The following is a 72,089-nucleotide window of genomic DNA, read 5'->3' as shown; positions in this document are numbered from 1 at the left end:
CTCATTCGACTTCAACTAGCGTGACACATAAATAATTACCCTACCAATATCCTGCATCAACACGCACCCAAGGGCAATGCATGAAGTATCACAATAGACAGTATGCATCCCTGATCCCAAAGGCAACAACAAAACTGGAGTTGTAGTTAAAGCAGTCTTGAGCTTCTGAAAGCTCTCCTCACACTCGTCCGACCATATGAATGGAGCACCCTCTGAGTCAATTTACTCAATGGATATGCCATAGATGAAAATTCCTCTACAAAGCGGTGATAGTAGCCAGCCAAACCTAAGAAATTTCTGATCTCCTTAGTGGTAGAAGGTTTGGGCCAATTCTAAACTACCTCAATCTTCTTCAAATCCACCTTGATCCCATCACTAGACACCACGTGCCCCAAGAATGCCACCGAGTCCAACCAAAACTCACACTTGAAGAACTTAGCATACAACTTCTTCTCCCACAATGTCATAAGCACAATCCTCAAATGTTGCCGTGCTCCTCTCTACTACGGGAATACACCAATATATCATCAATGAACACAATGACAAAAGAATCTAAATACGGCTAGAACACAATGTTCATCAAATGTATAAAGGCTGTCGGGGCATTAGTAAAACCAAAAGATATCACCAAAAACTGATAATGCCCATAATGAGTCTTAAAAGCCGTCTTAGGGATGTTTGAAGCCCTAATATTTAACTGGTGATACCTTGGTCTGATCAAATAAATCATCAATGCACGAAAGTGGATACTTGTTCTTGATGGTAACCTTGTTCAACTGCCGATAGTCAATGCACATTCTCATAGAGTTTTCCTTTTTCTTAACAAACAACATCGGTGCACTCCAAGGTGACACACTAGGACTGATGAACACCTTATCCAAAAACATCTGTAACTACTCCTTCAATTCCTTCAATTTATTAGGAGCCATGCGATATGGTGGAATGGAAATAGGCTGAGTGCCTGGTGCCAAGTTAGTGCTGAAATCAATATCCCTATCAGGTGGTATGCCCAGTAGATCTGCAAGAAATGCATCCAAATACTCCCTCACTACTGAACTGACTCAACAGTAGGAGTATCAGCACTAACATCTCTGACAAAAGCTAGATACTCCAAACATCCATTCTCAACCATCCGTTGTGCCTTCAAAAATAAGATCACTCTACTAGGAGTGCAACCAAGAGAACCCTTCCACCCTAACCTCGGCAACCCCGATATAGCCAGCGTCACTGTCTTAGTACGACAATCAAGAATAATGGTAATGAGATAATTAATCCATACCTAAGATCACATCAAAATCCACCATATCTAACAATAGAAAGTAGACCCTCGTCTCAAACCACATATAGTGACCATACAAGACCGATAAACTTGATCCACCATAATAGAATCCCCAACCAGTGTAGATACATGAATAGAGGTAGCAAGAGAATCACGTGACATATCCAGACAAGAAGAAAAGTATGATGACACATATGAATAAGATCAAACAATACCGAAGAATCTATGTGGCATACAGAAATAATGCATGTAATAATAACATCAGAAGCAATGACCTTGGTCCCTTCTGGAAACGCATAGCATCTGGCTTAACCTCCACTGGAATGAACTCCTTCTCTAGGATGACTACGTCCTGAATGACCTACACCCGAGCTAGCTGAGCGGGTAGTATAGCAACCAACGCAAGAATTATAGTCCGACCTTCCTGCTTCCCTAAACCTCTATGAAAATGGGGGAAATATTTCCTGACATGCCCTAAGTTCCCACACTCATAGCAACCTCTTATCAAAAATGACTGTGGGGCTTGGGTTGGACCCTGTGAACAAGAATATCCACTAGAGAACCTGGTACCGATGAACACTGAATAGATGGAGCGCGGTGAAGATTGTACAGAAGCTCCTCGACTGGGTGGTGGTGAATGATAAACTGGCCTCCTAGTATGGCCTCTCCCAAATTGACATCGGCCTCCAGATAAGGTACCACCGAATCTACCTGAATGTCGGGACCTCTCATACCTACCCTGCATCAACTTTCTAGTCTCACTATGGATGCGCTCAATACAACACGCTATATCCATAACCTGATGAAATGAAGCCACGTACACTTTCTCTCTAGCCATAGCTAGGCGAATACTAGGGTGAAGACCACCAATGAATCTCCTCACTCTCTCCTCCTCGGAGGAAATCAAAACAATAGCATAACGGGACAACTCTGTAAACCTTATCTCATAATTAGTGACTAGCATCTGACTCTAGTGAAGATGCTCAAACTGCCTCCTCAACTCCTCTCTCCTGGTGCAGGGCATAAAATTTTCCAAAATGACCCTGGAGAACTGAGCCCAAGTAAGAGGAGGTAATCCTTCTGATTTTCCCAACTCATAAACCTTCCACCACCTCTTGGCTAGAACCTGCATCTAGCAGATGGTGAAGTCAACTCGTTGGACTCAACTAGTCCCATATTGCACAAAATCTCATAACAATGATCCAAGAACCCCTGGGCATCCTCTAAAGGTGTACCACTAAAGTGAGGAGGATACAACTTCATGAACTTATCTAGTCTCTTCAACTTATCACCTGACATCACCGGCCTATCCTCAGCCTGTGCAACAACAACAACCTGGACTCCCCCAACTGGTAACAATCCGGGGGTCTGATAACCATAAGCCATCTGCTCTAGGTACGAGTAGCCTGAGTTTGCACTCCGCCCCCTGCCTGGGAAGTAACTGGTATAGTAGCAAATGCTCGTCTTGGGCCTAACTCTCGAACAACCCAACCATACAACCAAAGCATCCCAAACAACTTATTTAACAAGTAAGCCCTGGGAACCTGAGCTGATCACACTGGCCCAACATAGTCATGAATCTACTCCTCAAGAGGAGCTACTGTCTCCACAGTAGCTGCTCGAATAGGGATCCTAGCTGCGGCGTGTTCTCCACCATTGCCCCTACCTCGACCTTAGCTTCTCTCAGCCCAAGCCTGAGGTAATGATGCCTAATCAATTATACTAGAAAGACATATCCTCACCATCTGTGAGAGAATAAAAAAGTAAAGATTTAAACTTAGGTATAAATAAAAATTTGCACGACAGAGAATAAAAGAAAGATAAGTTTTCCTAACAGCTCTATAGCCTCTTGAAGATAAGTATAAATATCTCAGTACTGATCCGCAAGACTCTACTAGACTTGCTCATGACTCGTGAGACCTAGCAACCTAGTACTCTGATACCAACTTGTCACGACCCAAAATCCCACCAAAGTCGTGATGGCGCCTATGACTGCTTGCTAGAAAAACCAACAACCAATATGCATAAATAAACTTAAATAACAGTATCAAATAGTCTGAAATAAGGAATAATATAAATAACTGAAGTCAAAATAGCGATATAACTGAAAACTATCCCAAAATCTATTGTCATCGAGTACATGAGCTCTATAGAGTATTAAGTACAAAATTTGAACAAAATACAATACTTTTTGAAAGATTGAACATTAAGAACATATATAAAGAGGGGACTTCAAGGCTTGCGAATGGAACAATAGTGCTACCTTAAAATCTCCAACAAATCTGTATATGGCTCACTGGCAACCACCTCGATCAGCAACATCTGGAGCTGCACATAAAGTGCAAAGTATAGTATGAGTTCAACCGTCCCCATGTACTCAATAAGTAGCACGCCTAACCTCGGGCTGAAAGTAGTGACGAGCTTGGCAAGGTCCAATACTCATTTTCAACAACAACAATAACAGCATAATAATAGCAAAAGAAAAAACAACTCAATAATATCATGTTCAACTCTATCACATTAAGAGGAAAATAAGCACGCTTTACAAATATACCAGTCAAGGCATCGACTTTAAAAACATCAGATATCAATTAGCATGAGAAAAATACAACTTTATGCCTGCATGACAAGTATGCATGCCAAAATCCAAAACATCACAGTTTAATCATCAAGTAAACACAATCTCAGGACATACACAGTGCCTGGCACAAATACCCCTCAATCATACTCTCTGCATGCTCACGGTGCCTGGCTCAAAGCCCCTGAATTTTACTTACACTCAACACTATGTAGGTGCCTATCTTAATCCCCTCGCTAAGTACATATCAAGTACATGCACTCACAAAATTATACCTGACTCTGGAGGGGCGCATCCTAGCCCAAGTGCTGATCGGATAAAAATTTAACAATCAATATCACTTAGCCCAATATGGGGCATGATGTAGCGTCCACTCACAATCAACAATCAATGTCACACAGCCCAATATGGGTCTGGACGCAAACATCACCTCGTATTCAATATCAACACGGCTCAACGGCCTAGGATCAGTCATCAATCTGCTTAAATCTCCATATGCTCACATCTCACACTTCCATAATCATAATAACGCACATAATATACCAGCGTACCACAACTCAGATCAGTCCCATGTCATATAAGGACACTAACAACATGTAAGATAACATATAAAGATGCACAGAGATAGAGATATAATACGCGGATTTCATATCATGACTGAAAATATGACTACAGTTAAGGCAAACATCTCAACATAGCAAAAATAGCTCTATCATATCTCAAACAGATAAAAAAATAGACTAGACATAATTTATAGCATGAATAATAGCCCACTTAGTCATAAATGTGGAGAAAACACGGTATTAAAGAGGCATGATAGCAAAACAACAAGGCACATAATAGCCTATAGTCTACCTGGATCATGAATAACTATGGTGCATGCATATACGCTCGTCACCTCGCACATGTGTCACCCCCAATATATAACAAATATCGTAGCCAATAGGGAAATACCGTCAAACCAAGCTTAGGCAAGATACTTACCTCAAATGCACGAGAAGTAATACTTTAAAAATCCCTTGCCTCTCAAATCAGCATCTGAACGGGTCAAATCTAGCAAAAGAAACAACTCAATAACGTCAAATAAGGACATAGGAATCAATTCCAAATAATAAAGCTTCGATCTTTTTCAATTCCCATAAAGTCAACAAAAGTCAATCCATTCCCATATGGTCAAAATTCGGGTCAAGGGGTAGATCCCCACTACCCACAATCCCACGAGTCCAAATATGTAATTACATTCCAAATTCCAGTCCAAATCGACTATCAAATCCCCAATTTTCACTCTCTTAAGTTGTTGGAAACCCCCTTCCCCCCAAATTTTCTCAAAATTCCATATTTTGGGTGTTTATAATTCATGTAGATTCTTTAAATAATACTAAAAATGATGAAAAATTACCTACCCCAAAATCTTGTGTGGAAGTCTCCTTAAAATATTGCCCCTCTCCAAATCTAGGGTTCAAAACATGAGGGAATGTGCTAAAATCCCAAAATAGAAACTTAATGTAGTCTGCCCAGTACTACCCTTTGCGAATGCGGCCCAAGTCTCGCATTCGCGAAGTACAATCCAACTACTACCTCAAAACAATCTACATTAACACGGTGGAGTCCACGCAAACACCATGCACAATCACTCAAAGCTTACATGAATGGGAGACCCTTCTCGCAAACGCGAGTCCCTACCCCCAAACACGATGGACAATTGGCACATACCATTGCAAACGTGACCTCATGTAAGCGAATGCAAGAACAAAAATAGCATGCCTCCAAAAAATCCTCCGCGATCGCGAAGCACACCAGACACCAACATAAAATCTATAACCTCCAACAAGCTCTGGGTGGGCCGAAACTCAACCGAGCCACCCGGGACCCCATCCAATCACACCAACAAGTACAAACATACTATCTAGACCTACCCAAAGCCTCCGAACACATACTATAACATCACATCAACAAATCGATGATCAAACCATAATTGAACTTCTCTTAAGTTCATAAGCTTCTAAACTTCAAACCAAGCGTATGATTCATGCCTAACAATCCGGATTACATCCATACTTTGCACACAAGTCCAAAATAACATGAAGACCCTATTACAAGTCCCAGAACAACAATCCAAATATGATATTATCAAAGTCAACTCCTGGTCAAACCTATGAACTTTTCAAACTTTTAAATTTCCAACTTTCGACAATTAGGGCCAACATATCCTAGGAACCTCCAAATCTAAGTCAGTACATACATCTAAGTCTAAAATTACCATAAGAACCTATTGGAACCATCAAATCACTAATCCGCGGTCATTTACTTAAAAGTCAAACCTTAGTTAACTCTTACAACTTAAACTTTCAACAAAGAAACTAAGTAATCCAATTCACTCCAAAACCTTTTTCAAACCAAAATAACCATCACAGCAAGTCACAAAATAATAATCAAGCATATAAGAAGTATCAAAGCAGGTAAATGGGGCTCAAATACACAAAATGATCGGCCGAGTTGTTACACTATTATGCGGGTTGTTAACAAAGGATGTGTCATTCAAGTTTGATGATGCTTGTCTAAAGGAATTTAGGGAGCTTAAAATGAAGTTAGTGAATGCACCAATTGTAGTGGCTCCGTACTAGAATGAGCCTTTCGAGCTAATATGTGATGCCAGTGATGGTGCAATTGGGGCCGTTTTGGGCCAAAGAAGGAACAAAGTGTTTTATTCCATTTACTATGCAAGAAAGACCCTTACTCCTGCTCAAATAAAATATATTGTGATTGAAAAGGAGTTTCTTGTTGCAGTTTGGGCGTTTGATAAATTTCGAGCTTACTTGGTTAGTACAAAAGTCATCGTCTACACCAGACCATTTAGCCATCAGGTATTTGTTCGAAAAGAAAGATGAATCGAGGCTAATATGTTGGGTTTTACTCTTGCAGAAATTAAACTTGGAGATTTGATACCATAAAAGAACAAGGAATCAAGTGGTCAATCACTTGTTCTTGTTGGAAACTCGAAATCATGTAACCGAGGGAGGTGTGATCAATGAGACTTTCCTGATGAGCAGTTGTTAGCTATTACTAGTGAGGAGAGATGCCATGGTATGCATTACTTGGCAAGTGGAGACATGCCACCAGACCTTGAACCTCATGCTAAAAAGAAGTTCTCGCGGGATGTGAGATCCTATATGTAGGATGAGTCGTTCTTGTTCAAAGTTTACACATATCAGTTGATGAGGAGATGTGTGCCCAAGCTTGAGATGAATGATATCTTACATGACTGCCATGTGTCATCTTATGGTCGCCACCATGCGGGTGACAAAATAGCACGAAGGTGTTGCAATCGGGCTTCTATTGGCCTAGGTTGTTCAAGAATGCCCATGAGTTCATGAGGAAATTGGATAGGTGTCAGAGAACTGGAATGATTACAAAAAGGCATGAGATGCCATTGTATGGTATTTTGGAGGTTTAAATTTTTGATGTGTGGGGAATAGACTTCATGGGTCTGTTTTCCTCGTCAAATGGGTATAGATACATTTTGGTGGGCATTGACTATATGTCGCAGTGGGTGAAGGCCATTGATCTTCCTACCAATGATGCCAAGGTTGGGGGAACTTTGTGAAAAAGTACAATTTTTAAAAGGTTCGGTACCCCGCATGTTGATAAGTGATGGAGGCACACACTTTTGTAACATGCTGCTAGATAATCTCTTAGCAAAATATAGGGTCACATACAAGGTTGCGACCACCAAATATCCTCAAACTAGTGGTCAAGTTGAGGTGTCAAATAGAGCGATAAAGCAAATTATTGCGAAGATGGTTAGTGTGAGTAGAAAGGATTGGGCTGCAAAGCTTGATGATGCTTTATGGGCATATTTGGACTACTTACAAAACTCCAATTAAGGCCTATCCATATAAGCTTGTTTATGGGAAGGCGTGTCACTTGTCAGTGGAACTCGAGCATAAAGCATATTTGGTGAAAAATACATGTTGTAATTGAACAAGCTTGATGAGTTTAGGTTTCACACCTTTGAGAATGCTAAGTTGTACAAAGAGAAGACCAAGCGTTGGCATGATAATCATATTCAAAATCGGGAGTTTGAGGTGGCTCAATTGGTCTTTTTGTTCAATTCGAGGTTGAGACTCTTTCCCCGGGAAGCTCAAATCAAGGTGGTCAGGCCTATTTGAGGTAATAAAAGTCACTTCACATGGTGCATAGAGTTGCGAGTTCTGGATGGTGAAAGACCATTCTTAGGGATTGGACAAAGAGTAAATCACTACTATGGAGGTGACTTTGATCGTCAAAAGTCGAAGGTGATAACTCGCCAATGATTAGGTGAGAGCCTACATCGTGTTACAACGTTAAATCAGGCACTTGTTAGGAGGAAATTTAATTTTTATTGTATATTATAGATTTTTTATTTTCTTGTTAGAATAGTGTTTTTGATAATTTTTGTAGTTTTTAGTGTCGTGTAATCACAGGTAGTAGAGTGGCATAGGCATGTGAAAGGAGTGTGCAAAGACACAGGTTCGAATTGGATGAGAAAAAGTTGCAAACATTGCAGCCCGAGAGAAATCCGCGCCAAGTTGGGCGCTAGACGCTCAGTAAAACACCAGGATCAGGAGAAAAGTATTCGGGGATACCTTTGACATTGGCGTATTGTACCCTCCCCCCCCCCCCCCCAAACTACCAAGCCCAGGTAAGTTATTTTTTTTTACCCAATTTCTCCTTTTCCCTGACCCGTTCCGCCTCGACCCAGCCCCATCTTCCCTTTACTATTTTATCCCACCTACCCATATCTCCCGACCCGTTTCCCCACTACCCTAAATCTAGCAAAAATATGACAACAACTTAAACACAAAACAAAAACCAAATCCAACCCTCTCCTTGTTCTCTCTTTCTCGTTTGTCCCTCTATTCTCTCTCGCTCCCTCTCTCTCGCCCATCACTTCTGCTACAAATAGGTATGTCTCTCCCTCTCTTTCACTTTTCTTTTTATTTGTTCTCTTTTCTCCTCTCCTCTTTCTCCTCTTCTTAATTTCCCTAACAGTGCCAACCTTCCTCTTCCTCACTCCCTTAGGTTAGGTTTGTGACTACTTGCGTTTTGAGCGAGAATTGTTGCAAAATTGGTGTGCAATACTTGCATTGTTAATTGAATACGAGGAGGAAAACTATAAGTCCCACCACCTCGTCAAATTAGGAGGGTAAAATTCTTGCCCCATTATTTGAAAAGTTGGAACTAATTTGATGCACACCATGTGTTCGACAAAATGCCTAAACAAAGAATTTGATCGTCGGTGGAGTCTGAGTACTTGAGCATTATTCCTTGATGCTTAGAAATAAGTGTGGGGTTCTAAGAAGTGATTTCATGATACACCAAGGGTGCGTTGAACCACCCCACACAAATTCTATGACTTGGGCAGCGCCGCACGAATATTGTGCGCGTATGTGCACGAGTCGCGTGCGAAGGTCGCGTGTAATTACCTCACTACTTGCAATTGTATTGTATTGTGTCTTTGTTACCTTTTTTAGGGTATTTTTAAGGTCGAGTATATAATTGTATAGGTACTAGGGGTCACACATATTATTATTGAATTGTCTTTGAGGCTCGGGGTATAATTAAGTTCATCGTACTATATGTTATTATGTTGTCTGCTACATGCATATCGTGTTGATTGCTAAGTGGAAGTCTTGAGTACCCGAAGCATTTCTTGAATCGTGTGGGTTCGTCTAGATCCTACCTTTTTGTTTTTATCTGATCTTAAAAGATATATCTAACGAGGCATACTCTGTTTGCTGGTTTAGGTACACAATGGCTCGTGAAGGTAAAAGCAAGGAAAAGGCAACTGCAAAGCCTTCCACTGCTGCCCCGTCCACACAAAAATTTAAGAAACGTGATGCTACTTCAAGCAAAGCAGGGAAGGGAAAGCAAGTGGCTGAGACTTCTGAAAGGCAACCTCGGGTGCCTCGTCCAATTCTCCAATTGGACAGTGATGATGCTAAAAAATGGTACCATTCGTTTGTGCTACACGAGCAGTATATTTCTGAGGTGGGCATTAATGTCACAGGATTGGAGAAGAATTTTCCCGTTGTTCTAGCCTAAATGAAGGAGTTGAAGTTGGAGCATTTTCTAGGAAAATTTGCAAGCTGAAGCTTTATGGATTTTTAGGGTTCCCGAATCATAATCCGGGAATTTTTCAAAAGTTTGTTCACAGTCTCGACTATAAATCCATCCGTCATATGTTTTGTGGGGTGGGCTCGATAGTAAAGTGGACTCGTTCACTTTGCAATAACACCCACTTGGAGCTGTATAAGACTGACTTCAACATGATGGCTAAGGTTTGGTAGAACTTTGTTCATGCTCTTATCTTGCCTAGTGAGCATAATTTAGAGTGCACGGGAGCGAGAGTTTGTTTGATTTTCTTCTTGATGATGGGGAGATCTGTCAATATTTGTCAGTTGATGCTCGATGAGATGAGCCGCACTAGATTCCAGAGAGATTCGGGGAGGTTCTTCTATGGGAACCTATTGACAAAGTATATTCTTAGGAGGGAGGTGCCTCTTTATGATGGGGCCGATGAGGTTGTGCCTGTGTCGATAAAGTTGCTAGATATTTCGGCATTGCAGCTGCAACATTGGCCCAAGCTGAGCACTATTGTTAGGCAAGAATGAGATGACAATTTGCATCACCTTATGTATTGTATAATGAGCCTGCTTTTGCAAAAGGTGGGAGTTAGATAGGAAGAGAAACAGAAGCTGCACCAAGACTGTCCATTGTTGGGGTCAACGAAGTAGCTCTTGGGATTGCCACCTGGTAGCCCGCTATACTCTTCTAAGGAACGGAACACGGATTCACCGTCTCCTGAAAGGGACGAGGATGGTGAGGAGGTCGATAGCCCATTGGCTATTGAGGGCGTTGCTAAGGACGTCACTGCAGGTAGATCTAGGTCTCAGGGATTGAGGCAGGCTCGGAGATTATTGATGAGGAGTCCTATGAAGAGGGCTTAGTGTACGAACCGAATGGGTCAGATTAGCCAGGGAGTTCCTTCTTTCCACCCTACTGTTTGATTTTTTTATGTGCATTGGGTATACTGCACCTTTTAAGTGTGGGGTGGGGGACTCACGTTGAATCATAGTAATATACTAGTATTAATATTAGCTTCCTATTTTCGATTGGTAGCTAGTTTTGGATGTTAGCTTGCTTTTGATAATTAGTAGCATACTAATATGGACTTGTCTCAGAGTGTTAGTAGGTTTTAAAAAAAGAAGAAAAAAGACAAAAACATTCAAAAATGATTGGAATTTTCCTGACGATGGATCTCTTAGACAACTTTCTCGACGGATTCAGGTCCAATGAAAAAATATTTTATTTTTATTTTTATAGTTAGTCGTAGGTATATACCTCTTGATTTTTCTTTGGGCATCGGTTCTTAGTTAAGGGATGTATCCTGAGCCGAGTATTTTTGTTTTTTAGAATAAAACTTAAGGAAGAAAATTTGAGTACTCCTATGTGCCTTTTGACCTGTTTGATTCTAGCATAGTTAGGCCTTAGTATGCAAATTACTTTCCTAACATGATAAAAATTGATTCCATGAAAGATTGAATAGTCTGTCTGTGACGCCTTCTCTCAGTTTCTTGACTCATTTGTTCATTTTGTGCTTAATGCATAATATGACTTGGGTATTGTCACGACCCAAAATCCAACCACAGGCGTCGTGATGGCACATAGTCTCTAAGACTAGGTAAGCCAATTTCAATTACATTTTGAAGCCATTATTTATTTTGAAACTAACATCGAAAATAATTATAATATAAAGCCTTCCAAGACTGGTAGTACTGCGTCACGAACTCTAACCGAATACATGGGATGATCATGAGGACAAAATATACAATACTGTTTGATTTCAAATTAACAGTACAATGAAATGAAAAGACTCCAAGGGACTGCGACGACCAAGCAGCTCTACCTTGAATCCTTACGATTCCGCTTTAACTCTGTTCAAGTCTGATATCTCCAACACCTGGCCCTGCACAAAAATGTACAGAAGTGTAGTATGAGTATACCACGGTCGGTACCCAGTAAGTATCAAGACTAATCTCAGTAGAGTAGAGACGAGGTATAATCAAGACACTCACTAGTTTAATAGCATATGCAATATAATATACAAAAATAATAGAAAGCAGATAACAATAAGGGCAACATAAAATAACTAGTAATATGCACAGCAGACAACAAGAATACCATTAATATCGCTCAACAATAAATAAATACAATTACACACAATAAATCAAATTCTTCAAATAAATGTCTTTCACATATAATTCTTTCAAATAACTCTCTTTCAAATATAATTTTCTCAAATAATTACCTTTCAAATATAATTCTTTCATATAATACCTTCTACATAAAATCCTTTCAAATAAATATTTTGAATATAATTCTTTCAATTAAAAAAAAGTCACCATGTGACCCTCATTTCATAATCATAAAAAATACGGGTCTCAGTCTTTTTTTATATCTTTTATAAACACGGGTCTCAGCCCATTTTTCATATTTTCACGGCACCTCGTGCCCATAATTAAATCATCATATTTTTTCGGCACCTCGTGCCCTCATTTCATATCACAACTGCACGAACAATTCACATGCCAATATTCTCAATGTATATAAGATCCACATGATCAATTTATTTTCACTAAAGTGAGTTTAAAATTTTTAAAACAAGTAATAAATCAACAAAGAATTGAATTTATTTTTTTGAAATCATTTGGGCAAAGAAAATAACATTGCACTTAAATTAAAACATCAGATAAACTACTGGTTTGGCTGTAAAACTATTTAATTTAAGAAATAATAATAATTCCTTTTATTTAAATCAACTCAATCATCGAAAATCAGTAAGAAAAACCAAAAATATACTTCTTCAGAGTCTCGTGCTAAAAAGCCAAAGCCATCACAATACAACTAGGAGCACAAAACACATAATAATAAAGTCAACTAGTACATCACGGAAGAAGACAAGAATTTACTTATTAAATGAAACAAAATCACCCAAGGAAAGAACATAAATAAAGAAATATCAACAGGGCACTCCCGAGGTGCCGCCTCGTAGTCCCAAATCATAAATAAATTCACAATATCTCATTTCCTTATATCACTGCAGGAGTCTTCACATTTAATTTTAAATAAATTATTTTTTCCCGAAATAACATCCCGCATTTTAACCATCCTTATCACACCGCATGACTTCTAGTAGTTCCCCTACTAGCCACGCATTTCAAGCCACCCTTATCTCACCGCATGTATTTCAATACCCTGACCTTATATCACCGCGTGACTTCTAGTAGTTCCCCTACTAGCCACGCGTTTCAAGCCACCCTTATCTCACCGCATGCGTATCAATATCATAATATTTCACAAATCGCACATCAAGTGCCCAAATATCACAGCATAATACAAATTGCACATCAAGTGCTCAAATCTTATAATATATCACAAATTGCACATCAAGTGCTAAAATCTTACAACATATCACAAATTGCACATCAAGTGCCCAAATCTTACAACATATCACAAATTGTACATCAAGTGGCCAAAAATTGCAACTTGCCACAGAAATCAACAATACATAATTTTCGACAATAAGGAGCCCATGGCCCGACCATAATGTATATAACACCCAAAAAACAATCAACAGAAATAGAAATTGCTCAACATAAAACGAAATCTTCATAAATCCAAATTTAGATAATTATATAACACTTCTTTTTAAACTTGCTTAATTAATTATTTGCATAGGGAAAATTCATATAAAAATTTATTTTCAAGAAATGTTAAACCAACAATACTCGCAAAATTTCATAAATATTTCAAGTAACAATCACATCAAATTTTCATATAAAAACAAATTTAACAACAAGGATTTTAGGCATGGAAAACGGATGATTTAATAATTATCCACAATTCCCCAATTTACTACACAATAATGCCTAAGACTTTAATCCAATAAAAATTGCACATATAAGCCCGAGTACGTACTCGTCACCTCGCGTACACGGCTTTTCATATTTCATAAATGGCACATAAGACTCAATGCCTAAGGGGTAATTCCCCCACTCGAGGTTAAGCAAGACACTTATATTTTTGAAGTTAGGTCGAAATTCCAAAATAGCCTTCTTGCTTGAATTGACCTCCGAACAGTTCAAATCTATCCAAATTAATTGTATAACTCCATTAAACTTCATCGGAAACAATTCCGGATAATAATACATCGACTTAAAAATTTATTCCAAAAAGTCAACAAAAGTCAACGCGGGGCTCGAACCTCGAAACCCGACATAATTTTCATGAAATCTGAACACCCATTCCGATACGAGTTCAACCATACCAATTTTATCAAATTCCAATAACAACTCGACCTCCAAATCTTAAATTTTTATTTTTGGAAGATTTTACAAAAATCTTGATTTCCTCCATTTAAATCCGAGTTAAAGGATGAATATAACCATAGATTCATGAAATATAATCACTTTAGGATATAGAACACTTACCCCAACCAAGCTTGTAAAGAACCCTTCCAGAATCGCCCAAATCCGAGCTCCAAAAATTTCAAAACGAAATGTAAAAAATGACCAAGTTCAATCCTTATGTTTCTGCCCAGTTTTGCACCTGCGGACATTTTAGTCGCACTTGCGAGCAAATTATTTCTTCTGCAAATTTCTACTGATCACTACCCTCTCGCACCTGCGGAAAAGTTCCGCTTCTGCGGCCTCGCTTTTACGAGCCAAGATGCGCACTTGTGTTGTCTCCGCTTCTGCGAGCATAGTAGTCGCACCTGCACTTGCATTTTTGCGCCATTGTTGCCGCATATGCGGCGTTCTCTTCAGATCCCCTTCTCTCGCTTCTGTGAGCAGTTCCTCGCTTCTGCGACCAGGACATCGCAGCGATTGCATCAGCTGTCTAGATTTTCCAGCTTCTCCAAATATCTAAAATTCGATCCGTTAAACATCCGAAATCCACCCGAGGCCCTCGGCACTTTAACAAAATATACCAACATGTCCCAAAATATAATACGAACTTAGTCGAGACTTCAAACCACGTCAAACAATGCCGAAATTCCGAATCGTGCATCAAATCGAATTATATGCTTTCAAATCTTTCAAGTTCTATATTTTGCGCCGAAACATATCAAATCAATCCGTAATTACTTCAAATTTTGCACACAAGTCATAATTTACGTAAGAGAACTATTCCCATTTTTGGAATCGAAATCCGACCTTGTTACCAATAATTCACCCTTCGGTCGGACTTTTCTAAAATCTTATATTTTCCAACTTTTGCCAAAATGTGTAGAATTGTCCTACGGACTTCCAAATCTAAATTCGAACATACGCCTAAGTTCGAAATCATCATACAAAGCTATTTCTATCATCGAAATTCCATTCCGAGGTCGTTTGCTCAAAAGTCAACTCTCCGGTCAACTCTTTCTATTTAAGCTTCTAAATAAGAATTGTTCTTTTAATTAAATTCTGAATCCTCCGAAAATCAAACTCGACCATATCCACGGGTCATAATAAATATTACGAAGCTTCTCGAGACCTTAAGCTACTGAATTGTGCGTAATTCTTAAAACGACAAGTCGGGTCGTTACAGGTGTGTGCTTACTTGATTTAACTTGAGAGTTGGAAAGGAACCGTCCCAAATGGATCATGTGCGTTGTGTAACGTGAGGTCTAGATTTTATTTTGTGCTATCCTATGTTAGTATAGAACTTGCCCCGTGTATTAGTCGAAGCGGAATGATTAAGCTTTGTGGGTCTAGAAGATGACATAAGCAATTCATTGATTTTCCATTGAGCGTTTATGCCACATTAAATGAAATTATCCTTAGTTAGCATGTTTGAGCCTATAAACCTCTTCTTTGGAACCTATATTATGAGCCGAATACCATTTTATTCTTAACTAGATTTTCTTGAACTTTTACCTCCAAAAGCACTTAAGTCGCTAGAAGAGTAAGTCAAGAGCCAGGGATAACTTTCAAATAGAACCATAGAAAAGCCAAAAGGTGCACGTATGTTTTCAAAAATCATTAGCTGGGCTAAGCAAATATGGAGAGTGAAAAAAATGAAAAGAGAGCAATCACAAAAAATACAAAAAGAATGAAAAATAGAAAATACACATCCTATTCATATTGTTTCCGACTAGCGAATGTATAGATGTGCTTAAAGAAAACGGGCCAAATTGTAAATGGTTTCGGGTTGTAACGACCCGACCAGTCATTTTTCTTTCTAGAATCCCATTCACCTATTTAAGAATTTTAGTATGTGCTTTTATTATTTTATGACTTGCGAGGCCGGTTGGTTTGGTTTTAGAAGGGTTCGGGTTGAATTCAAAACACTTAATTCCATAATAGTGGCCTAAGGGTGGCCAAGTTTAACTTAAGCCAACACTTTGAGTAAACGGCCTCGAAATCAGGATTTGAAGGTTCCATTCGTATGGTGATTTTGGATTTGGGCGTATATTCAGATTGAGTTTCGTGTGGACCCGGAGCATTTCGACGCTTATTGTCGAAGTTGGCATTTTGAAGGTTATAGATTTTTCTAAGTTTGACTTGGAGTGGACTTTGGTGTTATCGGATCCCGTTTGGCATTTCAAGCCTGGGTGTAGGTTTTTTTGTCATATCAGACTTGTGTGTAAAATTTTGTGTCATTCGATATGTCTAAGTATGATTTGTCACGTTCGGAATTAGGTGAAAGAAGTTTGAAGTTTGAAAGTTAATTATTTTAGTTTGGGGTGCGATTCTTGGTTGTGATATTATTTTATGTATTCTGAGACCTCGAATAAGTCCGGATTATGTTTATGGACTTGTTGGTATAATTGGACGGGATCCCGGTTGGCTCGGGTGAGTTTTGGACCACCCGAATTGATGTTGAAGTTGGCCGATTTTGCTGGTGCTGGTGTGCTTCGTGATCGCATTGAGTGTTCCGCGAGCGCGAAGAAAGATTTTGGAAGGGGTAGTGATTTGCTCTTTATGAACGCGAATAAGGCCCCACGAATGTGATGGAGGACCTGGCTCCTCTTCGTGAAGTTCCATAGCGAACATGAAAAAGGAAGATGAAGAGGAAGGATGGGCTGACAGGCATTGGCCTTCGTGAACGTGGCAGTGAGGACCGCGATCGCGGAGGGTTGAGAGAAATTTACATCCTGAACGCGATGTCATCATCCTAAATGGGATGAAGTATTTATGGGCAGGGGAATTTTGGCCGTTGCGATCGCGAGGCTTCTTCTGTGATCACGATGAAGGACGCCTGGGCAGAATGTGATATTTAATACGGGACTTAGGCTCATTTTACCTTGTTTTCTCTTGGATTGGGCAATTTGGGAGATTTTTGAAGGACCATTTTCATCAAGTGTATTTAGGTAAGTGATTTCTACCTATTTTGAGTTAAATACGTCGATTAGATGTGGATTTTAACATGGGAATAAGTATAATTTTGGGATTTTGTTGCAAAACCTAGAATTTGGTAAAAATGAGATTTAACCGCGAAATTGATTATGGAATTGGGTATAAATTATATATTTCAGTTCGTAGTGCCATGTGTAATATTTATCTTCAAAAATTTCCAGAATCCGGGTAAGGGACTCGGGTTGACTTTTGTTGACTTTCCGAGTGGGGTTGGAAATTGACTCTAATAGCTAAATTATGAGTTCTTGAGCATATATTGATTGGTTTATATGATCTTTTGACTACTTTTGAGTTGCTCAGCATGGATTTGAGGTGTTAGTGAGGTGTGGGAGCCCGATGTTTATTGGTCAGTTCGAGATCTTAGGAGAGTTGGAGAGGTTACTTATATATCACACCCCGACCTCGGGGAGCATGACCGGCGCTCAATAGAGTTACCTCGATCGAGCAAGCATGCACAATGGCGTCTACCCAACTCACCCAAAAATAAAGAGACGAATGGATTTCACTAATTAGTCACTAAGAAGTCATGTGAACGATACCATTTCATTTCCATTAGTTACGTCCTTAACAAATGTTCAAAACAGTACATTGTACAATCATAGTTAAAGTGGGACAGATGATACAATCACAATATTTTTAGTTTAAAATTTCCCAAAATAGACACAACCCACACTATGTCTATGGAGCCTCTAACAGGAACAAAAGAGTGTTATGACAGTGCCGTCAACAAGGCCCCGGCTATACCTCAAAACGCTATGTACAAAGGATAGAAGATACCTCACTAAATCATCTGAGGATAGGGTGTGCTGCTATCACTGATCAATACCACCTGCTATGGAACCACCTGCATCCACTAACGATGCAGCGCCTCCGGCAAAAAGGACGTTAGTATATATAGAATAGTACTAGTATGTAAAACTAAACACCCTCTCAATAGAACGAGCAACAGAAAAAGAAGAATAAAACATGATATCAATAAGAGACTCAAACGGTATCAAAGTGTCACATTAGGGGAAACGTAAATTTCAAGTAGGTTTCGATAATTTAAGTTAGGAGATCTTTAGCACTGATATACCATCGTATTTTAGCACGGAGTCCGATATCAGCCCGACCGGCTAAGTGGTCTCACCCCGAGACATACACGCACAATACCACCATATGCGCAGCATGGCGTCCGATCTCAGCCCGATCGGCTAAGTCGTCTCACCATAATTTTGTGTGGGTCGACATTACATCACATCTAGCTAGCAATAATCTCATCCCATTTAAGGGGAAAATATCTCAAAACACCAATCCCATACCATATAATTTAAGCTCACTATTCCATTTTCAATCATTATTATGGATAATCAACAACAAGGCCTTTCAAATTAAGACTTTAAACACATACTTGAGCAAATTAGGGTCTTAGGCACATATGATCTCTTATACAATTTGATGTGATCACTTTCATTTGGACTTGACTTGAACTCACAACATTTTAATACATACTCATACTTCAAATACTCTCCCGAAGAATAGCACAATATAATAAGAACATTCCGGAACACATTTGAACATATTTATATATATACATCATCTGACGTCAAACTTATTCAGAAAAGTCAATTCATAATGGACAACTCGGGACTTACAAGATCATTATGGGAATTCAATTTTAAGAGAGAAGTTTAGCCAACATACCTTGCCTCGAGCCCTTTTAATTTACCAAAATGTTCCGGAGATCCTAGCCACTTCAATCTATTTAGAGATATTGCAAAATTGAACACAAATTAGGAAGGAGTTCATAATTCTAGCTCACTTGAGCATTTTATCAAACACTAGGTGTGTATTAAGGTTCTAAGGTCCTCCTATGGTGGATTCTATCATCCCACTACCCAAAGCTTACCCAAAAGAGCTCAACAATCTTTCCACTACCCGAGATGGTGCATGCATGTAAAATAAACAACTCCCACACCCCAGGATTTACTTGGCTTATTACCTATTTTTAGTTAAAATCATGAAATTGAGGGCTATGAAGTAAAAACTTACCTCTAGGATGAAGACCTAGTGAATTCTTCTTACAATTTCTTCAACTTTGAGCAAGAATTGATGGATGATGGGCTTAGGAACTCCCCCTCTCACTCTTTGGCACTCCCTCACTCTAGAATATATGTTTTTGCTTCAGAAGTGGTCCATTACTCTAATATATCGAAATAGGGTCGGGTAAAAATTTAGATACAAAAGGAGCCCTGTCACAGATCTGTTAATGCTTCTGCGGTCCTCAAAATGGGTCGTGAAATGGTCCGTCGGAACTGGGAAACTCTGCCCCACTCTGCGGCCATTATGCAGTCTGCAGATCTGTTCTGCGGTCGCATAATGCGCAGCAGAATCTCCCTCCGAAAACTTTTCATGTTGATTCCACGGTCGATATGCGGCCCGCAAAATGGTTTTGCGATCGTATAGTGACCGCACAATATCACCCAAACTTTGCCCAATTTTCTGCTTTATTCTGCGACCCGCAGAGTGATTCAGCACCACGAAATCCTGTGTTTTAGGTAAATTATTTATGGGGCCTCACAGAATTATCCCCGTAGGTATATTATTTGTTGTATGATACGTATTATGGGTGCTACGTACGTACGAGGTAATGAGTGTTCGTACGTAATCTAGATTAATGTTTATGTCCGGATAGATTTAGACATACACCATGCCTTAACTGTACTACTTGAAGTAAACTCGTTTATTTGATTACTTGAATTTATAACTGAGATTGATACTAGAATTTATGTATTGATTGAGCCTCTTTACTTTGAAGTTTTGCGGGATATTTGATGGTTGGTAACAATTATGTTTTCTCTTGCACTCCTATATTGATGTTGTGTTTATGTGCTTGACAAATTCTCTATTTTTATGGAATCGGGTCATTCGCCTTGGCAGTGTTATGAAATATCATTATTGGATCGGGCCGTTCGCCTCAGCAGTGTTATGAAATATCATTATAGGATCGGGTCGTTTGCCTCGGTAGTGTTATGAAATATCATTATAGGATCGGGTTGTTCGCCTCGGCAGTATTATGAGATGTAATGTGGATCAGGCCGTACGAACTCGGCGGTATTATATAATACTATTCTTATGAGACCGAGTCGTTCCGTTGGCAGACTCGTGCGTAATATTCGATAGGGAGTCAGCGTACATATGAGTTTTCCTGACTTTATATTTGACATGGTATTTGATATTGGTTGTCCTTGTTTCCTTCGAGGCAGTTTATGGTACTTGATGATCTCGTAATTATTCTTACTTGAGAATCATACTATTTATATTTATCTGCCTCGTTGCTACTTATTGTGTTTTGTACATGTCTAATTTACGTACTTTGTTACTAGACCACTAGTAAGTGTCGATTTAGACCTCTCGTCACTACTTCTTCGAGGTTAGACTAGATACTTACTGGGTATATTTTGATTTACGTACTCATACTACACTTCTACACTAATTGTGCAGGTACTGAGACATGTACATCAGGTGGTCACTCGGGCACCTAGCTGCATTAGCTGGAGACTTAGTGGTGAGCTGTTTTCCATGCTTCGACCCGCAGCACCCGTAGTCTCCAATTAGAGGACGAGGGCATCCTAGAGTTTCCCCAATAGTACCGCCAAGGGATCCGGTAGATGATCCTATTAATGAGGAGCAGGATGAGGTAGCTGTAATCGAGCAAGCCTCATCAGATTTTATGACCGCACAAGGTTTTCAGGAGTTCATGGGCCGTATGTTGAGGTTTATGGACTCTGAGACTCAGGCCAGACTATTTCCAACAGACCCGGCCACATCCCAAGCGGGAGGGGAGCACATATCCCTACCACTCATGTGCCAGGGCACGCTACTGCTATTTATGAGACCCAAGGTGCACTACCAGCAGGTAGGGTTCAGCCAGTTGTAGTGGCTAAAGTAGAGACTAGACTGGCCACAACCATTGAGGAGCAGAAGCGGCTAGATGAATTTACTAGGATTCATCCTCCCCTCTTTAGCGGTGAGAAGTCAGAGGACTCATATGATTTTATTGACTGCTGTAGGAAGAGATTCCATAATTTGGGACTAGTAGTCCAACGGGTTGGACTTCACCATATTTCATCTAGAAATGAAGGCTCGTAGATGGTGGCAGTTTTGTCTCCTGAGTAGGCCGACAGGTTCACCTCCCTTGACTTGGGATCAGTTCACATACCTCTTCTTGGAGAAGTATATTCCAGCTTCATAGAGGGAGGATTTATGGGGTTAGATTGAGTGGCTCCAGCAGGGTCAGATGTTGGTGACCGAATATGAGGCGAGATTCACTGAGTTGTCTTGTCATACATATATCATACTCCCCACAGATATAGAGAGAGTGCGGAGGTTTATTGCGGGCTTGCACCATGGGATCCAGGTTTCTATGGCTCGAGAGGTAGAGATGTGGACTCCTTACTTCCAGGTTATAGAGATAGCTTAGAGGATCGAGTGTATACGCAACCAGAGAAGAGAGTTCACGTCGAGGGATAAATGGCCTCGACATTATGGGGGGTTCAGTGGCGCCCCATCTGGGGGAAGAGGCCAGTTCATGAGGGTCCACCCTAGCAAGCCCATGTATTCAACACCACAGCCTATTCAGGGTGCTCCAATGTGGCTTTACTTCAGCACCATTCTAGAGAGCACCTACTATCCACCATCTATTTAGGGTTCCTCTAGTGGGTATCCAGGTTATCAGGTTCAGATCCAGAGTCAACAGTTTTCCACACCGAGATATTGTTTCGGGTTCGGAGAATTTGGTCATGTGAAGAGGTTTTGTCCTAGACTTCAAGGCAAGGCAGTGCAGCAGGACCATCAACCTAGGATTATTGCACCAGCTGCCTTACCACCTATCTGGCCGGCCAGAGGCGGAGAGCAAGTGGGTAGGGGTCGCCCTAGAGGTGGAGGCCAGTCAGGTTGTGCTCTGTCTAGATACTATGCCCCGTGTAATGACTTTCTGTGGGTATGTGAACTGAGCAGATCTTCTATTGCTCACTATGATTGACTTCAAGGTTATCCTAGGCATGGACTACTGATCTTCGTACCATGCCATTCTCGATTGCTATGCCAAGACTGTTACCATGGCGATGCCAGAGTTACCTAGGATAGATTGGAGAGGTTCATCTATTAGTCCATCCAATCGGGTTCTTTCTTTCTTGAAGGCTCAATATATGGTCGAGAAGGGTTGTTTAGCCTATTTGGCCTTTGTTTGAGATACTGCTGTGGAGACTCCCACGATAGATACAATGGGTATTAGAGTTTTTCGATGTATTTCATGCTGACTTCCGAGGCATGTTGCCGGATCATGGTATCGATTTCAAAATTGATTTGGCACCAGACACCCAGCCTATCTCTATTCCGCCTTATCGTATGGCCCTCGTGGAGTTGAGAGAGCTGAAGGAGCAGCTTCAGGATTTTCTCGAGAAAGGATTCATTAGGCTGAGTGTATCCCCTAGGGGTGCACCGGTATTATTTGTAAAGAAGAAGGGTGGGAGCATGCGGATGTGCATTGATTACCGTTAGTCGAATAAGGTCACCATCAAGAATAAGTATCAGTTGCCGCACATTAATGATTTATTCGATCAGATTCAGAGTGCTAGGGTGTTCTCGAAGATCCACTTAAGATCTGGGTATCATCAGCTGAGGATTCATGCTTCTGATGTTCCAAAGACGGCTTTCCAGAATAGATATGGGCACTACGAGTTTCTAGTGATTTTCTTTCAGCTTGACTAATGCGAGTTCTGGTTAGATTTTGTGGCTTTCTTGGGGCATGTTGTGTCATGTGAGGGTATTAAGGTGGATCCCAGGAAGATCGAGGCAGTTCAGAGTTGGCCTCGTCCTACCACGGCAACCAAGATCAAGAATTTGTTGGGGCTAGTAGGGTATTATTGTCGGTTCGTGGAGGGTTTCTCATCTATTGCATCGCCCTTGACTAGATTGACCCAGAAAGGTGCTCCATTCAGATGGTCCAATGATTGTGAGGCGAGCTTTCAGAAGCTCAAGTCGGCCTTTACTACAACATCAGTGTTGGTTTTGCCTTATGGTTCGGGGATTGACACTGTGTATTGCTACGCTTCACGCGTTGGGTTGGGTTGTGTATTAATACAGGAGGGGAAAGTTATTGCATATTCTTCGTGATAGTTGAAGTCCACGAGAAGAATTACCATGTGCACGATCTGGAATTGGTTGCAATAGTTCATGCTCTCAAGATCTGGAGGCATTATATTTATGGAGTGTCGTGTGAGGTTTACACCGATCACCGCAGTTTGCAACATATGTTTAAGCATAGGGATCTTAATCTGAGGCAACATAGGTGGCTTGAGTTACTGAAGGACTATGATATTACCGTCATTTATCATCTGGGCAAGGCAAATGTTGTCGTGGATACCTTGAGAAGAAAGGCCAAGAGTATGCGTAGTCTGGCATTCATTCTAGCAGAGGCGAGGCCATTGACTTTGGACATTCAGTTCTTAGCTAACTGACTTGTGAGATTGGATATTTCAGAGCCTAGTCGAGTTCTTGCATGTGTTGTGCCTCAATCTTCTTTATTTGAGCAGATTAAGGCTCGTCGGTATGATGATCCACACTTGATGGTTCTTAGAGAGACGATACAATGCGGTTATGTCAAGGAGGTTACTATCGGGGATGATGGTGTTCTGCGACTCTGGGATCGCTTATGTGTTCCTGAGGTTGATGGCCTAAGGGAGTTAATTTTAGAAGAGGCACGTAGTTCGCTTTATTCCATTCATACAGGAGCTACAAAGATATATCGTTACCTGAGGCAGCATTACTGGTAGCGATGGATGAAGAAGGACATAGTTGAGTGTGTGGTGAGATGCTTGAATTGCCAACAGGTTAAGTACAAGAACCAGAAGACAGGTGGCTTACTCCAGAAGATGGTTATACTTGAATGAAAATGAGAGCGCATCACTATAGATTCTATGGTTGGTTTTCCATGGACTTTGAGGAAATTTGATGTTGTTTAGGTCATTGTCGACAGACTGAGCAAGTCTGCGCAATTTATTCCAGTAAGAACTACATAAACTTCGGAGAGGTTGGCCCAGATTTATATCTAGGAGATCTTCCAGTTGCATGGTGTGCCTATTTTCATTATTTCTGATCGGGGCACTCAAATCACTTTGCATTTCTTGAGAGTAGTACATAGTGAGTTGGGTACCCGGATAAAGCTCAGTATGACCTTTCATCTGCAGACCGACGGGTAGTCATAGCGGATAGTTCATATTCTGGAGGATATGATCAGAGCATGTATGATTGACTTCGGAGAGCAGTGGGATTGATTCTTACCATTGGCCTAGTTAGCATGTAACAATGGCTATCAGTAAAACATCAAGATGACTCTATTTGAGGCCTTGCATGGTCTACGATATCGTTCCCCCCTCAATTGGTTTGATCCTGGAGAGGCTAGGTTATATGGTTACTGATTTGGTAAAGGATGCCTTGGATAAGGTAAATGTGATTCAGGAGCCACTTCGCATAATATAGTCCAGGCATAAGAGTTACGCGGATTAGAAGGCGCGTGATTTGTCATATTTGGTGGGCGAGAAGGTACTTTTTAATGTCTTGCCAATGAAGGGGATCATTAGATTCGGGAGGAGAGGAAAGTTGAGTCCAAGGTTCATCGGTCCATTCGAGGTTTTGGAGCGAGTTGGTGAGGTTTCATACAGGCTTGCTTTGCCTCCTAGCCTATCAGAAGTTCATTTGATACTTCATGTGTCTATGCTTTGGAGGTACCATGCTGACAGGTCCCATGTGTTGGATTATAGCATGATTCAGATGGAAGAGAGCTTGAGTTACGAGAAGGAGCCAATTGTTATGTTGACAGGCAGGTCCGCAAGTTAAGATCCAAGGAGATTGCAAAAGTGAAGGTTCAGTGGAGGGGTCAGCCAGCTGAGGAAGCGACTTGGGAGACCCAGGAGGACTTGTGGAGCAGATATCCATACTTATTTGGCACTTCAGGTATGATTCTAAACATGTTCGAGGACGAACATTTGCTTAAGAAGTGGAGAATGTAATGACTCGACCAGTCGTTTTGCTTTATATAATCCTGTTCCCCTATTTAAGACTTTTCTTATGTGTTTTTCCTACTTTATAAATTTCGGGGGGTGGGGGTGGTGGGGGGGTGGGAGGGGAGTTGTTTTGGTTTCGGAAGGGTTCGGGTTGAATTCAGACCACTTAGTTCCATAATAGTAGCCTAAGGTGGCCAAGTTTGACTTAAGTCAAAACATTGAATAACGACCTTAGAATCAATATTTGAGGTTTCAATAGGTTCGTATGGTGATTTTGAACTTAGGCGTATGTTCGGATCGAGTTTCGGGTGGACCAAGAGCATTTCAGCGCTTATTGTCGGAAGTTGGCATTTTGAAGGTTTTAGAGTTTTCTAAGTTTGACTCGGGGTGGACTTTGGTGTTTTCGGATCAAGTTTGGCATTCCGAGCTTGGGAGTAGGTTTGTTTGTCATATCGAACTTGTGTGTGTAATTTTGTGTCATTTCGAGTTGTCTAAGTATGATTCGTCACGTTCGGAGTTAGTTGGAAAAAATTTGAAGTTTGAAAGTTATTTAGTTTGGTTTTGTGTGAATTCTTGGTTGCAATGTTATTTTATGTGTTTCAGGACCTCGAGTAGCGAATTATATTTATGGACTTGTTGGTATAATTGGACGGGATCACAGGTGGCTCGGGTGAGTTTCGGACCAGCAGAAGCAATGTTGAAGTTGGCAGATTTTGCCGGTGCTGGTGTGCTTCGGGATAGCGATGGGTGTCCCGTAATCATGAAGAATGATTTTGAAGGGGGCGGTGGTTTGCTCTTCGTGAATGTGAAGAAAGACCCACGAACGCGATAGAGAACTTGGCCCCTTTTCGCGAACGCGGAGGTTCCATCGTGAATGCGTAGAACGAAAAGGAAGGATGGGCTGGCAGGCATTGGACTTCGCGAATGTGACAGTGGGGACCGCGAACACGTAGGGTTGAGGGAAGTGTACATCGCAAATGCGATGTGGTCATCGTAAACGTGATGAAGGATTTCTGGGCAGGGACAGCTTGACCTTCACGATCGCCATGAAGGACGCCTGGGCAAAATGTGATTTTTAATACGTGACTTAGGCTCATTTCACCTTATTTTGTCATGACTTTGGAGATTTGGGAGCTCTTTGAAGGACCATTTTCATCAAGTATATTCAGGTAAATGATTTCTACCTATTGTGAGTTAAATACATGAACGTTTCCACTTGTTGTGTTTCATACTTGTCTACTTTATGTACTATGTTATTGGACCAGTAGTAAGTATCGATGTAGACCCCTCATTACTATTTCTTCGTGGTTAGACTAGATACTTACTGGGTACGTATTGATTTACGTAGTCATAATACTCTTCTGCACTAATTATGCAGGTATTGAGACAGGTACATCAGGTGGTCACTCGGACGCTGTCGCATTAGCTGGAGACTTAGTGGTGAGCTGCTTTACATGCTTCGACCCGCAGCACTCAGAGTCTCCTTTCCCCTATGTTTATTTTATTCTGTTTATTTTATTCCAGATAGTAGTTAAAGTGGTTTTTGTATATTCTACTAGATGCTCATGCACTTGTGACACCAGTGTTTGGGAATTTTTAATATATGTTCATGGTTGTACCTAATATTTATATCATTACGCTTTATATTTTGTTCATACTTTGTGACTTATTATGAATGAAAGTATTTTACCATGGTTTCTAAACTTAATTTCGCTTTATTAATAAAATTCTTGATTTTAAAAGTGTTATGAATAGATGATTGTGTTGGTGGTTCACCGTTGGCTTATCTAACGGCAGCGTGTGGCACCATCATGGCCTATGGTGGGAACTGGGTCATGACACGGGCATTGCTCTAGTTGGTCATGAGAGTGTGTACTTGAAAGTTAAGTGTAGTGTAGTAAAGTGCTTAGGAGGATTAGCCAATATTCCAAAATACATCCTTCCCGTCCCTTAGCCTAACATTACAATGCGTAAAGAACTAATTTATCCTAGACACAGTGAGTTTAGATTAGTAGAGACATACACTATGGGTAAACCTATGGTACGACATCGGGATACACATGAATTGTTTTACGAGAGTGAGCGATTTATTTTTGTTCATGATATCCTTGAATTACATTTGAAACTCTTGATTTGAATATGTGGACTATATACTCTCTTATTTTTTGATGAGGGTACATGATTCCATGACGGATAGGTGACTTTATTAAACTTCTCTTGTTGGGGTGAGTGTGCAAGTTAAGAATTCTTATTGGAAACGAGTCAGTTTTTGATGTGAGGTGGTTATGGGCAGGTTGTTTGGTTGTTTGAACTTGCTTATAATTTGGCATGTATAAGATGGGAACTATAGAAAGTGTGTATGCAACGACTTAATTGTTGGTATCAACCATGGTCATAGGTGTAGTGTGCTTAATTGCTAAATGTCCTCCATATGTGATGCTTTGTGTTGCACTTGTTAGTTGAAAAGGTTTTAGGATGCTCGAGGACGAACAAGAGCTTAAGTGCAGTGATGTTTGGTGAAAAATTCATGTTTTTATATATGAAGTGTCTTACATTTTCACCATATTCTTGTTCATTCTAATGTGTTATGGGACGACTCGAGCCTAATTTTAGTGTTTATATATGCAGGAGTCGATTGGAAGTAATTTGAGAAACATGTACATGAGTTTGGAGCTAAACCGGAAGAAAACAGATGAAGTGCATTTTTTGGGCCTCTAGGCGAGGGCTTCGCGCCAAGAAAAACGCCCAAGGTAGCGACCGATTTTTTTTGGTCGTCCAGTTGGGCACCTAGCACCAACTGTGACGCCCAAATGCGAGAACTCTCCTATTTCGACTTGGAGAAGGCTAATTCAGATCTACACATCCCTAACAAGTATAAAATGATTCCTAAACCTATTTTTGGGGGGTTGGACATTATTGGGAGGCTAGACCAACATGTGGAGCAATTTTTGGAGGCAAAAATCATAAAGTTCTTTATTCCTTCATCTTTTCTTTGTAATGTTTTCATGCAAAATACTTGTGTGATTGTAACTACAATTATGAGTGGCTAAGCACTCTAGTTTCTAGAGTTGTGGTTTTCATGAATATTGACGTTTATTAACTACATCTTTTTTTTATTCGAATTATCATCTTTGGTTGTTTCTCTAATTGTAGTTTTATTTTGTAAATTGTGTGCCATCAATTTACCCTATTATCTTTGCTATGCTTGAAAAAGTCATATTTAGATTAGAGTAGAATTACAGAGAGCTTGTTTATGAACCCGTGGCTTGAAAAAAGATTTCGCGATTAGGATAGAAATATACGTAATAGTCTTGCTCGGTTGAATGTCATATTATATTCGTTCACGATAGATTCAATACCATAGGAATAGAGGGTTGATATGTGGATAGGGATAGTATTATGGAAACATGCTATTTATATAAATGATCCGGCCAACTACCAACCATAGATAATTAATTACTAACTCAATAGGATTGATAAATCGACTACAACTCTAAAATCTTCATCTCCTCTGATTAAAATCCAACCACAATCGACTGCTTCTTGTTAATTCAGTTGATTACTTGTTTAATTTTCGCAATAGTAACCTTAGTAGAAAACCCATCACTTTTGATTGCCGTGAAAGTTAATTGATTTTACTTAACTTAGTTAGAAATTATTCTAAATTTTTGTGGGTTCGACGTCCAACTTTTGAGTCACTTTATTACTTGATGGCCACGTATAATTGTGTATACTTGGGGAATCAGCATAAATTAAATCATAGAGCTCTTTGGCTTCTACATTGCAGTTTTATGTCCTCTTTGGAGTAATGTTATAGTTGCTCTCTTTTTTTTAATCTTTGCTGCTTGAATATTATTCTTATATCCCTCTTCTCGGCTTTTCATCCATTGCTTCCTTTTCCTATTCATCTGCGTCTCTTATATGCTTTTGCATCAGCATCACAAGTCTAAATATGATATTGCGCAAAAGAAACCTGCAGCTATAGCCGATAGTCTACTGATTATTTATTTCTTAGGCTTAAATGCAAAGTCACCTTTAATAATGAACATCCGCAAGGAAAGATACAATTTAGTTAGTTGAAAAAACGAAGAAAAAATCAATTTTGTAACACATTAAACAAATGGGGATTATGGATTCAAAAAGACACAGCTCAAGATGCAATTTATAACACATTAAATAATTGGGAGTTATAGAATTTGAAAAATCATAAACCCCTCAATAAAGAGATGTTAGTTATGGATATGAATTTTTAAAATATCTTAAATGGTTAAAATGAAAGAAAAAAGTCAAAAAAGAGAGGATAAATAGGATTCCTATACTATGGGGTTGCCACGTTATTATGCCAAGTCCCTTCTTTAAATAGATATATAGATTTACCAAATTTCAAAATTCTTTCTCTTTCGCTTCTTCTTCCCCAACAAAAAACCATCCCATCATGAACCAAATCACCACCATAATCATCAGTTCACCCACCACCACAAGCTCTAGTTCCCTTCAAAAGCCCTACAAGGAAGTGAAAAAGATCATTGGAACACTGTTTTCCCGAAAAACGGATGAGTTGAATTTGTATATGTGGTATAACTTGACACAAATCGTAAAGAGTAAATAGAAATATCAAATATTGACTATAAAGAAACGATACAAACCGGATTGAAAGGAAGATGATTTATGAACGAGCAAAATGGAATCATGTATGAAGCTAAAAGGATAATCTCCTAATATGAGAATGTATCAACATTATTAGAGTTACAGTGTATTGATGACCTGCCTTCTACAGAAATAATCACCATCCCTCTTATAGTGAAGGGATCCTACTTTAGATATAATAAACAATACATAGTGGGGAACCCATGATAAATCAGTTTTTCCCTAATTTCTGCCGAGATTCCCTTTCTTAGTGCGGCTGTAACGGCTCTTGTCTATTGGCTCGATCTTGATTGGACTTGGTATCGGTCATTTTTCAATCTTAGAGCTCGATGTGGGCTCGAGTTTGATATTAACTCGGGGTTCGGTATTGGCTTGGGCTTTGGCTCTTAAGCTCGATTCCGTCGCTTCTCAGTATAGTTCAATTTGGACTTGAGCTCGATAATGGCGTCGAGCTCGGTATTTAATCTGACTCTGAAACTGAAAGCTTGTTCGTGCCTTCTTCAAATATCACCTCGATATTATGAAGACGCTCTTTGGTCCATCTTCACCAATCGTACGAAGGTTGAAAACGGTTTTGACCGTATACATATAGTCCCTTTGTTTCTCGGAAAGGATGTGGCGAGAAACGATATGATTTCCCAACGGCTCGATTAGATATACGCTGACATTTGCATCAAGCCCGATCATAACGTACGTGATAGCTGTCCCATCGATTTAGTTTATCAAGGCATCAAATGCGTGTCAGATGGTGGTCGACCGCTGCTGATATTGAACCGTCATTGCTCAATCTATAAATAACCCCTCTTTTCACTATTTTTCACTTTCAGATCTCCAAATCTTCTAATTTCCTTTTCGAATCTTCTGAGTTTTTCATCTGCAAATCTGTGATTTTCACTGTAAATCCCTTCTCAAAACACCACATACTCCCGTTCTTCATTCACAGAATTTAAGATGGCAAAAACGTCTAAAATTATTCTGCAAAAAGAGGTCGCTTCTTTATCTCGACCCGCCAGTGGGAAGGATATGGAGGAGCCCCGCCCTAGGGAATTCGTTTCGATAGGGTGTTCAACTGTAGGTGATTTTAGAATTGAAAATCCTTCTCCATTACCGGGTCGATGTGAGCCGATGTTGAGGTACCAGTGTTCAATTACCGAGAAATTTCTCGAGAAAGTCATACAAGAATGTAGCTGGGATAATAAACTCGTAGTAATCCCATCGCCTGATGAATCAATTACTACCTATGTCGAAGGGTTCTTAAGTTTTTACACTTATCCTTTCATGTTGGGCCCTCTAGACCCCGTCATCGTTGCCTTCTGCAAGAGGTACGACGTGACCCTCGGCCAGATCCATCCTTCCTTTCGGAGGATAGTGATTCTTCTTCATTTTTCTCGAGCAAGATCGAGGGGCGTATCTTCACCCTCGATCATCTTATGCGCCTTTATAGTCCCCGACTTTATCGAGGAGGGTTAATCAACCTTGCTCACTGAGCAACCAAAGCATCATTCTCGAGCATAGATGAGACTCGGGATCGGGGTTGGATGGGCCGTTTTGTTCGAATCAAAACCTCAGACCTAATCCCTGTCGATGACTTGCCATTTCCTGAGAAATGGAATACGAACCGTGAGTAAACGTTTCTCTTTTCCCGTTCTGATTTTGTGATTGCCTTTCATTTTGTTGATCCATTTTTCTTTTCCTGTCACAGCCGTAGCTCGGATGCTGGAACCGATATCGTATCTTAAACAATGGGACGAAATTATGGTGCTGCAGAGACCGCACTGCGAGCGTGCTTGGGTCGAATTATCAAAGGGTCAATGGGAGGCCCGTAGTCATGGTAAGTCTCTTCTCGATTTGTTTTTATGTTCTTCTTTATTTACTTACTCCCTTTTTTTTCTTTGTAGGACTCGGGAAGGATGTAGTCATGAGGCCCCCATCTGGTGATGAAGAGGTTCCTGCCCCGAAGAAGGTTAAAGAAAGGAAGAGAAAATATGTACCGAGCTCCCCGAGCTTGGAAAAGAAGAAACCGGCTAAGAGATCTCGCAAGCCGAAGGGGGGCTCCGGTGTCGTGCCTTCGGAAGTGGTCCACCAATTAAGCGACGAGCCCGAAGAAGGAGAGGAGAATTTAGCATGTGTATGGGCTAATGTTGTGATTCAACAGTCTTCCGATTTGGCAGAAGCAAATCAGGGAATCCTAGCCATAATCCCAGAATAAGAAGAAGCCGAGATTATCCCTTTTCGAGCTAAGATGGTTGAAGGGGATGCCGAGGGTAGGACTTCTCGGGCAGTAGAAGATATTTCGAGGGATGAGTTCGGGATAGTTGATATTAGTGGATCCCCTGAAATTTCGAATGCCATGATTCGAGAGGCCAGCATGTTGGAGGATGGTCCTATGAGGTCATTCAAAAGTCGGCTAATATCCACGGTTTTCTGGAGGGGCTCGAGTCAGGTGCCTCGGAGGAGGTTACCGGTTTGGGTGGAATGCTGGTACCCAAAAAAGTATCATGCTTGGGTTCTGCCGAGCCTTCATCGGTTCATAAACTGGTGGACCGATTCCTAGCCCCGAGTGTCGATCCCAACCGTAGGCGGAAGATAGTGCTCTCCGTACCTGAGGATACCCGAATATTTTCTCCCCCCGTGGGGATTTCCAGTTACCTTCGGTCCTTGGTGACCAAAGAGGATCAATCAGTGATGAATGCAGTGGGGCCCGCCTGTCTCTTTAACGAGGCCCAACACGCTTTGAAACGGGTAACTCTGATGGCATCTTTGTTGTTTCTTTTATACTTAGAATTGTAGGTAATTCTAACATTTTTCCTTCTGTTTGTAGGCTTCGGTATTGCATCACGAGACCTTTCTTAGAATTCGAGAGGAGCATGATGTTGAGGTTCGGAGCCTCATTGAGAAGAGTGACTCTTACAAGCTCCTTAGTGAAAAACTTGGAGCAGATTTGACAGCAGCTCAGGAAGAGCACGAGGAGATGGTTGAGCAAGTATTCCAAATTTTCCATGATAGTGAAGATGAAAAGGAGATAACCAATAACGATTCGATTCTACAGGTTTGACACAGGTAGATTGGTTACTGGCCGAGGCAGAAGAATTTAAAAAGAGTATGGATACCCTTGCCTCGAAAAAGGAAGCCGTTCAAGCTCAGTTGGAGTTGTCTGATGCCCAACTTTGATCTGCGAAAGAGAATACCTCGGGGATGATCGAGAAGATGAAAGAGCTTCAGCATCGATTGGATTTGGCCATTTCTGATAAAGCAGGCTTGGCTAATGAACTTGAAGTGGCCAGATCTGAGGTGATCGAGGCCAATAAAAGAGCCGATGTTAAAGTGGCTCAATTCAGGATCAATGTTGAGGTTAACCAAGCCAAAGCCAAGAGCATGGTCGAACATGTAAAATGGCAAGCTCGGAGAGAAGCTCTCGAGGAGGTCAGTGCTCAGGGCTTCGATGTTGGGGCTGAGATTGAAGTTGCCAGGGCGGAGGAGAACAAGGATCGAAGGTTGGCCTTTTCTAAGGAAGACTCTGATAGCTCGAGTGAGTATGAAGGTGATGAAGATGCCGAGAGCACGACCTCCGATGAGGATCGAGCCATTTAGGACCTTAGGTAGTTTGTTGTGTTCTTTTGAGGATGCTTTCGGTCTTTGTATAAAGAACTTCTTTTTAGCTAAGTTGCCTTTGTACAAGATTTGTAAATATAAAACTTTCTTCCTTTGAAGCAAAATAGCCTTTAGAGCTAAATAAATAGTTTGAATTTTAATTACTGTTGCCTTCGGGCTTTGTGGGTAGTTCCCTTTGCTTTGTCGGGCTCGAATAGCCTTCAGCCTTAAATAGTCGAGTGTTTGTTTGAACTCGAAATAATAAGTAACCCACTCGAAGTAATGTAGCCCGTAGGCCGTAGGCTTTATGGTCGAGTGAGTGCTTGCCCGAACTCGAAATAATAGTTAGCCCGTAGGCTTAGTAGTCGAGTGAGTGCTTGCTCAAACTCGAAGTAATAGTTAGCCCGTAGGCTTAGTAGTCGAGTGAGTGCTTGCTCAAACTCGGAGTAATAGTTAGCTCGTAGGCTCAGTAGTCGAGTGAGTGATTACTCGAACTCGAAGTAATGTTAGCCCGTAGGCTTAGTAGTCGAGTGAGTACTTGCTCAAACTCGAAGTAATGGTTAGCCCGTAGGCTTAGTAGTCATGTGACTGCTTGCTCGAACTCGAAGTAATAGTTAGCTCGTAGGCTTAGTAGTCAAGTGAGTGCTTGCTCTAACTCAAAGTGATGTAGCCTGTAGACTTAATAGTCGAGTGCGTGATTGCTCGAACTCGAAGTAATATAGCCCGTAAGCTTAGTAGTCGAGTGAGTAATTACTCGAACTCGAAGTAATGTAGCCCGTAGGCTTAGTAGTCGAGTGCGTGATTGCTCGAACTCGAAGTAATAGTTAGCATGTAGGCTTAGTAGTCGAGTGAGTGATTGCTCGAACTCGAAGTAATAGCTAGCCCGTAGGCTTTGTAGTCGAGTGAGTGCTTGCTTGAACTTGAAGTAATAGTTAGCCCGTAGGCTTAGTAATCGAGTGAGTGCTTGCTCTAACTCGAAGTAATAGTTAGCCCGTAGGCTTAGTAGTCGAGTGAGTGATTGCTCGAACTCAAAGTAATGTAGCCCGTAGGCTTAGTAGTCGAGTGAGTGATTGCTTGAACTCGAAGTAATAGTTAGCCCGTATGCTTAGTAGTCGAGTGAGTGCTTTCTCGAACTCGAAGTAATAGTTAGCCCGTAGGCTTAGTAGTCGAGTGAGTGATTGCTCGAACTCCAAGTAAAGTAGCCCGTAGGCTTAGTAGTCGAGTGAGTGATTGCTCAAACTCGAAGTAAGAGTAGCCTGTAGGCTTAGTCGAGTGAGTGAGTGCTTGCTCGAACTCAAAGTAAGAGTAGCCCGTAGGCTTAGTAGTCGAGTGAGTGCTTGCTCGAACTCGAAGTGATGTAACCCGTAGGCTTAATGGTCGAGTGAGTGATTGCTCGAACTAGAAGTAATGTAGCTCGTAGGCTTAGTAGTCGAGTGAGTGATTTCTCAAACTCGAAGTAATGTAGCCCTTGGGCTTCGTAGATAGTCCCCGAGTGAGAATGGTTGTTCAAACTCAAGTCGAGGTAGCCCTTAGGCTTTATAGTCGAGTGAGTGTTGCTCGAACTCAAAATATTTTGTAGCCCTTGGGCTTCGTAGATAGTCCCCGAGTGAGAATGGTTGCTCGAACTCGAGTCGGGGTAGCCCTTAGGCTTTATAGTCGAGTGAGTGTTGCTCGAACTTGTTGACTTTTCGGTTGGCAGTCCCCGATTTATGGGGTAATGGTCGGCCCTTAAGTCTGTTTGCATAATAGATCTTGAAATGGCGTTGAGCTCGGTATTTAATCTGACTCCGAAACTCGAATCTTGTTCGTGCCTTCTTCAAATCTCACCTCGATATTATGAAGACGATTTTCGGTCCATCTTCACCAATCGTACGAAGGTTGAAAACGATTTTGACCGTATATAAACACGACTAATAAACTTTCAAATATAGAATAATCTCTCCGACAACTATCAAATCTCATCCACTACCTTCCTCTTTCACCTTTCATCCTCTTGTAGCTTACAAAACAAGAGCCACACGTGGATCACCATCTTCAGATCACCAAAAATTTAAAATTTCATGTTGGAAAGAAATAACCCATTAATGGGTAGAGGGTGCGACTACATGTACGTGCATGGCTTGGCTAGTTTTTTCGAATCTAATTTTGGCCTTGCTCCGAACACCCATTAGAACTGCGACGGAAATGGTAGAGGTAATAAATTGTGAAATAGTGAATGAAAAACAGAGCTATGAGTAAGAGAGTGCGAGGAGTATTGGAGAAATCATGAATATATATCGGGTGATGAAGTATTGTAGGGTGCAGCTACTATAGGTCTGGTTGAATAGCCAATGTCATGGCCTATTATCTTTTTCTTTTCTAAGGTTTGGTTTACCGTACAACACTAGATGAAAAAAGATTATCAGTCTTTGGTGATGGTTTTGCTTGTTTTTTTTTTATATTTTAATCTTTTTCTTTTCAGTTTTCTTCTTTTTATTTTCCAATTCAGCCTTTTCTTATTGAAAATTTATCACTTTAGCGACATTACCTAAACAAATGCCACATAGGCGTTGTTAATGATTAGATGCGTTAATTAATTCTCATGTCGTGAGGTAGTAGTGTTAAAATTTAAATTAAAAAAAAGAGATAGGAACTTACTTTAAAATCCGATGCAAGTACATGTATCATTTCATATATTCTTCCTGTAGCTTTGTTTACCCGTAAAACAATATAGTTGAATTTATACGTTATTTATAGACAAGTGAATTGATTTAATCCTAAAATGATAAATAAATTAGGTAAAAATGTAAGACTTAGCGTTAAAATTGAGATAAGATAATAAAGATCTTGAGCCCGGGAACAGAGCTTCCGGAGGCAATAAGAACAATATAAATAGATAAGGAAGTAAAATGTTATTGAGCTTTTGAACAAAGTGTAGTAGTGTATGCTTCTCAGAAAATTTGTCCTTACAATGATGGTAGAGCTCACTTTTTATAATTGTACCTAGGGAATAAGGTTCTAGGATCAAGCCCCTCTTAAATGACAATTATGAGGGTAATTGAAGAGTGTGTAACAGTAGGCGGTAAATGCCTTATACTCTATAACGGACCGTGCACTTAATACTATAGAATATTTTTCATTAAATGCTACTAGGTGGTACACATTTACTTCGCCTTTATGAATAATCATTATTTTCGATAACAAGCGAGATCGTTGCCCTCAGGCTCAACTGTCTTCTGTTTTCGATTCCACGTGTCACTTTCTTGTGCGAACATTAAATATGAACATATTTTACCCCTACAACCTTTTCTTCTTTTTTTTTTTGAAAACTAAGGCTTTTAATTTTTTGAAAACAGTAGCATCTAAAATGTACTGTTCATTTGATGTGCAATTTCAAGGATAATTTTAGTTGAAATCAGAGTCGACTCGTAATGGATCATTTTGGTCAATTCTCCTTCATTTCCCGACATATGTGAGGGAGGTTTAAGGACCAAAGCGGCTTAAAATATAACATGAAGGTCTACAGTGGTTAAGTTCTGAAAGTGGGGGCTAGAGCTGTCATTTACTCGAAGATAAAACTATTCTGAAGAGAAAGCGAAAATTAGAAATCGGGAGAGAGAGAGAGAGAGAGAGATGAACGGCAGAGACGAAGAAAAGGGCTTGGTATGGAAGCTACCGATAGTTAAGTCGAAGCAATTGGGGAAGATTGGACCTGCTTTTGGACTTGGCATAGGCTGTGGTTTTGGTCTCGGAATCGGCCTTATCGGAGGTTCAATTAATTCTTCCCTTTTCCTGACTTCTCATTTTTGAGTAATTAACTCAGAGCTAATATTTCTTTCTTTCGTTAGGCACTGGCTTTGGTCCGGGGCTTCCTGGGTTGCAACTGGGTTTTGGGTTCGGTGCTGGGTGTGGAATTGGTCTTGGTTTTGGCTATGCTGTTGGAAGAGGTATTGCTTATGACGACAACCGTAAATACTCTAATGTTGGAAAGCTCTTCAATGGCCCTGCCAATTTCCCTAATCAGTAAGTTTTACCTGCTCTATTCTTATTATTCATGACCGTTGAGAAGTTCTATTTTTTTTATATTTAGTTCCTTCTGAAGTTTCAGGGCCATTTGATAATTAACAGGGTTAAAAGAAGCATAAAGAACAGTCCTCCCTTTTCCATTGTAGTATCAGTAAAATAATATGTAGCTGTCATATCAAGTGCAACAGCCAACGCGGTAGAACTAGAGTTCGATAAAATAAATACTAGTACTTATCTTCTAAGCTTAGATAAAGGTTTTGGATTACTTCTTACTCTCCCACTGTACCTCAATGAGATATTTTAACCAAAATTCTTGTTTTCTTGTGGCCTATAAGGCCTTTCAGTGTAGTGTTGGACTTATCTTCCTGAATTCTAATCTTGCATATTCCTCTGTAATTCTAGACTTGACCTAATGTTGACCTTGTCTTCAAGTGGAGTGTTTCAGAGTTATTGGTTGGCTATACGAGTTGATCACTGGGGAATATTTCCTTTTAATTCTGCATAGAAAACAGAACATGTTCATCATGATGCGCCTGCAATATTTTCAATGAAGCATAAGTTGCGCAATTCCAAACAAAAGAAGGCTGAAAAGAGGGACACAAACTGGTCTTCTCCTACACTTAGTGTCTTTTTTATTGCTAGTATTCAACAGCCAAATTTCTCTCGTATTTAACGAACTGTTGGAACTATCCTTGATGGGTGTCTCTCTTCGCTCTTGCTAATTGGGTCCTCTTTGGAATTGGGTTTGGAACAGGGGGATCAAATTGCATAACATGATATGTGCTTTGTTTCTAACCATTAAGGTGTAATTCCTAATGCCATATTCGCAATATTGTCAGGGATGAGGTAGGGGAACTCATCGATGAGCTTGTTGTGAACACCAAAAAGCTAATCAAAGCAACTACACAAGAGTTGGACAAGTGGAGAAGGTCCTAATTTGTGCCGTTCCCTTTTGTACACAGATCACTCCTTGTAATGTACATGCTAATTCTTAAGTAGCTTAGCTGCTTGGAGCGAAGGTGTCCCTGGTCTAGAAATATAATATGTAAATCGATAAATTTAACTAGTTTCTAGCCGAAGGTTTAGATGCTTTGTCTAAGTGGATATAAATAAGCATTATATATCTGATATTTCATATTTGATGTTATTGGTGTCAAGATTTCCTTTCCTTTAATGTTCTCATTGTATACGGGTAAAACCGAGCCCGATGAGTACCCCGATTTCCCGGTGAGGCAAACGGAGCAGGGACGTGACTGTAAGGAATCAGAGTCAGAGCCAGGAGCCTGTAGTATCAGGGCCCGAGCAGTTGGGTTAGACTGGTGCTCAAATGATTCCTTGCTTGTGATAGCTCTAAAAGTTATTCAAAGTTCTTGTTTTAGTTCATAAGTTTTTCATAAGAGATAGCTCGGAACCGAAGCCAGGTTCCTTGTTAAGCCTTTAACCGAACTTGGACTCACTATCATCATCGGTTTGCCTATTCACTTTATCTTTTACCATAACATATAATTGATTTTTCAGGCAGCTTAGTGGTTAGACTGGTGTTTCTCCCATTTGAAGGAAGTTCATATGCTACATTTGCAAGGTGAACAAACACAGAAGCAAAAGAAACTGGGAAGAGGGGGAATTTATATATTCCGGAATATCTTTACAAAGGCCCAACAAAAACGTCCTGGAACTGAACAAAAAATATGTACAGAATATAAAAACTAAAAAATCCTAAGATTTACGCCTGATCTTCGCTGGAACCCAATTCGTCACCAAAACCATTGGCGCCTTCGGATTCTTCGGGGCCCTCCTCACCTTCGGGTTCAACTAGCTTCTTCGCCTCGGCCTCAAGTCTTTTTGCCTCCTCGATCTCGGCAGATAGGTCGAAGCCTCAGGCATGGATCTCTTCGAGGGTCTCCCTTCGAGATAGCGCTTCACGTACTCAGCAGTGGTCTTCAGGCGAGCCTCGGCTGCTTCGACATCGGCCTTGTATTGAGCCACCATCTCGTCAGCATCGGCCGAGGTTATCTCCAACTTGGACCTCATTACTTCGAGCTCTTTACCAAGGGCATCCCGTTCAGCGATGGCCGAGCCCAGCTGTGTTCGGAGATCCTCATTATGCTGAGCCTGTTTATCAGCTTTCTCCTTCGCCACCCGAAGTTGAACTTCTACCGAAGACAGCTTGGCCTGGGCGGTTTCCTTCTCCGAGGCCAGCAGATCCATCTTGCTTTTTCACCCGTCGACTATTACTTGGATTTCATCCATCTCCTTTCGGAGTTGGTCAATTTGGTCGATCTTCTGCTGGACTTGCGAGGTATCGTCGTTACCGCGTCCTCGTTTCTAACTTCAAAGATCTTTACCTTTTCAACCAAGTGGGCATGCTCCCGCCTTAGGACCGATGCTTCTTTCTGAGTCCCATCCAGCTTGGCCTGAAGGTTCTTAATGACCCCTTCTTGCTGCTCGCGGAGAACCTTGTACATGTCCTTTTTCTGGGCAAGCTCCTTGACCTCAAGCTCGAGCTGGTTGACCTCAACCCGGTACCGAAGGAAGCTCTTGTGATGAAGTACCGAGGACTGCAAAAAGGTGAAAAACATGAGAAACATCAAAACCTAAGTAAAAGTTTGAAGGAACATAATGATGTCTTACCCGGTTCAGCGCCTGCTGCGCCTCATTGAAAAGGCACGACACGTTCACCTCATTATTTTCGCCCGGTCCTCCTCGGTCACCAAGCATCGGAGGTAGCTAGCTATCCCCACAGGAGCAGACAAAACCCGGGCCTCCTCCGAGACGGTCAGAATAACCGATCTCTTGCAACCGGAGCAGGGAATTGGTTAATCAATTTCGGGGTCGAACTCGGCCCGCCAGCTTCCGAGGATGTGTCTTTCTTCGGAACTTCCAGGTCGCCCAGCCTGGAGAAATCTTCCAAAGCGGACGAGTCCACACCATCGAAAAAGGAGTGAAGGGGATCGTCCGCGCCATGGACTCCTTCATTGGACTTCTCCTTTCTTGCTTGAGCCTCGTTGAGCATGGACTCGATGTAGGAGGGCGTCCCCGAAATCTCTATTATACCTGGCGCTTCCTTCGAAGCGGAGCCAGCGTTCTGCGGTGTCCCACCCCAGGTCTCCACATCGATCTCTTGAGTTTGAGGGGGGTCGACCTCACGAGTCTGCCCCTCGGATGCCTTCTGCTCTCCAGGAAAGGTCGTCACGTGGGTGACGAAAATGAGCTCATCCTCCGGCTGGTCCCTGAGCCGGAAGAGAGAGTCAGAGCCCGAAACCCGGGAGCTAGAGCTCTTCCTAGGCTTGCGGGCCACCCTCCTTTGGTTTCTTCACCTCAGAGCCCGAGGAGCCCGACAAATTTCTCTTCATTTTCTTCTTTTCCTCCCCGGCAGCCCCGGGCTGCCCCACAACGGAGGGATCAACTGGCAAGGACACGTCCTCGTCCCCTTCCAAAGGCCTAAGTTTGGCGGTCTTAGACAAACCTACAATAACAAAGGGGAAGAAAAGTCAGTATGATGGAAGATAGAAACATGGTATTAACTATTCAGAAAGAGGCCTTACTATGAGAACGGGCCTCCCATCGGCCCTTCGAATGCCCGCGCCATGCGCGCTCGGAGTATGTCATCTGAGTAAAAATGCCTTTGATCCATTCCTTTAGCCGGGGTACCGCATTCGGAACCCGGGAGACAGCTGCACAACCACAAGTATAAATGCGAAGAAAGAAATTGAAAGAAAAAGAATTTTGACGCTTAAAGAGAGATTGCACTTACGAGATGCATTCCACTTCTCAAGAAATGACATGTACTCGAGGGGAATCAAATCTTTGGTCTTCACCCAAACAAAACGTCCCTGCCAGCCCCGGTCTCGGTTTTCGTCAATACTCGAAAATGGAGCTTTGCTGGCCCGACGAGTAAGCTTGATCAGCCCCCCTCGAAAAATTCGGGGACTGTATAAACAAGTAGATGATCGATCGTGAACCGACGAGACTCGGTCTTGTTCACGAAGTAGCGAAGGAGGATCACAATCCTCCATAAAGATGGATGGATTTCCCCGAGGCACACCTCGTACCTCCTGCAAAAGTCCAGAACAATCGGGTCTACACCGGGCCCCGTGTGAAGGGGTAAGTATAAACACTTAAGTACCCCTCCACGTGGGTAGTAATGGCGTCTTCGGGCCCGGGGACTACTACATCCTTGCCATCCCAATTGCAGTCCTTTTGAACTATGGGAAGAACATCTTCGATCATGGAGCATATTTACCTTGATGCTCCTTCACCCCGGTCCTGTTTGCGTGAGGGTTTCTCGACCTTAAAGTCGTTTGCAATTGAGCAGCCCCCGGGAATGAGCGCTTTCAAGGGAGGCTCGGGGGCCGGTTCGTCAGCAGCCACCTCGGGAGAAGCTGTTTCGAGGGCAACTACTTCAGGAGCAACCGCCTCAATACCGGCGGCCGGTTGGGAGGATGAAGAGGCAACTTGTTGATGAACAGATTTGGATGTTTTGGCCATTGTTATCCGACGAGGTTTAAAAATTTTAAGAAAGAATACGAAGTTTTTGAAAGAACGAGTTTTAAAGATAAGGAACAGAGTATGAAGATTTGAAGGAAATCTAGGTAAAACTCTGGAAATCACTATGAGAATTGAAGAACAAGGATGAAGATATGAAGATTTGAAAGACATTTGATGATAGTTGGAAAGCTCGAAGGTAATAACTTGGTCAAAAAGTAGAAAAAGAACAAAGGATGGAAGCTTTTATAGGGAAACAGGCGACGCTTCGCATTCGGGGGCAACCAACCGATGAGTGACACGTGTCCGAAGTTAGAACGACGCGACTGATGGGATGTTTCGGCTTCTTAGTCGATGGGAAACGACAGATGTTCTCCGGTTCCTGCCTTTCAAACCGCGTATAGCGAAGGCAATCACTCGTATTGAATTAGTCCACATATCCTTAAAACCGCGTATAAATTCAATTGTTATCGATTTTAAGGGTAAACACTCATAATTTAATAAAGCCTTTTGAGAGGCACGTAAACGAGTCGTGAGAAGAAGAAAAATCAGCTTCACTAATAAAAATTGCTGCAGTAATACCAGTAGTTATCTGTAAATAAGCAATTATATTGGCTCTAACTTAGTCTAACAAAATGGTAATATGTACCCATAAGTTTCTACCCCTAATACATACACAAGGAACAAGCTAAGGATTAGTAGAGAGGGGCGAAAGTGTACAAAAAATGTGAATTGAGATTGTTTAATGGCCAAAAGTCAATATACTCGTCTGTTCTTTTAAGAGACAAGGTATGCTGCCAATGGTAGTGATGAGTGAGACCATAACAAACAGGTCGAGTTCGGCCATGACTTTTCACGTTTTAAGTGCTCCAAATTAAACATATATAGTCATTAACATCAATATTAATGAAAACCAAATTCAACATTTGAAAGTTACCTTGGGCACAAGGTGGAAACCTAGTATTGTAATGGTCACATTAATAAAAGCACAAATCTTAAACTAAGTAGCCTTTCAAGTGTATGAAAAATATCAAATCATGTCCCTTAAATTTTGAAGTACTATTATGTGCTGTGGAGTATAATGCACACTGATTGCTCTGACAAGTGAACAAATTGACAACTGAGGCAGAGTAAAGGAGACTGACTTCAGTTTAGATTTACTTCATGAAGAAAGTAAAATAGCAGTCCTCATGAAGCGCTTGAATCTGCTAGAATTGTTGTATGCTGCCATTGGCCGGCACTGTTCCTATTTTACCCTGATTCTCCTGCTGTTTTGTCACGTTACGGTAGGCGTCTATCACTCCATACTTTTTCATGCATATATAATTAGTCGTTATGAAAGGCTTAGGCTTAGGCCGGCACCTTTTATTCTGTTTCATTTCCTTGTTTCCTTCACCTTTTTGTCCTCAAACTGCTGACCTCTACTATGCACTCTTCCTTGTATAAAGCTTCTCTGTACCTCCAATGGAATCCGGAGAGGTCAAACAAGAAGTTGGAAGTAAACGAAAGCTGCCATGAAACGAAATATATCCATGTTTCTTCAGCTTCTGCTCATTATTCTGATGATGATCAGCTTCTTATTTACTTCTCTTCTTGTACCTTCGGTCTCTGCAACAACTCTCAATACCATTTCCACCTGTTTAATCAATTACAAAGTCAGTAACTTCTCTGTTTACCCAACAAGGAATCATGCTGGTAATAGTTACTATAACTTGCTTGATTTCTCCATTCAGAATCTCCGATTCGCAGCGTGCTCTAAACCAAAACCAACTGTCATTATCGTACCAGAGAGCAAGGAGCAGCTGGTGAGCAGCGTTCTGTGTTGCAGACAAGGCTCGTATGAAATCAGAGTAAGGTGCGGTGGACACAGTTATGAAGGGACTTCATCAGTTTCCTTTGATGGTTCCCCATTTGTGGTCATTGATTTGATGAAATTAGACGGCGTTTCAGTGGATGTGGATTCAGAAACCGCGTGGGTACAGGGCGGCGCTACACTTGGCCAGACTTATTATGCCATTTCCCGAGCCAGCAACGTTCATGGATTTTCAGCTGGTTCTTGCCCAACAGTTGGGGTTGGCGGGCACATTTCCGGGGGTGGTTACGGATTTTTATCCAGAAAATATGGACTTGCTGCTGATAACGTGGTGGATGCTCTTCTTGTTGATGCGGAAGGACGGCTATTAGACCGCAAAGCCATGGGAGAAGAAATCTTTTGGGCCATCAGAGGTGGAGGTGGAGGAATTTGGGGAATCATTTACGCCTGGAAAATCCGATTGCTCAAAGTGCCCAAGACCGTGACCAGTTTCATAATCCCTAGGCCTGGCTCCAAACGATATGTGTCCCAACTAGTTCACAAATGGCAACTTGTTGCACCAAAGTTAGAGGATGAATTTTATCTATCGATCTCCATGAGCTCTCCTAGTAAAGGAAACATTCCTATTGAAATAAATGCCCAATTCAGCGGATTTTACCTAGGTACAAAAACCGAAGCCATTTCCATCTTGAATGAGGCCTTTTCGGAGTTGGGAGTTCTGGAAGGTGACTGCAAAGAAATGAGTTGGATTGAATCAACACTTTTCTTCTCCGAATTAGATGACGTTGCGAATTCCTCCGATGTCTCTCGTTTGAAAGAGCGTTACTTTGAAAACAAATCATACTTCAAAGCCAAATCAGACTATGTGAAGACCCCAATTTCAGTGGGTGGGATTATGACGGCTCTTAATGTTCTTGAGAAAGAACCCAACGGACATGTCATCTTGGACCCTTATGGTGGAGCCATGCAAAGAATTAGTGAGGAAGCTATTGCTTTCCCTCATAGAAAGGGTAACCTTTTCGGAATTCAATATCTAGTAGTGTGGAAAGAAAAGGACAATAATAATATTGTCAAGAGCAATATTGGGTACATAGAGTGGATAAGAGAGTTTTACAATACAATGGCACCCCATGTTTCAAGTTCACCTAGGGCAGCTTATGTCAACTACATGGATCTGGACCTTGGAGTGATGGACGACTACTTATTGCCATGTACTAGTACTACTGCGTCTGCTAATCATGCCGTGGAGAGAGCAAGGGTCTGGGGTGAAAAGTATTTCTTGAATAACTATGATAGATTGGTCAAAGCTAAGACAAAAATTGACCCACTAAACGTTTTTCGACATCAACAGGGCATCCCTCCTTTGTTCGCCTCAATGCAAGAGTATACCTATAGTAGTAAATGAGATATAACAAATATATGTTCTAGCTCGTACTATTTAGGACACATTATTGGGTTGTCAGTTTACCTTTTTTTAATATAAAAAAAAAAAAAAAACATTGTTAGTTGTCCTATATAACTTTAATTTGCCTCCTGGGATGTATCATAAAGGTTCATGTATTATTTTATTTTTATTTTTAAAAAAAGGGAATAGCTCTTCCAATATTTAATCATGGAAAAAGGTAACCAGCGACCATAAGTTTTTATTAAGCTGAGAATGAAAAGCAACGGAGACTCACAAAGGTTGTGGTGGATAGATATATAGTATCCTCAAATACTTAATTATTTAATCATTTTTGTTGTCTCTCTTTTCCTTTATATTGTTATGAAAATATTGCATTGTGGATGTTCATTTATTACTCCGCTATAGATAATCTTTCTAAAAAAGATTATCCGTTTAATACTCTATTGAAGTTTATCTACAAGCAGAGGTTGCAAGCAATTCAATGAAATGATTTGCAGCAACTTCTTATTAAACAGGCAAGTTGCGAGCAGCTCATGCAGACAGTTTACAAGCAGCTCAAGAAAAGCCCCGTAGCTGCTTCATGAAAAGCCTTGCAGCTGCTTCCGGAAAAGCCTTGCAGCTGCTTCCTTTCTTCTATAAATAAAGGAGTTTTCAATTCATTATGTATATCAGTTTGAAATTGAATAATATATCAATGTCTCTTTATACTTGTCTTTACTTTACAATCTTTATTTTATAACACGTTATCAGCATGAGACTCTGCCATCTCGAGCAAATACTTTGAAAGTATCAGAGGTACGAACTTTCTTTTTCTAAATAATGTCAAATCTTTCTAAACTTGAATTTGTAGCCCTGGATATATCGGGCAAAAGCTACATGTCTTGGATGTTTGATGCTGAAATTCATCTTGATGCGATGGGTCTGGTAGACACCATCAAGGACAAAAATCAGGTATCAAACCAAGACCGTGTCAAAGTAATGATATTCCTATGCCATCACCTTGATGAGGGCGTGAGAATGGAATATCTTACTGTTAAAGATCCAGTCATACTATGGAATAATTTGAAAGATAGATATAACCACCTGAAGATGGTCGTTCTTCCATAGGCACGATATGATTGGACTCATTTAAGGCTACAAGATTTTAAATCTATTAGTGAGTATAATTCTGCTATGTTCAGAATTATTTTTCAATTGAAATTATGTGGTGATAATATGATCATGATATGTTGGAGAAAACTTTCACCACTTTTTATGCCTCGAATATGCTCATGCAGCAGCAATATCGAGAGATGAGATTCAAAAAGTATCTGAACTTATCTCACATCTTCTTGTAGCCGAGCAACATAATGGGCTATTAATAAAAAATCATGAAAGCCGACCTACTGGTTCTTGTCCATTCACTGAAGTCCATTCATTGAAAATGAATGAGACGAACTTCCACCAAGCTAAGCGTGGAAGAGTTCGTGGCCCCAGTCGTAGTCATGACCGTGGTCGGGGAAGAAACTCTAATCATGGTAATAATAATGCACCAAAGAACCCTCCTCACCACCAGCAGTGGAAAAGGAAGGAACAAAAGCATGAAGCGGTGCAAGCAACAAATGTAGAAAATGCATGCTATAGATGTGGAGGAAAATGACACTGGTCACGTACCTGTCGTATGCCAAAGCACCCGGTTGAGCTTTATCAAGCCTCCCTGAATAAGACAGAGAAAAATGCTGACGCAAATTTTATTTCTGAAGATAATTTTGACTTCATGCATTTGGATGTAGCTGATTACTTTGCACTCCCAGAAGGAGAAACAAGTCATGTGATTAGTGATGAATCTGTAAAAGTATAAATATTTTAATTTTTGTTGTTTGTAGTAGATAGTATAGTTATGTAATTGTTGTACATAAATAAAAAGTTATGCTTTGATAATGATGTTTACTATAATATATTTTGTTTATGTCATTTTGAAGAATATGGATAATCCTCAAATTATGTTTGGATCAAAGACCAATCATAAAGATATTTGTGTAATTGATAGTGGAACAACTCATGCTATATTCAAAGATCAGAAATACTTTTCTTATTTGTATAGGGAAAAAGCAAATGTTTCTACAATTTCTGGTAATATAAGTTTGATAGAAGGCTCCGGAAGAGCCACTATATTTCTGTCAAATGGAACAAAACTTATTATAGATAATGTATTATTCTCCTCCAAGCCCCAAAGAAACTTGTTGAGTTTTATAGATATCCGCCGAAATGGGTATCATGTTGAGACGATAGATGAAATGAATATGAAATATCTTTTTTATTACAAAGAATATTTCTAGCAAGAAGTGCATTGTAGAAAAGTTACCAACTTTATCTTCTGGCTTATACTATTCAAAGATTAGTACAGGTGAAGCACACTCTATCATAAACCAGAAGTTTACTGATTTAAATACTTTTGTGCTTTGGCATGGTCGTTTGGGCCATCTTGGATCAATAATGATGAGACAAATTACTGAATATTCGAGTGGGTATCCATTAAAGAACCTGAAGATTCTTACAAATGATGAATTTTCTTGTGATACTTGTTATCAAGACAATGATCACTAGACCATCACCAATGAAGGTTGGCATTGAACCCCCTGTCTTTTTAGAGCGTATATATGGGGATATATGTGGACCTATTCACCCACCAAATGGATTGTTTAGATATTTTATGGTCCTAATAGATGCATCTTCAAGATGGTCTCATGTGTGCCTACTATCATCTCGCAACTTGGCGTTTGCAAAGCTATTAGCCCAAATAATTCGATTAAGGTCACAAATCCCAGATTATCCTATAAAGGTTATTCGTCTTAATAATGCTGGAGAATTCTTATCTCAAGCTTTTGATGATTATTGTCTATCAGTTGGGATAAAAGTTGAACATCATGTAGCTTATGTTCATACTCAAAATGCCCTTGCAGAGTCATTTATTAAACGCATGCAATTGATAGCAAGACCACTGCTTATGAAAATAAAATTGTCCACTACTGTTTGGGGCCATGCTATCTTGCATGCAACATCACTTATTCGTCTCAGACCGACGCATTATAATAAATATTCTCCGTCACAATTAATTTTTGGTCATGAACCAAATATTGCGCATCTACGAATTTTTGGATGTGTTGTATATGTGCTAGTAGCACTACCACAGCGCAGTAAAATGGCCCCCCCCAGAGAAGGTTAGAAATATATGTTGGGTTTGAATCACCCTCTATTATTCGATATCTTTAACCATTGACGGGAGATTTATTTACTGCTCGATTTGCAGATTGTCGGTTTGATGAAACTAATTTCCCACAATTAGGGGGAGAGAAAAAGAAAATCAAAAAAGAAATTGTATGGAAAGTTTCATCATTATCTCATTTTGATCCACGTACCCCTATATGTATTCAGGAGGTCCAGAATATCATCCATTTACAAAATATAGCAAATAAAATGCCAGAGGCGTTTACTGATTTGAAAAGGATAACTAAGTCATATATCCCTGCAGAGAATGTGCCAATCCGAATTGATGTCCTAGCAGAACCATCTACTAGCATGAGAGCTACTGAACCTAAAGCACGCCTGAAGCGTGGTAGGCCTTTGGGTTCTAAGGATCGAAATCCTAGAAAAAGAAAATCGCCAAATGATCAAAATGACACTATGAAGGGATCTCCTGAAGAGACCCAAGATCTGATTAGTTCTGAGTTTCCAGAAGAAATGAATGAATCCAAGACTCAAGTGAGTGAGGAACTTTTAATAAGTTCTACTGGTGATGAGATTAATTTAAATCGATCTGAAATAGTGGTGGATAATATTTTTGCATATAATGTTGCACTTAACATTATGCAAGATAGTGAGAATTTTAAACCCCGATCTGTCGAAAAATGTCGACAAAGATCTAATTGGCCAAAATGGCAAGAGTCAATCCAATCAGAATTGAAGTCACTTGTTAAAAGAGAGGTCTTTGGACCAGTAGTCCAAACACTTGCTGGTATAAAACCAGTTGGTCATAAATGGGTTTTTGTGCGAAAAAGGAATGACAAAAATGAAGTTGAAAGATACAAGACTCGCCTTGTCGCACAAGGATTCTCATAATGACCCGGAGTCGATTATGAAGAAACATATTCACCCGTTATGGATGCCATAACATTTCGATATCTCATCAGTTTAGCCTTACGTGAAAGGCTTGAAATACATCTGATGGATGTGGTTACAACTTATCTGTACACTTGATAATAAAATTTACATGAAAATCCCTGAAGGATTTAAAATGCCTGAAGCATATTCAAAATCTCGGAAAATGTATTTAATCAGATTACAAAGATCTTTGTACGGTTTAAAGCAATCCGGGCGCATGTGGTATAATCGTCTCAATAAATATTTGTTGAACGAGGGTTAAATAAATGATGTTATTTGTCCATGTATTTTTATAAAGAAAATAACTTCAAAATTTGTTATACTTGCTGTTTATGTTGATGACATAAATCTTGTTGGAACTCCAGAAGAGCTCCAAAAGGCAATTGAATATCTTAAAAAAGAATTTGAGATGAAAGATCTTGGAAAGACAAAACTTTGTCTTGGTCTGCAAATTGAATATTTAGCAGACAGATCTTTATCCATCAATCTCCCTATACAGAAAGGGTCTTAAAACACTTTTACATGGACAAAGCGCACCCATTGAGTACACCAATGGTTGTTCGATTACTTGAAGTGAATAAGGATTTGTTCCGACCTCCAGAAGAGGATGCGGAACTCCTTGGTCCCGAAATACCTTATTTTAGTGCAATTGGTACACTTATGTATCTTGCTAATGCTACGAGGCCCGACATATCATTTTCTGTTAATTTACTAGCAAGATATAGCTCTTCTCCTACACGGAGACATTGGAACAGGATTAAGCATATATTGTGATATTTAAAGGGAACTCTTGATATGGGTTTATTTTATGCTAACAAAGATAGTGTAGATCTTGTTGGTTATGCAGATGCGGGTTATTTATCTGATCCCCATAAAGCTTGATCTCAAATCGGGTACGTGTTTACATGTGAAGGTACTGTCATATCATGACGCTCCACAAAGCAATCTATTGTTGCTACTTCTTCAAATCATGCTGGGATAATAGTTATTCATGAAGCAAGTAGGGAATGCGTATGGTTGAGATCAATAATTTATTTTATTCGAGAAAAATATGGTTTGGAATGTGAGAAAAGACCCACAATTTTATACGAAAATAATGCTGCATGCATAACCCAATTAAAGGGAGGATTTATAAAAGGAGATAGAACGAAGCACATTTCACCAAAATTATTCTACACACATGATCTTCAGAAAAATGGTGATATTGATGTGCAACAAATCCATTCAAGTCACAATCCGACATATTTGTTCCCTAAATCTTTGCCAACTTCAACTTTTGAGAAGATGGTATACAAGATTGGAATGCGAAAACTCAAATATTTGAAACCAAATTTTCATCAGAGAGAGTGAAATACGCGCTGTACTCTTTTTCTCTTACTAAAGTTTTTCCCATGGGGGTTTTTCTTGTAAGGTTTTTAATGAGGCAGCTAGAAATGCATATTACTAAAATATGTGTACTCTTTTTCCTTCACTGGAAATTTTTCCACTGGGTTTTTCCTAGTAAGGTTTTAACGAGGCACATTATCTTTTAATGATCATCCAAGGGGGAGTGTTATGAAAATATTATATTGTGGATGTCCATTTTTATTACTCCGCTATAGATAATCTTCCTGAAGAAGATTATCCGTTTAGTACTCTATTGAAGTTTATCTACAAGCAGCTGATGCAGGCAGGTTGCAAGCAACTCAATGAAATAATTTGCAACAGTTTCTTATTAAACAGGCAGGTTGCGAGCAGCTCATGCAGACAGCTTACAAGTAGCTCAAGAAAAGCCTTACAGCTGCTTCCTGAAAAGCCTTGCAGCTGCTTCCGAAAAAGCCTCGCAGCTACTTTCTTTCTTCTATAAATAGAGGAGTTTTCAGTTCATTATGTACATCTATTTGAAGTTGAATAATATATCAGTGTCTCTCTATACTTGTTTTTACTTTACCGTCTTTATTTTATAACATATATTAGTTTTTTCAATTATGAGACATTTTGTGATTTTAGTTCTCTAATGTTTCTTATAAAAAATAGTTACTATATTTCAAGTTCCAATCCAAATATGTAAAAGTCGCCAATTCATTACACGTTAGATAAATATATTAGCAAATAAATATTATGCAATATTTATCCAATCTAAGAGATGGAATAGCTCAAAACATATAGAATGCTAGAGCAATTAGATAAAATTGAATAAGTTTTTTTATTTTAGAAATTATTTGATGAGGAAGGCTTGTTGAAGATAATTTCATATTTTGCTATTTTTGTTTTCTATTCATTAGTATAAAGATATATACAGAAAAGAAATTTAAACTCATATATATCTTTTTTAAAATTTAAAAAGTTTATTTAATTTTTGATAATTATTTTTTATTTAAAATATTAATCCGTGTATTATACTTGTGCAACCAAACATGCCAAGAGAATTATATTGTAAATACGTTATGACAAACAAATATGCTAATGAAATAACTATGTTATGTAATTATTAGACAATATAATTACATAGCCCGGTAATTATACGGTGACTTCCAAACAAGACTCTTAAAGGTTTCAGACTCATTTGCAATTGATGCTCAAGATGTCCAAACCCAGAATCTTTCGAGACATACGTCCAATGATTTCCCATGGACCACATTAAGACTACTTAATTAGACTTGAATTAGGCCAGGAAAAAAAAGACTTGAGTTAAGTAACAAATATGTTAGAATATATGAAATTTTTTTCCATATAAATTTTTTTCTAATTTCGTTTATACCTTCATACTATTATTAGGTCACTAAAAAATATCTATATATAACCTCCATAAAAAGTGGAATTTGTAAATTTTGAGGATAAGATAAGTTACCTATTACAAGATATAAATGTAACCTAATAGTATAATTTCTTTTTACACATATTTCTTTATGGATCTTAATTTACAATTAGGGGTCCGCCAAAACTTATTTTGGAGCCAATATATAGTTTTAACAATAGTCATAAATTAGATTGAATATTTTAGAATCCAAATAGAATAGTCATAATATTTTGGAGCCAATATATAGTTTTAACAATAGTCATAATGTTTTAACAACGTGCACGTACTAGATTTATATCTAGTATCTAGTCTAGATAAAAAAAACCAAAAGTAAAAGAAGAAAAAAAAACAATATCCTAGTGTTTTTCTTATACGCAATTAATTAGTATTCTATTCATATTCCAATTCTGTTGTGATGTTTTAACGAACTAAGTAAACGATTTATTCGTTATTAGTTACTAGGGACGCGGGAAAACTAGTAAAAAGAAGGATATATAATCGCAAAAGGTTTGCTCAGAGGATAAGTAGCGAGTTAGTTACGTACGAATCCAGATCTCTAATCAAAGTCTAATTAATCCGTCATGTTGCTTTCTATTTAAACAGGAGCTAGAGATTTCCCCTTGCTCCAGCATATAGTTTACATAAGTAGATATATCCTCTCTCGATCGCCTCTAATTTTCCGTTTTCTTTCTTTCTTTATATATATATATATCACCTCTCTCGATCGCCTCTTTTCCCTTTTCTTTTTTTCTTTGATCTTGCATTCTGTAGACTTACACGTAAAGTGATCGATGGAAAAGTCAGCAGAGATTGTTTGTTTCGGGGAGATGTTGATTGACTTCGTTCCTGATTCTGCCGGAATCTCGTTAGCAGAGTCTACCGGCTTTCTCAAAGCCCCCGGTGGTGCGCCTGCCAATGTTGCTTGCGCCATTACCAAACTTGACGGCACCTCCGCCTTCATTGGCAAGGTAGGTAGTACTTTGACCTGTCTGTTCATTATTTGAAGAGTCAAAAATAAATGCATAAATTTATTTAATAAAACTTAAAGATTCTATGTCCTTTGATCTAAGTCAAGCCGCTTGGTTTGCTAGTATCTTAACATCTCTTTTGGTAATATAATGGTCTCTTATCTACCTAGCTTGTTTTTGGAGAAAAGTTTAGTTTTGTTTAATTTTTCTATGCATTGGATCTCCTTAGTGAGAATAATGTAAGAGTAAGGGAGTAATTAACGACTTGTTTTAGTAGTAGTACTTCTTTTCATGGATCTCCTCAATATAATTAACGGGGCGGCAGGTGGGAGACGACGAGTTTGGGCGTATGCTGGTAGATATATTGAAGAGTAACGGGGTGAAGAGCGAAGGAGTGTGCTTCGATACGCAGGCAAGGACAGCGCTAGCATTCGTGACACTGAAGAGCAACGGGGAGAGGGAATTCATGTTCTATAGGAACCCGAGTGCGGACATGCTGCTCAAGGAGTCAGAGCTGAACTTGGGTCTGATAAAGCAGGCTAAGATCTTTCATTATGGTTCCATAAGTTTGATTACGGAGCCTTGCAGGTCCGCTCACATGGCTGCCATGAAAGCTGCGAAAGAAGCAGGCGTCCTCCTTTCATATGACCCAAATGTTCGCCTTCCTCTCTGGCCTTCCCCTGAAGCTGCCAGAGATAATATCAAAACCATTTGGAATGAAGCTGATTTCATCAAGGTACGTACAGAACAAATATCAAGTCCTTCCTTCTGCATTACTACTAGCTACTACTACTCCTTAATTTCTACTCCATTTCACTTTGAGAAGAAATAAATAAGTTTGCCCACACCACACTGTGTCTACGATTTACTTTGATAAAGGCTCCGATGCTAATCTTCTACTCATGTCGAAAGTGCCCCATTTTTAATCAATGGGATCTGGAAGTGGAAGCGGAAATTTAACTTTCACTTATTATGTGAGAGACTCCCACTAATTATATGCCTTGGAGTGCTTATCAAAAAAAAAAATATGCCTTGGGGTCAAAGTGCCTCTTGCTGTATGTCTCAAAATCCTTTTTTTTTTTTTTAATTTTATTTTATTATTTTAATATGTTCGAAACACTTATCCGACTAGTCGAGATCCATTAAAAGGAAAGTGGGCTTCTCCATTCTCAAATGTGAATTTAATTGATGATAAAAGGTTAGTGATGATGAGGTAAATTTCCTCACACAAAAAGACCCAGAAAAGGAAGAGACAGTGTTGTCCCTATGGCATGATCGCTTGAAGCTTCTGGTAGTTACTGATGGCGAAAAGGGTTGCAGATACTACACCAAGGTATCTTTTTTAACATTTTTCTCTGTCTTCATTCCTTTTCACAGTCTTATCAAGTTTTGTTTACACTTCACTATTCATGCACAGAGTTTCAAGGGAAAAGTGAGTGGCTTCTCTGTCAAGACAGTGGATACCACAGGAGCCGGAGATGCTTTTGTAGGTTCCCTTCTGGTTTCCATCGCCAAAGATCCTTCTATTTTCCAGGTACAAATATTATATTCGACTAAGATGTTTACATCATCTAAATTATATTGGATGCCTATTTTGTCATCACTTTGATACTTTACAATTTGTATAGCCTTTAATATCCCAAAGTTCTGTTTTAAAAGTATATTGCACTGTGTCGAGGAGCAGAGTTTTCACATCTGGATGTATTTCTAGTTGCTTGCCATATAGTTTTTCCTAACAACATTTCATTAACTTGAAAGGAAACAAACTATTTGTATAGCTAGGTGGACCAATTAGTTGATATTATGTTTAGATGTTATTAATACACTTGCATTAGATCCGGTATTTGACAGGAGTTTATTAAGATTAGTCAAATAATATATATCATAGTGTAGGAATAAGGGTGAGATTTAGAGAAATCGTAGTTTGTCCTAGAGGAACAATTATTAAATATTGGAATAATGGAGCAAAATGGATACCGAGATTATATAGCTAATTTTAACTAATTTGAAAGAGACATATATAATCGTTATTGTTGTTGTTGTTGTTATAGTATAGCTCTCAAAGGGCTGAATAAGATAACAATAACATTTATCCATCATCCAATTATCCCTTCTTTTTTATTAGCCTAATTCAGAACTTCTAAACTGTATAAATTTGCATGGCATTTGCAATAAGTTATTTCCCATTTTGGTTTAGGCTAAGATTTTTGCAGTTTTATTTTGCATAATATACACTTCTTTCTTCATTTCTTTAAATTGTTCTGCTTTTTTGGATGATTATTGATGGAACTGCTAATCTTCACTGTGCTTGTGTAGGATGAAGAAAAATTGAAGAAAGCTTTGAGATTTGCAAATGCATGTGGTGCAATCAGTACAACTCAAAAGGGAGCCATTCCGGCATTGCCATCTACATCTGATGCCCAACGACTCATTGCTGGCTCCAAGACTTACTAATGATCGATCCTTAATTACCACCTATCCTAGTTATCATCGTGTTTTTTTTTTTACTTCTTTACTGCCAGTATCATTTTGACTACAATTCTCCAAATTAGTACTCCTTAATAAGTTTTGCTGGATAATATATTTAGATTAAAACATTTATTCCCCTGCACAATGTTCTAATTGCTTTTATCCTAGCGTGCATAAAAATTTTACTGCCTTAACTTACTGTTTGTATTACTCCGATCCGTAGTTTATGAACAATTCCCTTCCGTCTTATTCTGCACAAGTCAAAAGTTGTATGTTGAGAGATTTCCTATTGTCTTTTCTATTTTCTTCCAAATTGATGAGTTCTAGTAATCTGCGCTAATACTTTTAATTTAATCCAATTATTCTGCATGTTATATAGATCAATATATCCAAACCCTAGTTATAAGGTCAAAACTCGTCAATTTAACGTTTTGAGTGGAGCATTGTAGTACAATTGAGACCAATGCATTGTGATAATATAAAATACTGAATTACTGATCGTGTCTCCCCTTAGCAAGGTTAGTTGTGATAGGACTTATCGCTATTACTTTGAAAGTAATTTGTAGGGAATCAAAACTTGTGCAAGAGTTTGTATAAAAGAAGACGACTCCTCTTCACTAAACATACGAATTCAATCCTACTCATAAACATTTACATAAATAAATGGATATTTACTTTAACAATCCTGTAACTACCTTCTTTTAGAAAATAAAAGAGAGATTTAACTATAATTTCTTTACCATATATCTAACTATAGTTTTTCCCTTTGTACCATTCACAGTCTCATATTTTTCACTTCTATCTATGCTGCTTCTTTCTTTTAGTCCACTAAACTATACTCCATATAATGTTTGTTTGATCTCTAAGAAAAGAAGAAAGATATTAGACCCGTAAGAAACATAAAACAAAGAAAACTCGTGTGAAAATAATATTTTCCTTTTTCAAAATTTTACCATTCAACAATTTAGGAATTTAATAAAACTCATGTTTACGTGTAGAAACTCATCATATAAGAGATCTACATAACATTATTTATGAAAATTAGTTTTACAAAAACACAAAAGATAAAAATTCATAAATAATTAAAAATAAGTAGACTTAAAAATAGAAACCGAGTGTATTGTCACTTGCTCCTTAATTCATTACTTAGACTTTATTGTTTGTGATTAGTCCCGAAATCTTCTAGCTTTACTTACCTCTGACGTTCATCATTGTAAACTTAAGTGCCACAACATCAACAACATTAAATGCAATACATAAGAAATGAGTGAATACTCGTATTTGAATTTAATGAGATGGCCTCAAAGTCTTAGCATGTTTTCTGAAATACATATACCCAATATAAGACAAATATTCCGGCTAATAAGGAATCTAATTACTTAACAAAAAAATAGAAAAAAAGGAAATCAAAGAATGTCCCGGCATCAAATTTAGACATAGTGAAATATGAAATGAGCACCTTATGTGCTCTTCCAAGAAAGAGAAGAAAATTATTTTACTTTGTCAAAGCTTAAAAGAAACCTTTATAAGATGAAACAATTTAATTGCAGTCCTCCAATTAAACCGTTATTTAACGATATAGATTTTATTCTCAATGCTCGAACTCGAGATTTTTAATTAAGGAAGATAATTCTTTCCATCCTACCACACCCATGATACAATTAAGTACACAAGTTACTACCTACTTCTCAGGTTCTTAGAAAATTCAATAATTTTATTTAAACTTTGCCTATGAAAAATGGCAACATCAAAATCTTTTATTTGAAATCCGACTCAAATCTCTTCAGTAAGTAAATTGGCAGACTTTTTTTTTTTTTACGTAAAATAACAAAACCTGCTCTATCACATCCCCAACATTAGCAAAAAAAAAAAAAATTAGTGTGATCAATTATATATATATGGAACCCTAGTCAACTAAACAACAAAACGCTATTATAAATTTTATAATTAGAAAGATATAGTTTTTATGCGATCTCCTAAACTGTTTTTGTTTATCAGTTTTTTGTTATGAATAACTTGATATGATTTAACTCGACAAATTTAAATAGAATACTATTTTAGTGTTATTTAATATATCATGATTAAAACTAAAACATTGAAAGACAACATGAGAAAATATTGTCGGACATTATTCTTATATTAGAAAAAATTAATGTATTTGAAGAGGTAATTAATAAAAAATTATTTCTCTCAAACCAATAATATGAAGGTATCCAAATGTATTTAAAAGGTGTTAGACTACTGTTATTATTCTCTAATAAATGCTCAACAATAACTATAGGGCTTTGAATCACTATGCTAAAGTTCATTATAATGGTCAGAGTGTAAATGGGATCCAATGGTAATCTAAGTAACTAGAGCAAGCTTCAGACTATAAAAATTAAATTACAGACAATAGCGTAAACAAATTGAGCAGATAAATACATAATTATTTTGAGGCACATTGCAGAAACAATAACTGAAAGAATGAACGAACCTTAAATGAGCAACAATATATTTATCTTTAAATTTCATGTAAAGGATCTCTTCGGCGGAAATAATAATGACAAACAGACCGAAAAATTTAATGGCAATGTTTTCACGCTAATAGAAACATGAACAGAGAAACTCAAGTATGCACAGTGGTCTGATCCCCTATTTGATCAGATTGCTCTGAGAAAGATAAAAAGCAAACTCTCATAGTTCGGAACTTAGCTCCAACAACTTCTTCGTAAGAAAAAGTAGGTAACACTTGGGCTGTTTGCAGACATTATCAACTTCTAAACATGTGTATGAAATATTGGCTTTCTTTTGTATGCATTAGATTTTTATATATTATTAAATAAGATAATTAGATTTTTAAGAAGACAAATTGCTAGATTAAAGAGAAATGAAAATTTAAAGTTTGATGAAGAGTGGACTTTGTGGAAGGATGTCAAAGGAGTGTGTTTATTTAACATAAAATTAATGAACAAAGGAAAAAGACAAAGCAAAGAAGGAGAGTGTACCGTTTGGTGAATGTTGGCTTGGGACTTGTCATAACGTTTGGTGACGGTTGGTTACGGACTCGTTGTGGCTTTTAGTTATTTTTAATTATAGAAAATAGGTTTTTAAGATAAGAGGGTTATAAAAGTAATTTGACTTTTTAAGTTGGGGCTTCATGCTTTTAATATAGTATATATACCTACTCTTGGGGCCACCATTGAAATTATACCTGTATTGCACAAAATATTATAAAATATACCCGTTCGGATATGAAGTAGTTCAATCTTTCCAATACAACTTTAAAAATCAAATCTGAAGCTTTTTTATCTTTCAAATGCAACTTCAAAAATTCGAATCTTAAGTAGTTGAATCTCTTCAATGCAACATCAGATTTCAAATCTAAAATTTTTCTATCTTTCAAATGAAGCTTCAGAAATTCGAATCTTTAGTTCAACCTCTTCAATGCAACTTCAGTACTTCAAATCTGAAGTTAAGCTTGTCAATGCGTAAACTTCAGACGTAAAAATCTGAAGTTAAGCTTGTTAAAGCCTAAACTTCAGACGTAAAATTCTAAAGTTATCTTTATAATATTGTGATGACCCGATAGGTCTTTCTGAGTATTAGCCTTAATTTCAGCGTTTCAAGACCTCCCGTAGCTTCATTTAATGTTTATTAATTTTGCGTGCATGGTCCGAATAGCTTTTGGGAAAGTTTTTATGTGAAATTTTGATAAAAATATGATTTTGACTTAAAATGAGACTAGAGTTGACCACAGTCAATATTTTGGGTAAACGATCTCAAATCGGTATTTTGACGATTCTTGTACATTCGTACAATATATTTGGACTTGTACGCATATGTTGGTTAGGGTCCGGGGTGTCCCGAGCGCATTTCGGCACGTTATGTGAAAAATTATGAAATTGAGTTTAAGTTGAAAAATTCTTGAGTTTTGAGGATCCATTCTTATTATTTGATATTATTTTGATAATTTGAGATAGTGCGCAAGTTTGTATGATGTTATTATACTCGTGTGCATGTTCGATTTGGAGCTCGAGGGGGTCGGGTGAGTTTCTGGTGCGTATCGGATGAGTTTGGAAGATTTTAGAACTGCTGGTGCCCAACAGTTGTTGGTGCACGTCTTCAGATCTCGCATTTGTGAGGTCTGGTTCGCATTTGCGAGCTTCGCTTTTGAGGTCATGTGATCGCCTTTGCGAAAAGCACTGAGACTGGGGAATTTTGCATTTGCAAAAAAAGGACCGCATTTACTAAGGCTGGCAAATCACAAATGCGGCTGGAGTTTCGCATTTGCAACTCTGGAAATTTTGAGGCAGCTTGAGTTTGCATTTGCGGAAGGAGGGATCTTCGCAAATGCAAAGGTTTTATCGCATTTGTGATGTCTGTGCATCTGCTGCATTGTTCGCATTTGCGACCAGTGTTCTGCATTTACGGACATCGCATTTGCGAACAAGTCTGTAGCTGGGTAAAAGAGGGGAAAAACGGGACTTAGATCATTTTACACCATTTCTCAACCCCAAACACTTTAGAGGCTGTTTTCGAAGAACGTTTTCTTCCCAAATTCATTGGTAAGCAACTCTAATTTATTTTCTATCAATTCTCCATTACTTTTCATGAGTTTTTAACATCAAATCTATGGATTTCATGGTAGAAATTAGAGATTTTGGGTAAAATTTAGGAATTTTATAAAATTGAGGTCAGATTTCGAAATAAATCACATAAACGGGCTCGGGGTGATTGGGTAATCGAGTTTTGGTCTGAATCTCAGATTTTGATCAAGCGGGTTCGGGGTTAACTTTTGTTGACTTTTTCAAAAATTATCGAAATTGAACCTTTTTCATTCGTGGGTAGTTTCTAAAGCTTATTTTGATGTGTTTGATCAATAATTGGCTAGATTCGGTTGGTTTGAAGGCTTGTTCGAAAGGAAAGGTCGTGGTTGATTGATTGATTTTGTTGCAGAGTGAGGTAAGTATCGTGTTTAACTTTGATTTGAGAGAATTATGACTAATTGGTCTATTTTCTATGTGAATTATGTGTGGGGACGACGTATATGCAAGGTGACGAGTATATATGTGTCGTTATGGGTTAAATCATGCGGGTGAAAATTAATTTATTGTACCATATTGCTTCTTTTACCATGCCTTCTATGCGTTAGTTGGATTGTTATTCTTTGATTGTTCACTTTCATGTTTATTGATTAATTTGAAGTTGTTGGAAAATCGAAAGTTGAGTTTGCTTATCATAACACTACATTTTGAGTTGAAATTTGCTTCCCACCTTGTATTGATGCTTTGGATTATTGTTGTTGCTTGGTGAGGAAGAGTGAAAAGCACGAAGAGTGTTGCTATGCCTTATTTTGCATATTGTTATCATTGATTGAGTGATTGTGAAGATTAAAGCACGAAGGGTGATGCCGTATACCTAATTGTCTTAATTTCATTTATCATGTCATGTGAGGAAGAGAGTAAAAACACGAAGGGTGATGCCGTACCATTTCATTTATCATATCATATGGTGAGGATAAGAGTAAAAGCACGAAGGGTGATGCCGTGCCATTGCATTTATCATATTACATGGTGAGGATGAGAGTAAAAGTACGAAGGGTGATGCCGTGCCATTTGATGAATTCATTGCTTTACTTGATTTTCGGATTTGTGAATTTACTCTGCTGCATCGTTGTTTATTTCGAAAAAAGACTACTTGGTGATTTTGTACTTACTGTTCTGATCTTACTCCCTTTTTACATGTTCCATATCCGTTATTATTTTAAATGCTTTGCTTGTTATTTCTGTTGCTTTATGTATATTTCTGCACAAGATTTTAGTAGGTGTCTTGTCATAACCTCGTCACTACCTCGTCGAGGTTAGGCTCAGCACTTACGAAATACATTGGATCGGTTGTACTCATACTACACTTATGCACTTCTTGTGCAGATTCCGGTGTTGATCTCGTATCTAGCGGAGTTTCTGCTCGAATCATATCTATATTTGGAGACTTCAGGTAGACCTGCACGGCGATCGCAGTCCTTGAAGTCTCCTTCCTTATTTAGCTTTACTGTTTATATTGTTTCAAACAATTGTATTTTTGTTCGGACATTAGTTGTAGCACTTTTAGTATGCTCATGTACTTGTGACACCAAACTCTGGGATTTGGCTAGTCAGTGTATGGAGTTATTATATCTATTTTGAAATTTAACAGATTTAATTCTTATTATATTGCTTTCAAATTGGTCTATAAATGATTAGTTGTATACTAATGTTGGCTTGCCTAGCAAGTGGACGTTAGGCGCCATCACGGCAACGCGGTTGAGATTTCGTATAGTGACAAATACTCAAGACAATAGCCAGCCTAAACCCATAATTTTTAAACCCCATAAATCATATGTCTGCTTTATACAAAGACCAAACAAGTTGCATGTTGGGTGATATAACAATGAATTTGAAAGGAAAATAGACATACTTGGGAACGATCTAGAAAACATAATGGGCAACAAAGTTCTTTTGGATGGTGTTTTTAATACCAAAGTACTCAAAGATTTGTAATTAAGGAGGTTCTTCTTCTATGTCTATCTCCGCCATATGAATTAGGAAATAAAAAGGAGAAGGAAAAGCAGTAGCAGCAACATCGATGTGAAATTTGTTGGGAAAATAAATATATCTCGCCCAGGAATAATATCCACGACAAATAATAATAACACAAAAATATAACAATAACACTAAATCTTTTAATGGGGTAAAATACAATATCCTAGCGGAGCAATATTACCACTATAATATTACAACTTAGTAGTGTCAAGAGACTACTACAATTTCGAAAGAAATAACACTCTTTATTTTAAAACACCTCACTACAATAATACTGTCACTCACTATTTATCTCACAGACAACAATCTGTGGATTACTCTCACTGTTTTGCTTTATGCTTAGCTTCTCTTTGTTTTTGGTGTATTAAACAGAGAGGGAAGCATCTCTATTTATAGGCAAAGTTGCCAACCTCTTAGCCAATCAAATTTGCTCATTCAACAATTTGTTAAGTCGCCCAACTTGGCAAATTTGTCCAGCCGCCCACTTTCTTTCTGCAACTTTTTCAATCCTTTTCTTTATTTTCTTTATGGGTCCCACAAATCTCCCCCTTAATTTTGAATTTTCTTGGTCATTCCAAGTCTTGATCTCAACCTCTGAAAATCTTCGAACTTGAGAGGCTTTGTGAAGATATCTGCAGCCTGGTCATGAGACTTCACATATTTGAGCTCGACTTCCTTCTTGGTAATGCATTCTCTGATAAAGTGATACCTTGTATCTATATGCTTGCTTCGATCATGATACACCAGATTCTTGGCAAGTGCCTGTGCGGATTTGTTGTCAATACAAATCTCTGTAGCTTCAATTTGTGGATAATTGAGCTCCTTCAATACTCTTCTCAGCCAAATAGCATGACACGTACAGGATGTTGCTGCTACATATTCAGCTTCACAAGTCGAGAGAGTAACAATTGATTGTTTCTTTAAACTCCAAGAAATAACAGAATCACCCAAGAAAAATACAAAATTAGTTGTGCTTTTTCTATCATCAATATCTCCCGCATAATTACTATCACAAAATCCCATAAGGTTGAAATCACTAGAACAAGAATAAAATAGCCCAAAGTCAATCGTACCTTTTAGGTAACAAAGAATTCTTCTAGTGACTTTCAAATGAGTGGAGGTAGGAGCTTCCATGAAGCGGCTTACTACTCCAACTGCAAAGAGTATATCTAGCCTGGTACAAGTCAAGTACCTCAAACTTTCCACAAGACTTTTGAAAAATATGGGATCAACATTGTCTCCTTCATCAAACTTGGACAATTTTGTCCCACTCTCCATCGATGTGTTCACGGGGTTGCAATCGAGCATGTTGAACTTCTTCAAGATCTCCTTCATATAGCATTCTTGAGAGATGAAAATTTCATCCTCCATCTGCTTCACTTCTAGGCCTAGGTAGTATGACATGAGCCATACGTTTGTCATCTCGAACTCACATGACATATATTTCTTAAAAACTTCAAACAAACTTGGGTTATTACCCGTGAAAATAAGATCATCAACATAAAAACAAACAAGCAAGATATCTCCATTAGTATGAACTTTAAGGTAAAGAGCATATTCATGCAACTATTCCATGCTCGTGGTGCTTGCTTTAATCCATATAAAGTTTTCTTCAACTACAACACTTTATCTTTATGGTTTTTGACCATAAAGCCCAATGGTTGTTCAACATAGACTTCTTCTTCAAGATAGCCATTCAAAAAGGCTGACTTGACGTCTAGTTGATGGATCTTCCACTTCATTTGCGCCGCCAAAGAGATCACCAAACGAATGGTCTCCATGCGGTCAACATGTGCATAAAATTCTTTACAGTCAATGCCTTGTCTTTGCTTGTAGCCTTTAGCCACAAGTCGTGCCTTGTATCTTTCTACATCTCCATCAGCATTCTTCTTTGTCTTGTATACCCATTTTACTCCAATTGCACGATGACCCTTGGGAAGAGTTATTAACTCTCAAGTGTTGTTCTTCCCTATCGACTCGATCTCCTCCTCCATAGCTTGCCTCCACATTTTGTCTGTAACAGTTTCATCAAAGTTCATTGGTTCACTATCAGTAATGTGACAATAAAAAAATTCAAAATTAGTAACTTCTTCCGTGCCATCATAGAGCCCTTGAATGCTCTTTGTCCTTTGTGGTTGCTCATTTGATGTCACGACCCCAAAACTTAACTTGTCGTAATGACGCCTATCGGTGGTACTAGACAAGCCGACCTTCCCAAAAATACTTCCAAACTAAATATAAAAGTAAAGTAAAGCATTCCATATAAGAATTGTTTCATAAAATCAAAGTTGAACTCAAATTTGGAACAAAGTGCGGAAAACGAGCCCCAAACATCGGGGTGTCACCAAGTCATGAGAATTTAAGTATTTAAAACTATTACAGCCAATGTCTAAATATCAGTACAAAATAAAAAGAAATATAGAAGGAGTAACAAGGTCATGCGGATGCTGGCAGCTACCTTGCAGTCTCCGAAACTCAAACAGGCCTGGACTCAACAATCTCCGTGCTCAGACACACTTGGATCTGCACATGTAGTGTAGGGTGTAGTATGAGTACAACCAACTTATCAAGTAACAGAAATAAAAAAGGAATCGAGAAGTAGTGACGAGCTATACAAAATAATTCAGTTATATAATTTTCATAGTTAAGAGTAAACATGAGTGAAAGATCAGTTGCATAATTACCAATTCCAGCCAGACAATTTTCAGCTAAATGCAGCAACAAAGTGAAATAGATGAAACCTCACAGACATTGTCACTCAAACCCTCAATAACTCGATACTCAACTCTTAGTCCTCAATGCACACGCTCAATATGTACCTGCGCTCACTAGGGGTGTTCAGACTCAAGAGGGGCTCCTACAGCCCAAACGCTATAATCTGCACGGACAACTCACATGTTGCACGGACAACTCACGTGATGCACAGACAACTCACGTTCTATAGTATAGTCTCACAAATAGGCCATCGGCCTTACTCAGTCATGAACCTCTCTAGTCTCATAGCTCTCAATAAAGAAAGGGAAAACAACCCAAATCAAAGTGTTACAGTATCATACGGGAAAATAACAAAGACCGAGGTAAACATGTACAAGAATCACTCTGACTGAATATAACTACCATGACCAGGAATATAGCCTAAGTATGATTTCTAACTTGAAAGTCAGTCAAGTTCTAGTAGACAGGAATGCATATAAACACAAATAAAGGCTATTAGACTTCACAGTCTCCCGAGACGGACCAAGTCTCAATCCCTCATGGCGTACACCCACACGCCCGTCACCTAGCATGGGTTCCACCTTCAAACAATCACATTATACCAAACTACGGGTTTCATACCCTCAAGACCAGTTTTTAAACTGTTACTTATCTCAACAGTGTAAAACTCCTACTCCGAAATGCTCTTTTCTCTCGAACCGACCTCCAAATGACCCGAATCTAGCCACGAGCAATAAAATACGATCAATATGAGCTAAAGGAATGAATCCCATAAGGAAAATACCAATTTATAGGTCAAATCTCGAAATTCACTCAAACCCGGCCCCCGGGCCCACGTCTCGAAATATGACAAAAGTCACAAAACCCGAAAGCCCATTTACTCACGAGTCTACCCATACTAAATTTATCAAAATACGACATCATTTGGTCCCTCAAATCCTCAAATTACACTCTCCAAAATCCCAAGCCCTAACCCCCTATTTTCACTCCTAAATCCCATTATTAGATGAGAAAACAACGGAAAAATACCATAGCTAGGAGTATTAGAGCTCAAGCAACTTACCTCTGTGAAACCCCTTGAATCCCCTTCAAAACTCACTCCAAAAGCTTCAAGGTCCGACTTGAAAATGGTGGAAATGAACAAAAAATTCGCGAAGTCTTCTACCTATAGGTTCTGCCCAGGTTTTTCGCACCTGCGGCTCAAAATGCGCACCTGCGAAGCCGCTTTTGCGCACAAATCTATGCATCTGCAGAAAATCACTTAAGTGCCCATCTCTGCACCTGCGCTCCTTGTCCGCTTCTGCAACCTCGCAGGTGCGGAAAAGACCTCGCACATGCGGCCACTGCCAGTCCGCCTCACTTCCGCATCTGTGACTCAGTCTCGCATCTGTGGGCTCGCAGATGAGACCAATCTTATGCACCTGCGGTTCCAGCCCAGGTCCTTTTTGTACGCATCTGCGGCTCACCAAGCGCACCAGCGACCTCGCACCTGCGGCTCCCCCTCCGCAGGTGCGGAAAAACACCAGCAACAGCAGTTCAGCTGCCTTTCAAAATTCCAAACTCCCGTTAGCCATTCAGAATCACCCGAGCCCCTTGGGATCTCAACCAAACATACCAACAAGTCATATTTCATCATACGAACTTAGTCGACTCTTCGAATCACTCAAAATAACATCAGAACACCAAATTACCCTCGGATTCAAGCCTAAGAACTTCTAAACTTTCAAATTCCGCAAACAATGCGAAACCTACCAAACCACGTCCGAATGACCTCAAATTATACACACACGTCACAAATAACACCACGAACCTGCTCCAATTTCCAGAAATCCATTCCGACCCCGATATCAAATTTTCCATTGCCGATCGAAATCGCCAAGTGTCGAACTTTCTCCAATTCAAGCCTAATTCCACTACGGAACTCCAAATCACATTCCGAATGCCCTCCTAAGTCCAAAATCTCCTAACAAAGCTAATGGAACCATCATAATTCAAACCTGAGACCGTTTACACATAAGTCAACATCCAGTTGACTTTTCCAACTTAAGGTTCTAAATAAGAGACTAAGTGTCTCAATTCACTCCGAAACCACTCCGGACCTAAACCAACTAACCCGAAATATCATAATATAGCTGAAAAGCACAAAAGGAAACAGAAATGGGGAAAACGGGGCTATAACTCTCGAAACGACCGGCCAGGTCGTTACATCCTCCCTCTCTTAAACAAATGTTCGTCCTCGAACGGGTCTAGAAACATACTTGGGGTCTCAAATAGGTGTGGATATCTGCTTCGCATCTCCCGCTCAGTCTCCTAGGTGGCCTCCTCCATAGGCTGACCTCTCCACTGCACATTCATCGAAGCTATGTCCTTTGACCTCAGCTTCCGAACCTGCCGATCCAAAATGGCCACCGTCTCTGCAGGATAAGTCATATCACCCTCCAACTGAACCGTGCTGAAGTCCAAAATATGGGACGGATCGCTAACATACTTCCGAAGCATGAAAACATGAAACACTGGATGCACGCTCGACAAGATGGGTGGCAAGGCAAGCTTATAAGCCACATCCCCTATCCTCTGAAGCACCTCAAAAGGCCCAATGAACCGGGGCCTCAACTTGCCCCTCTTCCTAAACCTCATAACACCCTTCATGGGTGATACCTTCAGCAAAACCTTCTCCCCAACCATAAAAGACACATCACGGACCTTCCTGTCCGCGTAGCTCTTCTGCCTAGACTGCGCCATGTGAAGCCGCTCTTGAATCAATTTCACCTTATCTAAGGCATCCTAGATCAAGTCTGTACCCAAGAGCCTAGCCTCACCCGGCTCAAACCATCCTATCGAAGATCTACACCTCCTCCCATATAAAGCCTCGTACGAAGCTATCTGAATACTCGACTGGTAACTGTTGTTATATGCAAACTCCACGAGCGGCAAGAACTGGTCCCATGAACCCCCAAAGTCAATGACACAAGCGCGCAACATGTCCTCCTATATCTGAATAGTGTGCTCAGACTGTCCGTCCGTCTGAGGGTGAAAGACTGTGCTCAATTCAACCTGAGTACCCAACTCTCGCTGCACGGCCCTCCAAAACTGCGATGTAAACTGAGTGCCCCTATCTGAAATGATGGAAAGTTGGACACCATGTACGCGAACAATCTCTCGGATGTAAATCTCAGCCAACCGCTCTGAAGAGTAAGTAGTTCCAACTGGAATGAAGTGCGCGAACTTGGTCAACCGATCCACAATAACCCAATAGCATCGAACTTCCTCGAAGTCCGTGGGAGCCCAACTACGAAATCCATGGTGATCCGCTCCCACTTCCACTCTGGGATCTCTAACCTCTGAAGCAAGCCACCCGGTCTCTGATGTTAATACTTAACCTGCTAACAGTTGAGATACCGAGCCACAAACCCAACTATATCCTTCTTCATCTCCTTCACCAATAGTGCTGCCTCAAATCCTGGTACATCTTCGCGGCACCCGGATGGATGGAATACCGCGAGCTATGGGCCTTTTCAAGAATCAACTCCCGGAGCCCATCTACATTAGGCACACATTTCCGACTCTGTATCCTCAATACGCCGTCATCACCAATAGTCACATCTTTAGCATCACCTCGTTGAACCCTGTCCTGAAAAACGAGCAGGTGGGGGTCATTATACTGACGCTCCCTGATACGGTCATAAAGAGAAGACCTGGAGACCACACAAGCCAATACCCGACTCGGCTCCGAAATATCCAATCTGACAAGCTGGCTAGCTAAGGCCCAAACATCAAATGCCAAGGGTCTCTCTACTGCTGGAAGATATGCTAAACTCCCCAAACTCTCCGCCCGGCGACTCAAAGCATCAGCCACCATGTTGGCCTTCCCCGGATGGTACAAAATAGTGATATCATAGTCCTTGAGAAGCTCCAACCATCTCCGCTGGCGCAAATTAAGATCCTTCTGCTTTAACAGATGCTGCAAACTCCGGTGATCAGTGTAGATCTCACAATGAACCCCATACAAATAATGATGCCAAATCTTCAAGGCTTGAACAATGGCGGCTAACTCAAGATCATGGACATGATAGTTCTTCTCATGGGTCTTCAACTGGCGCGAGGCATAGGAAATCACCCTACCCTCCTGTATCAGAACATATCCAATACTACCCTCGAGGAATCACAATACACGATGTAAGAACCTGAAGCTGATGGCAGAACTAACGCTGGAGTTGTGGTCAAAGCAGTCTTAAGCTTCTGAAAGATCTCCTCACACTCATCCGACCACATGAATGGAGCACCCTTTTGGGTCAATTTGGTCAAGGGAGATGTAATAGATGAAAATCCCTCCACAAAGCGACGGTAATAACCCGCCAAAACAAAAAAACTCCTAATCTTTGTGGCTGAGAACGGTCTAGGCCAACTCTGCACCGCCTCTATCTTCTTCGGATCCACCTGAATACCCTCACTGGACACCACGTGCCCCAAGAATGCTACTGAACCGGGCCAAAACTCACACTTGGAGAACTTTGCATAAAGCTTCTCCTCCCTCAATCTCTGCAATACAACCCTTAAATGCTGAGCATGCTCCTTCTAGCTACGAGAGTACACCAGGATGTCATCAATGAATACAATAATGAATGAGTCCAAATAGGGCTGGAATACATTGTTCATCAAATGCATGAACGTTGCTGGGGCATTGGTAAGCCCAAAAGACATCACCAAGAACTCATAATGGTCATAACGGGTCCTGAAAGCTGTCTTAAGAATATATGAATCCCGAATCTTCAGCTGGTGATAACCGGACCTCAAATCACTCTTGGAGAACACCCTCGCTCCCTGAAACTGGTCAAATAAATCATCAATACGAGGCAATGGATACTTGTTCTTGACTGTGACCTTGTTCAACTGCCTGTAATCAATACACATCCTCATGAAACCATCCTTCTTCTTTACAAATAGAACCGGTGCACCCCAAGGTGACATACTAGGCCAAATAAACCCCTTATCAAGGAGTTCCTGAAGTAATTCCTTCAACTCCTTCAACTCCGCCGGTGCCATATGATACGGTGGAATAGAAATGTGTTGAGTGCCCGGCACCAAATCAATACCGAAATTAATATCCCTGTCAGGGGGCATGCCCGGTAGGTCTGCAGGAAATACATCCGAAAAATACCGTACCACCGGAACAGAATCAATGGTAGGAGTCTCTGCACTAGCATCCCTCACAAAAGCCAAGTAAGATAGGAAACCTTTCTCAACCATATGCTAAGCCTTCAAATATGAAATCACCCTACTAGGTACATAATCTATAGAACCGCTCCACTCAACCCTCGAAAATCCCGGCATCGCCAACGTTATAGTCTTAGCGTGAAAATCTAGAACAACATGACATGGAGATAACCAATCCATACCAAATATCACATTAAAGTCAACAATACTGAGCAGTAAAAGGTCTACTCGGGTCTCCAGACCCCCAATAGTCACTACACATGACCAATATATGCGGTCCACAATAATATTATCGCCCACAGGAGTAGATACATGAACAGATAAAACTAAAGACTCACGGGGCATATCCAGAAAATGGGCGAAATACGAGGAAACATATGAATACGTGGAACCAGGGTCAAATAATACAAAGGCATCTCTGTGACAAACTGAGACAATACCTGTAATCATAGCATCTGAAGCAATATCATATGGTCTAGTAGGGAGGGCATAGAAATGGGCTTGACCACCCCCTGATTTGCCTCCCCCTCTCGGGCGACCCCTAACTGACTGGGCTTCACCCCTAGTTGGTTGAGCTCCACCCTTGGTTGGCTGGGTGGGTGGTGGAGGAACTGGTGCTGGTGCCATCGGTCGGGTACTCCGTTCTGGAGTCCCACCCAATAGCCTAGGGCAATCTCTCATAATGTGACAAAACTATCCGCACTCGAAACAACCCCTCCTGTAACGAAACTGCTATTCCTGATGCCCAAAGGAACTACCCGGGGATATCTGAGCGGATGGGGCATGATGAGAACTCTGCACTGGTAGTGCACTGAATGATGACTGGCCCTGCTGATGACTGTGAGAACCATGACCAGATGATGCACCATGGTGAAATGGCCGAGATGTCTGAGCCTGTCTGAAATGACGACCTCTATCGTGCTGGAACTGACCCCCAAAAGGAGAACCGCTGAATCCACCCTGACCACAAGGCCTCTTGGCCTCCCTCTAAACCCTCTCCTGACCACGAACCATCTCAATCTGCCGAGCAATGTCGACAACCTCATCAAAGGTAGCACCAAACATCCTCTCTCTGGTCATAAGCAACCGTAGCTGAAAATTGAGACCATCTATAAACCTCATGATCCTCTCCCTGTCTATGGGAACCAACCAGATAGCATGATGGGCCAACTCCGAGAATCGCATCTCATACTGCGTCACAGATATATCACCCTGGCAAAGCTGCTCAAACTATCTGCGCAGCTCCTCTCTGCAGGACTGAGGCACGAACTTCTCCAAAAAGACCACGGAGAACTGCTGCCAAATAAGGGGTGCTGTGCCAACAGGCCTACGCCTCTCGTAAGTCTCCCACCATCTGAGTGCAGCCCCATAAAACTGAAAAGTAGTGAATGAGACCCCACAAGTCTCCAGAATACCAGCTGTACGGAGTATCCTTTGACACCTGTCCAAGAAGTCCTGGGCATCCTCTCTCTCTGTGCCACTGAAAGGTGGAGGCTGGAGTCTCCGAAACCTCTCCAACTTACGCTGATCATCCTCAGGCATAGCAGGAACCACATAATCCTGAGCAGCTACAACCGGCTGGGCTGGTGGTGCCTCTAGTGTCTGGAATCCCTGTACCACCTGCTCTGGTGTGCGGGCAGCGGGAGTCTAAGAACCTCCCCCGGCCTGAGAAGTGGCTGCGGCTGCCGGAACAGAGACCGCCTGAGCAAGACTGGTACACGCAGTTAGAATCTGAGTTAAGGCCTCTTGAAGGCCTGAAATCACAATAGGCACAGGTGGTGCCTGAGCTGGTGTATCAACAACTGGAATCTGGTCCTGATCTGGGGAAACTGGTGGATCTGCAGGTACTTCCCCAACTGTTGTACGGGTTGCACCTCTGCCCCTACCACGGCCTCTACCGCGACCTCGGCCTCTCGCGGCCTTGGCTGGTGGTACTGGTGGCTGGCCC

At 39.9% G+C, this 72,089-nt stretch overlaps 3 protein-coding genes across 5 annotated transcripts; all 3 read left to right on the top strand.

Annotated features, from left to right (window-relative positions):
- Positions 1-37,065: 37,065 nt before the first annotated feature.
- On the top strand, positions 37,066-45,954 carry LOC107779538 (uncharacterized). 3 transcript variants are annotated; one of them, XM_075252397.1, is made up of 3 exons: positions 37,066-37,333; positions 37,413-37,587; positions 45,809-45,954. In XM_075252397.1, exons 1-3 carry the CDS (start codon positions 37,198-37,200, stop codon positions 45,864-45,866), a joined length of 369 nt encoding a protein of 122 aa, XP_075108498.1. In that variant the 5' UTR covers positions 37,066-37,197; the 3' UTR covers positions 45,867-45,954. The 3 variants fall into 3 exon arrangements, with proteins under 3 accessions (XP_075108498.1, XP_016455475.1, XP_016455474.1); XM_016599989.2 differs by lacking the exon at positions 45,809-45,954 and adding an exon at positions 37,667-38,419 and having other exon boundaries at positions 37,070-37,333; XM_016599988.2 differs by lacking the exon at positions 45,809-45,954 and adding an exon at positions 38,430-38,735 and having other exon boundaries at positions 37,083-37,333.
- On the top strand, positions 42,578-45,736 carry LOC107779537 (berberine bridge enzyme-like D-1). The gene has a single exon (XM_016599987.2). The coding sequence runs from the start codon at positions 43,590-43,592 to the stop codon at positions 45,291-45,293; it is 1,704 nt and encodes a 567-aa protein (XP_016455473.1). The 5' UTR covers positions 42,578-43,589; the 3' UTR covers positions 45,294-45,736.
- Positions 45,955-52,921: 6,967 nt separating the features above from the next.
- Positions 52,922-55,931, top strand: LOC107779540 (putative fructokinase-5). Its single transcript, XM_016599990.2, has 5 exons — positions 52,922-53,180; positions 53,506-53,916; positions 54,379-54,513; positions 54,598-54,714; positions 55,497-55,931. Exons 1-5 carry the CDS (start codon positions 53,004-53,006, stop codon positions 55,632-55,634), a joined length of 978 nt encoding a protein of 325 aa, XP_016455476.1. The 5' UTR covers positions 52,922-53,003; the 3' UTR covers positions 55,635-55,931.
- Positions 55,932-72,089: the final 16,158 nt, after the last annotated feature.

Source organism: Nicotiana tabacum, chromosome 4 (assembly GCF_000715075.1).
Source record: "Nicotiana tabacum cultivar K326 chromosome 4, ASM71507v2, whole genome shotgun sequence".
Lineage (NCBI taxonomy): Eukaryota > Viridiplantae > Streptophyta > Magnoliopsida > Solanales > Solanaceae > Nicotiana > Nicotiana tabacum.
The sequence above is the reverse complement of the archived record's forward strand: the minus strand, read 5'-3'. Positions and strand labels throughout refer to the sequence as shown.

What these genes read in the sequence shown, in the direction of transcription:
- LOC107779538 (XM_016599988.2), top strand. Translation starts at nt 37,198, where the DNA reads ATGAACGGCAGAGACGAAGAAAAGGGCTTGGTATGGAAGCTACCGATA. An exon ending in CGGAATCGGCCTTATCGGAG is followed by an intron (nt 37,334 to 37,412) that starts GTTCAATTAATT and finishes TTCTTTCGTTAG; the next exon opens with GCACTGGCTTTGGTCCGGGG. An exon ending in CCTGCCAATTTCCCTAATCA is followed by an intron (nt 37,588 to 38,429) that starts GTAAGTTTTACC and finishes CAATATTGTCAG; the next exon opens with GGATGAGGTAGGGGAACTCA.
- LOC107779537 (XM_016599987.2), top strand. Translation starts at nt 43,590, where the DNA reads ATGAAACGAAATATATCCATGTTTCTTCAGCTTCTGCTCATTATTCTG.
- LOC107779540 (XM_016599990.2), top strand. Translation starts at nt 53,004, where the DNA reads ATGGAAAAGTCAGCAGAGATTGTTTGTTTCGGGGAGATGTTGATTGAC. An exon ending in ATGAAGCTGATTTCATCAAG is followed by an intron (nt 53,917 to 54,378) that starts GTACGTACAGAA and finishes TGATGATAAAAG; the next exon opens with GTTAGTGATGATGAGGTAAA. An exon ending in GTTGCAGATACTACACCAAG is followed by an intron (nt 54,514 to 54,597) that starts GTATCTTTTTTA and finishes ATTCATGCACAG; the next exon opens with AGTTTCAAGGGAAAAGTGAG.